Here is a 72,089-nt window from a genome sequence, read left to right on the forward strand (position 1 = left end):
TTCATACCCTTTGATCGAAGTCTCCTCTTTCCCTGTTTACCTCTACTCCTAACTTCTGGTAACCATCATTTTTCTCTTTATTTCTGCTGATCAAACTTCCTATGCATCAGTAAGATCATAAAGTATGTGTCTTTTGGTGCCTGGTTTAATTCACTTCACATAATTCCCACAAGATTCACTCATTTATATCATCTCATTTAGCAGATTAATGATACTCTACTGCATATACAACACATTGTATCAATTTATCTGATATCTATTCATATAATGGTGGACACCTATGTTGCTTTCGTATTTTAGCTGTTGTGAATATGCTACATGAGAACACACATATCTCTTCAGCCTAATGACTTAAATTCCTCTGGATATACACCAGAAATAGGACCATTGGATCATATGGTAAATGTATTACTGGTTTTCTGAGGAACGTCCATACTATTTTTTATAATGGCAGCACTAATTTAAATTTCTACCAACAGTACACCAAAATTCTCTTTTCTCTATGGTCTTACCAACATTTACTATCTTTTGTGTATTTTTTAAAGTAATCAAACTGAGAACCAAACTGAGGGCCTGCCCCCACTTCTTTTGGAAAAGTGTGAGGTTACATTTCACTCTGGTTTTACCTTAGACTAGCCTTGAGATTAGTTATGATTGACAGTTTTCAACTGACAAGTTGATAGTTTGGGTTTATATTTATTATTTTTCTTTCTTTATTTTGTGGTAGTGGAGACTGAACTCAGATTCTTCATTTTGAGCTGCATCTCAAGCCTCTTTTATTATGAGGCACAGTCTCACTAAAATGCCTACGCTGGGCAGGAACTTGCAATATTCCTTGCATCGCCCCCCACAGTTCTGGGATTACAGTCATGTGCCACATCATTTCTGTATGTATTCTTCTAAGAAATGTCTTTTCAGATTCCCTCTTCATGCAGATTGGATTGATTTGTTTTTGAAGAGCTAGGTTGCTTATATATTTTCAATATATATTTCTTATCATATTTATTTTTGCAAATATTCTCTGTCAAACTCTTGGCATATCTTAACTCTATTTTTTCCTTTTAGTTTGATGCAATCCCGTGTATTTATTTTGTCCTTTATTATGTGTGCTTTTTGGAGTCATATCTAAAAAATCTTTGTCCAGACCCAGACTATGGAGCGTCTCCTATGTGTTTTCCTATTGTAGTTTCAGGTGCTATATTTAGGATTTTAAACCATTTTGAGATGATTTTTTTTAATATAGTGTAAGTGTCCAATTTCATTCTTCTATTTGCAACTATATACTTCTCCTACTATCTTTTGTTGAAGATGCTATCCTTTCTTCTTTTCTTTTTGACATCTTTTTTTGAAAGTCAAAATTTGACCATAAATGCATAAGTCTATGTCTGAGCCCTCCATCCTTCCTGAGTGGTCCATGTGTCTGTTTTCATGTTGTTTGATTACTACAATTTTGTAATAGATTTTGAAGTCATAGTATGATGGCTTTAGCTTTATTCTCTGCATAAATATGTGTTGGCTATTTAAAGTCTTTCTTGTGGTTCCATACAAATTTGAGGATTTCATTGATTCTGTAGATCACTTGGAAATAGTATGGAAATTTCAATCCATGAACACAGGATGATTTTCTATTTAATTGTCATTTACAATTTCTTTCATTCATGTTACATGATTTTTAGTATGTACAGCTCTCAGTTTCTTTGCTAAATTACCTTTACTTTTTTAGTGATCCTATTGTGAATGAGATTGATTTCTGAATGTCTTTTCCAGATAGCTGATTGTTACTATAAAGAAATGTTAGTAATGTTGTGCTCTGATTTTGAACCTTTCACCTTTAGTTTTGAATTGCTTATCAGTGCTAACAGATTTTGGGTACCTTTAGTGTTTTCTACATAGAAGATCATGTCAATAACAGGGAAAATTTTGGGGATTTTTTTCCTACTGGACAACTGTTATTTGATTTTCTTGAATAATTGATTTGACTGAAACTTCTAGTTTGATTGAATAGAAATATTGAGAGTCGGTATCCTCATTTAGTCGCTGATGTTAAAGGAAAAGTTGAAAATGCTTCACCACCGACTACGATGTTAGTTAAGGGATTTTCAGCCTTTACTTTATTAAGATACATCATTTCTGTGCCCAAATTATTAAAATTGTTTATCATGAAAGGTTACTTGATTCTGTCAAAAATTTTCAACATACACTGAGATGGTCATATGGATTTTGTCTTTCATTTAGTTAATTTGTTTTGTCACATTGATTGATTTGTGTATGCTGAACCATCCTTGTACTCCAGGGATAAGTACTTTTTTTTTAATCATAGTGGATGACATTTTTAGGGAGTTCTTTTATTTAGTTGGTAATTTTTTGTAGAGAGGTTTTGGATCTAGGTCGTCAGAGATATTGACCTCTAATTTACTTTGCATGTATTGTTCTTACTTGGTTTTAATATTAGGGTAATTATAGTGTCATAACTTGAATTTAGAAATGTGCCTTTATCATGTTAAAGTCTTTGGAAGTGTTTGAGAAGAACTGGTATTTGGTATTCCCTAAACATTTTGTAGAATTCTTTCCATTAAGTCATCTGGTTCTGGAATCTTGCATTTTTTTAAAGCTCTATTTGCTAAATGAATTTGTAATTATTCATCTAATCTCTTTTTTTAATTGTTAATTTGTTCAGATTTTTTCCATTTCTTTTCATTCAGTCTTCTAAGTTTTTATGTTTCTAGGAATTCATGCATTTTTCTAGGTCATCCTGTGTGTCGACATTTAATTGTTCGTAGTAGTCTCTTATGACCTTTGTATTTCTGTTATATCAGTTGTAATATCTTCTCTTTTGTTCCTGACTATATTTGAATCTTTTTTCTTAGTCTAGCTGAGAAAGTTTGTTGATTTTGTTTGTTTTTTCAAGGAATTAACTTCTATTTTCATTTATGTTTACACCATCTTTGTACCATTCATTTCACTCATTTCTATTCTGATTTTAATTCTTTTTTTTTCTTCTGACTTTGAATTTAATTTTCTTTTTAGTTCCTTGCGGTGTAATATTAAGTTGTATGAGATCTTTCTTTCACTTTGATATAGGCATTTATTGATATGAATTTCTCTCTCATAATCACTTTTGAAGTACCTGTAAGTTTTAACGTATTTTGTTTCTATTTGTATTTGTCTCAAAATATTTTTAATTTCTCCTTTAATTCCTTCTTTAACTCCTTAGTTGTTTGAGGCATCTTTCCTTTCCATATCCTACTTGCCTACCTATTAAAATCTGGTCGTTTGTAGTAGACATTTCTCATTCAGCAGACAAACTTTCTTCCTACCTTTGGAAATATGCCACTCTGTGACTTTTGAGTAGGTACAAGGATCCTACTCTGACAAACCTGGTTTTTGGAGTCCTGACATGTTATCTAGATATTATTCCTGAAATTTTGAACTTGGAAAGAAGTTATGAGAAGTTGGATGACTGTTTGAAACACCTTCTATTGGTAATTTCATGATATCCACAGTGCTACACTAGGTACACAATGGCAGTGTCAACAGTGTGCTAGAAGTGTCTTGTATTGGCTTTGCCTAATTTTTAAAATTTACAGAATTTTCATTATTTATTAAGCATGTTTGCTGTTAAATATTAAGTTATATAAACATAACTATTATATTAAAATTATATTAAATTATATTAAAACAATCATTTTCAGTTTCTGAAGTTATTTATGTCTACTTCATATGTGTAAGAGAAATACTTTACGTATACGTACTGTAATGTATATTTTACCACATTTTCCTAACAGCTTGCAGTAGTATCAGACTGAGACTTGAAGTGTCTCACAATGAAAATATTTTCAGCATGAAAAGTTGAGAAATATTGCAAGTCATTAGAAAGCAGGACATCACACTAGCTGCCTAAAGGTGCTGATGCCAAACTCAGCATCCGCAGTCCAGACGGTAGCAGCGGGCTCTGACCAGCCTGTCCAGTGTGCCACTGCCACTCTTCTTTCTGCTCATTTTTTGAGTCTGAACGTCTAGCCTTCCACGAGTCTGTAACCTAATTCTAAGCCTTCTGATAAAATGTTATATTTTTGCTCAAAGGAACCTGTATCTATTATTTCAAATATGAAGCCTAAAAGGGTTTATAAAATACTGAAAGTCTATCACTGAGAACCAATGAAAGCATTTTTCCCTTTTACTACAGGTAGCTCTTACATTTCAATATCTGCACTAAACACAAAATTGCAATGTACTTGTTTATGCCTTTATGTCTTCAAGGCTAGGGACACTGTTTTTACATATCTTTATTTCTCAAGGTTCTATGGCCAGGACTGGAGTAGAGAAGGTAATAAATAAATACTGGGCTGTTGTTTGTTGATTGCATCTCTAGAGAATCGGAGTGTGTGTGTGGTGCCAGTTTCAGATATATCCTGTGGGATCAACACTTCTGAAGTAATCCGCTTCATAACTATGATTCAGAGAAGCTAGATAGGGATGTGAAATCTGAATTATTTGTTTATTGTCACTGAAGCTTCCTAATTCAGAAACTACAAGCACCTGGGGAAGAAATGATACAGTGACATTATTGCTCAGGACCTGGAAGAGAATGTCTACCAAATATCCTCCCAAAGAAACTACACTGAAAAAGAATAAAACAAGACAGATTTAAAGATTGAATGACATAAATACAAAATAAAAGTATCAAAATTTACTGAATGGCTGACCAAAATAATACTATTAATGAGGGGGGAAATGAACAAGCAAAAAAAAAAATACAGAAAATATAAAGCATATGTGTGAGAAAATACATAAAATTTAGCAAAGATTCTGAAAAGTTCTACTATTTACCTATTTTTGAGGCGTTTTATGGGCTACACTTAACTTCTATCTAGTGCTGTTAATAATAAGAGATAGTTTATCAGTGTATTTGTCACTCAAATTAGAAACATTGTTACTGGTTCACCTCAATCTATTGTAGTTTTATACAGTTTTAATTGACATAATAAGTTTCACAGTGGGTATAATGATTTATATAAATGTAAATTCAAAATTATATTCTGATAAGATTAGATGACAATTAGTTTTTAAGTCAACTTGTGAACTGCATTGTCAAAGGAAAAAATGTAATGAAAAGTTTCAGGGAAATTTGCTTGTCACGCTAATGAAACATAAAGCAATCAACACCAGGTTTGTTTGTTACATGATTTTGTACAAGTTTTATTAACAGAACAGAAATTTTAAGAATATTCTAACGCTTTTCTTTGAATTAACAAATGAAAATACTGTAGCCAAAAAAATGAAATGATAAAGGCAAAAATCATACTTATCAATGTTTTTTAAAAAACAAAAGAATTAAAACAGCCAAGATCCCAAAAATGGTAGGGGCATGCATAGCATAAAACCAGTTCTTCACAAAAGCATTGGCAAAAAGAAAGAAAGGGAGAGAGAGAAAGAAAGAGAAAGAAAGAAAGAAAGAAAGAAAGAAAGAAAGAAAGAAAGAAAGAAAGAAAGAAAGAAAAAGAAGGAAGGAAGGAAATCATCTTATCATATCTATGAAAGTCAGGATGTTTAAGAAGAATCTGCAAAATCTTGGTAAAAAATGACTTTTTCAGTAATACTGAATTATAATTTGCCTGCTATAGATTTAATTAATTTCAGCTGTAGAACCAGTGATCTTTTGTAATTCATTACATTAGGAAAGCACCACTTTCATTGTTAGGAAACACTTTATTGCCCCAATAAGATCATTCATACCTCCTAAGGGTTTGTAAATTGTAAACAATGTATAGATTTTTATGTAAATATTTCAAAGTGTTTTAAGAATAACATTTTCTATATTTATTTCTTAATGTAAATCTTGTGTAGTCATAATACCTTTGATATGTTCGTTACGCTAATGACTTTTAAAGAGGTATTCATTATTCAAGTGGCTAGATTTTACTGAATTATTTGATAACAGTAATGTTATTGAATTTTATTAAAAAGATATCACACAGAAATTTAACTTTGAATTTGCTGAAAATAACTTGAAGCCACATATGGTCATTATTTTAAAGTGTTTAAATAGTAGTTAAAATTATATTAAGTGTAAAGTACAACACATTTAGTAGCATCATTGAAATCTTTGTTGACATATTTCTATTTGTGTTCAATGACTAATATAGATATATGTTCCACCATAGTTATTTTTTAGTCTATTTCTCCTTACAAGTCTACCTTTTCTTTTTTTTAAATTTTATTTAAAGAAAGACCAAACAAAACAGAAAATAAGTAGAAATAATACATACGTTCAAAGAAAAATAAACAGTAAAAAATCACTATTTGATCTTTAGATACTGTCTGCTTACAAATAGTTGTTCAAGATACAAAAGTGAAACATATAAAGTGGGAATTCAAACAGCAAGAATTGTGAGAATTCAAACAGTTCTGTTCAACTATCCAACAAAAATTTAGCAATATGGTTATCACTCCTACAAACTTAAACATACATACAGTTATCTATATCTTCATTTATGTTGAGATTAAACAAACTAAAGCAGGCTAAAATCATTCTAAACAAAGAATAATACTATTGCTGGATTTTACATCGTGACACTCCGGGATCAACACTGAGTACTATAGTGTCTTTTTTTTTTTTTTTTTTTTACTTAAGAAAGACTAAAAAAAAAAATAGAAAATTTGTTAGAAACAATACATACTTTCAAAGAAAAAGTAAACCATAAGAAATCACTAGATGATGATTACAGATTGTCGTCTTACAAATAGTTATTCAAGATACTAAAGTGGAACATATAAAGTAGGGATTCAAACAGTGAGACTGCAACCAGTTCTGTTCAACTATCCAATAAAAATTTAGAAAAATGGTTATCAATCCTATACACTTAAACATACATGTAGTTATCCACATCTTCAATTATGTCGATATTGAACAAACCAGAAGAGTCTAATATCACTCTGACAAAGAATAATACTACTGTTGAGTGTCACATTATGACACTCCAGGATCAGCTCTGGGTACTTTAGTGTCTCTTTTTCTTCAAAGTATTTGTTCATTTCATCATGTGTCATAAGATCAGTTCTCATAAACTGTTTACAGGTTCTATACATGCATGAGTCTTAACATATATTTCTATCCTTTCTACATTAGAGGGAAAAACAAAACAAAGCAAGACAAAACAAAACATATTCCTATAAAGACATGAAATGAAAAGGACATATAAGACCATTACACAAGGAATTCCACCATAGTTCCTGTGTTATCTCGTTATTTTCAATAGAATTGGCTATATCATCAGACATAGTATAATTGAATATATCAGTACATAACAATATTAATAAAAACACAACTTAGTATATTGTGTAAAACTTCAAAAGCAGGCAGTAATAAAACCAGAATGTGTATTGTAGTGAGTCTTGTCATCTTCAGTGTAGTTCCCTATACTCTCAAACTTGATACTATCAATCATATCAGTTTTGAATAAAATCTGTCAAATCCAAACAGCAATCAAACAAACAAGATTTAACTAAGATCAGTCATGATAAAACAGTATAAGTCACACAAGGCTCCCGATTAAGTTAATCAGAAATTAAAGATGATTACTGTGCTATATTCTGATGTTTTGAGGATAGCTGTCTGTGCCATCAAATCTAATGCAAGTAGACAAACTGGGACACAATAAAATCTATCTAAGCAGAGTGGTGCAAGTAATGTGGGTTTTAAATCCTGATACACTATTAACAATATCTTCTGCCATGTTTTTTAAGACTCTCCTTCCTCTTTCACTTCCCCAGGCTACACTGTGCATTTTTGGGTCTCACCAAGACCCTTGGTTTTAAATTGGGTGGGGGCAACCTGCTACTTATCTAAGTGGTTCCAAACCTTCTTTCTCCTGGACATGATCTCTAATTGTATTCCTTTACTGATTAAAGCCTGTTTTTCAAACCTATCCACAAATAATGGTCTAGTTGCCTCTATTATTCTATGGTTTTCTGTCACAGAGTATTGTTTTCTCATATTTGATTTTCAGTCCATGTACACTTTTTCATGTTAATTATATTTCCTATATATAGAACCTTGGTGGACCTTACCTCTTAATCTACTCCACATGTGGTTTTCTTTTAAATTTAGTGAGTCAAGTCCATGTATATTAGAGATTATAACCAACCTTCTCTGCCTCATTTCTGTTATGCTCTTTTTTGCCATCAGTTGTCTGCTTGTCTTCTTCATTCTGTTTTCTGCTCCATTCATTGAGGCCTCTCTGCCACTATTTCTGGAATCCTAGTACCTTCCTCTCTCTAGAATGCTCTGCAGTATTCTCTGTAGAGCTGGATTGATGGTCACGAATTTCCCAAGTTCTTCTTTGTCTTGTAAGCATTTTGTTTCACCATTAATCTCGAGAGACAGATTTTCAGGGTGTATCTGGGCTGGAGGTTATTTTCTTTTAAGGCATGGAATATTTCACTCCAGGCTCTTTTTGACTTGATGGTTTGTCTTGAGAGTTCTGCCATGTTTCTGAGGGGCCTTCCTTTATAGGTGATCTGTTTCTTGTCTCTAACAGCTTTTAATATTCTGTTCTCCTACTGAATTTCTGGAATCTTAATTATTAAATGCTTGTGTGTAGCTCTGTTTTGGTTATAGGTGGCTGGCGTTCTGTATGCCTCATACATCAAAATATCATTTCCTGTTCCTATGTTTGGGAAGTTTTCCTTATTTATTTCTGTGAATAGCCTTTCCACTTCCTTTGTTTGTACCCCAGCTTCTTCATTCACATTCTTTATTCTCAAGTTATAGATCCTCTTGTCATCTTCTAGCCTTTGTATTGTTACTGCTTGTTTCCTTGTTATTTTTAAAAAGGTTTTCCTTTCATAATCCCACATTGCAAACCTGTCCTCCGGTTTAGATAATCTATCTTTTGTTTCTTTGAAGCAGTTTTGCCATCTTTCCATAGAATTTTTAATTTCCTGGTAATCTCTTTAAATGTGCTTCATATACTGTATATTTTCTTTATATTATTCATCAAATGGTTCTCTCCTATGTTTGATTTCTTCCATTCTTCCATCTGTGTTTTCTTGAGGAGTGCTTTGCATCTCTTTTCTTAATCTTCTTTTCTTTTTTCTTTTTTTTTTAAATTTTATTTAAGGAGAAAAGAAAAAAAAAGCAGGGAAAGGGTACAAGTTGTACAGATTTACAGAAAAAAAATGAACAGTAGGAAATCACTAGTTAATGGATTACATATTGTCATCTTAGAAATAATTGTTCAAGTCACAAAATTAAAGCTTGTAAAGTGGACATTCCATCAATGATACTGCAAACAGTTCTGTTCCTTGATCCAATAAAACTCTGTGATATCATTTTCTATCTTATACACTTAAATATACATGCAGTTATATAGTTTGGAGCACTTTCTTTTCCTCTCTTTTGTACCATGACTATTACACATTTTGGGTTTCATTGCTCCCACGGTTCTTATTACTTTTTTGGAAGAGAGTAAAACCAAATGTGACATAACAGAACAGAATCGGTCAAGTCAAAAGGGTGGACATAATAGATGATGTAAAAACATAATACAAGGTGATCAACAATGGTTACCATAATGCCTCCCGCTACCTCTAATAGAATTGCCTATATCGTTAGTTATAATACAATTGAACAAAACAGTAAAGAATAAAACCGACAAAACCAAAACATTGGAGACATTGTAGGTCTTCAAAAGTAGATAAAAGTAAACAAGAATGGGCGTCATAATGAATCTCATTATCTTCACAGCTGATGTCTAAACTTTCGAACCTGATACTATCCAGCAAAACAGAATAGGGGAACATCAGTTAAAAACCAGATGGTGAGAGTAATACAGGGCTTTAAATCAAGGTAATGAAAAGTCAAAGTGGGTTACTATAATATATCCTGCTATTTTTTTTCCTTTAATTAAAAGGATAAAGATAAAAAAGTAAATAATGGAGTGGAGATTGAGATAAAAGAGGGCATAACAACGAAACAGCGCAGATCAAAACATAACCATTTAAGCAGAATAGTGTTTCACCACCAGATAATCCTAACCTAAAAGTAGTTACCATATTGTCTCTTTCTTTGAAATCCTTGAGTACAACTTCGTATACTGTAGCATTAAGTATATCAAAACAATGTAAAACCATTCAAGAGAATGACAGCATTACAAAGTATTTAGAATCGACTAACAGAAAATGAACAATGGTTTCTGTATAATCTCCTTGTCTTTAAAAGGTTTTTGCTTATACTATCGTACATAATAAAATCCAATAAGATACAGCCTATTTTATATCTTGCATTACTTGGCTAAATATTTCCCTTTTGAACTCGTCTGTGAGGTCCTGAAGATATCTCTTTATGTCCACTGGTGTGTGTCAGATATGGCATGTTTGCCATCATTCTCCTTTGTATTTACCTGCCCTAGGTCAATGTTCTCAGGCTTGGGGCCTGAGGACTTTTTCTTGTAGCTTCCTCTTCCCACCTTTTTTGTTTCTTTTAGCAAGCTCAGTTTCTGTTTTTTGTTTGTTTGTTTATAATTCTTCAGAAGCACACTGGCTAGGTGACCCTTTCCACTGCAGTGTGCTAGTGAGTTGCAAACAGGGGCAGTGTATGCTGGCTCCTCCCTTCTGAATCAGTCATGCTGCTGAGGACTACCCTGTATTAGTGTGCGCCACTTCCCCTCTGGGTCAGTCAAACTGCTGAGGCCTTCACTGCATTTGTGTGGGCCACAGCCATAGGGAATTGATTTCAGATAACTTATTGGGTCTCAGGCAGTTCACGTGACCCAAGCCAAGCTCCCTCCACCAATCCCATCCAGGAAGGGAACAGCTGACTGAAGTCACTGCTGCCCCTTGTTCCTGCCAGTCCTGCCTGGTCCCAGAATGTCATCTGTTGGAGCCTCCTTCTCTGTGGAATGGTTATATTCCTATCAGTCACCACAGGTTCCCCAGTAGCTCAGTTTTCTGTTTGGCTCGTGGACCCCCTACCTCAGTATGCCTGCATTTCCAGTGAGTCGAAGCAGCAGGATTTCAGATGGCTCAGTAAGTCGCCATCGCTTGGGTTTGGGCGCTGCAGTGGGAGCACTGAACCTTTCAGTGTTCCAATAATAACACTGGGACTGTATGTTCGATCGGTTCTTCTCACCTTAGTTTCTTCTTTGGACAAAAGATTCCATCTCCCTCTGTTCAGGACTCCCCACTCTGTATTATTTTGAATTCTAAGTTGACTATCTCAGGGAGCCTCTGTAGCTTACTGTTATTTATCCACCATCTTTGTTCTTCCAAGTCTACCTTTTCTTAACTCATTTTGGTTCTATATCATCAATTATATAAATGCTCATGACTACATTGCACAAGTTCATTATGGCTTAACTTTAGACTGTAGCTTTAATAAATACAAAATTACATTTCAAATATTTTTCTTCCCTATCAAAACTATCACTTCAACTATATTTTCATCATATTTGGATATCATGCATATCCATTCTTTGAACATTACAAACATTTTGCTTTTCTTGTATTTCTTACAAGCAGCATTATTTTTATTTGGATAAAAGCCTAGGCATAGGCTTGCAAACATATGAAGATAAACTCCATACTTTATAATAATTTCTTTAATCACTTCCTTGTAAGGAAGAATTTGAGCTTCTTTCGAGTTTGTAGTTTGGATATTTGTAAGTGTATGATGAGCACCATTCTTATGATTGATACATTGTGTCAACTTGAGAAGTTTAGCAGTATAACTGAGAAACTCAGCAGGGAGTCAGCATCCTTATTTGTAAATTTCCTGTGTAAGGAGAGAGCACAGAGATTTTGTGATTGCTACACCCACCCTAGAGTGCAGGGTGGCCTGTGTACCATATAAGGGAAAAGAAGAGGCTTGTTCCCCCTTTTGCTCTGGCTGCTACCTTGAAGTGTTGTCCCAGTGCCATGCCACTCTGCTTTGGAGCCAGCTGATTATGGACTGAAACCTCTAGAGTGAGCTAAATAAACCTTTCCTTCTTTTGTTTTGGGTGTTGGCTTTGTCTCAGCAATGAGAGAAAAGTAACCAAGACAGTCCCTATATCCATAGCTTCTAAGGTTTTAGAGATTTAAAAGTAAGTGTATTGTAATTGATTGAACTTTCCAAAGTGACCATTAAAATGTTTGAATTGAGCATAGCAATAATGACAAGTTATGGTTCTATAACATTGATTTATTCTTCCATTCAGCAATTAATGATGAGGAGGCACTCTCTGGTGAAAATGAAAGAATAATGTATTTTTCTGCCAAGCGAATATTCAGTAGGCCTAACATCATTCATCAAATAATCCATATTGTCAGTTTCATTATACACTGAATTCCCATTACTGTACATTGAATAAACTTTTAATCTGTATATATTTTTTCAGTACCACAATGATTTATTATCATGATTATTATTACTATGATTTCTTTATGATTTGGTCTTTAGGTCTGTCTTTTGAGAGTGAACATAATGCTAAACTGTATCTAGGAGATCTGTGATGCTTGTGAGTGTGTGTGTGATGAGGAAATGAAACTTTAATTAATGAAACATGAAACTTACTGAGCTCTCACAAAAGTAAGGCACTTTGATATGAGTCCATCAAAAAGACTTGAAAAGGGGAGTGAGCTCAGCTAGTGGATGAGACAGGAGAAAGCGATGTGAGAGTTCAGGCCTTTTGTAAGGTCCATCAGAATTATTCCTTAGGCTTTTCTGTGGGATTTTGTTGTATTTTATTTTTGTTTTAAAGAGAGTGAAACAAAACAAAACAAAACAGAACAGAATAAAGCAAATCAAAACAGCAGTGCAAGCAACATAGTACTTCACAACAAGACAACAGGACATCAACAGTGGCTATCAGAAGCCTCTTATTTTCTTTCCAAATAGCTGAGCATACCTTCACACACAATAATATCAAACATAGCAAAATAGTATAAAATCAATCAAAAAATGAAAGCACTACAGGACTTCAAAACCAGATAACAGGAAATGAACAATTACTACTATAATATCTTATTTTCCTCAAAAAAGTTGTCTATTCCATCACCCATAATAAAATCAGATAAAACACAGAACAGAGCCAATCAAAACAAAAGAACAAAAGCATGGTAGAACTTCAAAACAAGATGATAGAAAACCAGCAGTGGCAACCATAATGTCTTGTTTTCTTCAAAATAGCTGTTTATAGCACATCACACATTAAAAAAATCAAACAAAACAAAACAGAATGAAACCAATTAAAACAAATGAATGAAAGTATTATAAAACTTCAAAACAAGATAATAGGAAACCAACCATGATTATCATGATACATCCCATTATGTTCAAAATAGCTGCCCATAACATTAGATACAGTAAAACCTAACAAAACAAGACAGAACAAAGGAAACCCTAACAAAATTTGTGAAACCAATACAAAAGCTCAAGACAAGAAAATAAAAAATTAACAGTCGTTACCACCTTTACTTCCAAAGTGTTTCTTCCTCTATCTTCTTACAATAACTATTTTGCTTTTGGATCCCATTAACTCCTCTGTTTTTTATGCTAGTGCAAACTGTTTTGTTCATGAACATGATCTCCAGTTGCATCCTTTTACATACAAGAGCCTCAAGATTATTCTATTTTATAGCTGGGTAGCTTTTCCCTGCATGAAAATATCACCACTTTATCTATTCTGCAGGTGATGGAAAAGTTGCTCTTGCTTTTTTGTTGTCTATTGTCACATGGAGCAATTCTTTTCTCTCCTTTGATTTTCAGTCTATGAATTTCCTTTCCAGTTAAATGTATCTCTCATATATAGGATATTGAAGGATCTTGTTTCCTGACCCACTCCCTGTGTTTCATTTTACTGCTGAACTGAGGCCATCTATGTTAGTGGTATAACTGGTATACATTGGTTTGTCTCTGCCATGCTATCCTCCTGTTGTTGGTCCTCTATTTTTCCACTTCATTCAATTGCCTGTCTTACTTGATGATCCTCCTCTGCTGCTGTTTCTGGAACCATGGTCATCTTTATCTCTGTCTAGAATATCCTTTATCAATCTTTGTAGGGCTGGTTTGTTAGTTATGAATTCTTTCAGCTGTTCTTTATCATGGAAGTATCTTATTTTTCCATCAATTTTCAAATATAATTTTGCAAGGTATATCAATCTGGGTTGGAAGTTGTTTTCTTTCAGGGTTTGAAACACTTTACTCCAAACTCTTCTTGACTCAGTGGTTTATGCTGATAAGTCTGTCGTGATTCTGGTTGGTTTTCCTTTACAGTTATAAATTGGTTTCCTTTATAAGTTTATAAGTTTCCTTTATAATTTTTTTTCTCTAACAGCTTTTAATATTCTATTCTTGGGCTGAATATCTGGGATCTTGAGTATTGTATATCTGGGTGCAGATTTTCTTTGGTTATGGCTAATTGGAGTTCTATACACCTCACTTATTTGCATGCCAGATCCATTTCCCATATTTGGGAAGTTCTCTATTACTTCTGTAAATGCCGTTTTAATTTCATTTGTGTTGACGCTTACTTCTTTACTAACACTTATAATTCTTAAATTATGCTTCCTTGTGTCATGTCACAAATGTTGAGTTGTTACTTCCTGGCTCCTTTGTATTTTAAGAGATCTTTCCTTTCACAGTCACTAGCTGCAGTCCTGTCTTCAAGGTCTGAAAGTCTATCTTCAGTCTCTTTCAAGCGGTTTTGCCGGCCTTTTGGCTGACTTTTTAATTTCCTGGATCTCTCTTTGAATCTGTTTCATGCATTCTAATTCCTTCCTATACTCATTCAAACCAGCATTAATTTCCGTCATTTTCCTATGCTCCTCTTTTTTGTCTGTGTCTTCTTTACACATGCTAAGCAATTTTTTCAGTATGTTTGTGATTTCTTCTTTTCCCTGAGACATTGTTTCTGATTTAATTGGTTTTACAATTTCATGAAGTTGTTTCTTTACTTCAATTGCTATCCTCTCAGAGATTTCAGGTGTGTGACTTCCATTTCCTTCCATGACTGTATCTCCCAGACTTGTTCTTTGTGGACTGACGGTCTGAGACTGTCTTTTGCTCCTTTGTTTTGACATTCTTCTGGGTCCCTCCCAACAAGCTGGTTGTGGGGCCCATGGCACTTCCCACACTGATTGCCCTTATATGGTGTAGGAGAATGGGATAGGACCCTGAGTTCTTCTGACCCCAGATTTACAGTGAGGAATCAGGGCACTGGGTGGGCTTCTCCAGACCTGTGCAGCTACACTGGGCTTCCCTGATGGCCAGGCGTATGTGGGTGGGGCTGCTTCTCTCAGCCTGTGTGTCTACACTGGACTTCTGTGATGGTGGCAGGCACACAGTGACATGTTTCTCTGATTCTCCCAGTGGATGATGACTGCCTGAAGGAACCAAGGCCCCCCCATGGTGGAATACAGGTACATGGGGCTTGCCTTCCTGTGTGTCCCTGCTCCTGGTGGCTGCCCACAGGAAGGAGCCTTTCAGTGGCAGCACCTGGCAGGTGGAGGCAGATCTGTTGTTTTTCTCTGCCCATGCTGGCTGCCTACAGAAAAAGGCCTTCTGCTGGTGGCAGGCAGGCAGAAATAGATCTGTCCAGCTCTCTCTTCCTGCACTGGCTGCCCACAGGATGGAACTCCTTCAGTAATGGAATCCAGCAGGTGGAGGTGGATCTGCTAGTTCTTTTCTGTGGGGTTTTAAAGAAAACACAAAATGGAGAGACCTTAATTGCAAAACTCCTGGCCAGCGTCTGTAGAGTATGTTAAGTCTTGGAACAGTGAAATCAAGAACAAGTGTACTAAGTGACAAATAACCTCTCAAAAAGGGGAGGTTTTAACTAGGCCAAAAATGACAGGGTATGACTGCATTTCAAATGACTTATATCAGACATAAAACTGGATGCCAGCAGCAGAAGCCACATTAGACAAATTAATTACATATGCTTCTTAAAAGCATCATCATCATATATTTTCAGGTATAACTGAATTTGCACTTCAATCACACCTCAGCTACAAACATGCAGCAGTGATGGATAATATGAAAATGGAAAATAAAAACATTTATCTGTTTAACTGATACTGAAACAGCAAATCAAAATGATAAGATAGACTAAAGGTAGTGAGATGTTACTTTCTGAATTATGACATTAGCATGCTGGTCAAATTTTTGACTATGTAGAACTGAGAGGAAAAACTGGTCCATACAAAATGAGGAGTCTGAGGCAGACTTAGTATTACAGGAAGTAAAGACATGGAGTATGTCACCCTCAAACACTGTTTTGAATATGGGCAAGGCCAAAAATCCCAAGACAATTTATTTCTGGGACATGAAACCAGCATTAATTTCCAAGTTAAAGCATTACAAGAAAACTAGAGACAAATATCCTTTGTTACTGCAGATACAATAAACTTAAAAAATTAGAAAAATGGTTTTTGCTGCATATTGAAAGTATTTAACACTATGGTAAAGATACAGTGTCCTAGAAAGATAACAAATCAATCAATGTAATACAACACTTTAACAGAATGAAGGGAATTATACAAATGTTCATCTCACTTGATGCAGAAAAATCATTTAACAATATCCAATAGCCTATCATGATAAAAGCCATTTAATAAACTAAGAAAAAAGAAATGTTCTCAATACTGTGAAAAGTATTTATGAAAACTCGCATCTGACATTACACTAAATGGAAAAATGAGGGCTTAGGATTTAGCTCTGTGGCATAAGCACCTGCTTGGCAAGCAGGAGGTCATGAATTTGATCCTCAGTACCAAAAAGAAAAATAAAATAAATGGAAAAAGATTAATAGCTTCTTTTCTAAGGTCAGAAAAAAGGAAAGATATCTGCTTTCACTAGTTCTATTCAACATTGCACTGGAAGTTTTAGTCAGAGAGAAATTTCAAGAAAAATACACACACACAAAAAAAGGTTTCTGTAGGTAGATTTAAGAGGAGAAAATTTACAAACTTAAAAGAAAAAGATAAAACTATTTTCACAGATGGCACTATACTTTGTATAAAAATCCCCAAAGAATAGTTATGAAAACTATTACAATAAGCAAATTGGCAGATTTTTCAAATTGTAAGACCAACATACAAAATTCAATTGGACTTCTACACATCAACAATGAACTATCTAAAAAGGAAACTGTACCATTTGTAATAATGTCAAAAAGACTACAAAACTTATGAACAAATTTAATCAAGGAGGTACTAGTTTTTCACACTTTCACACTTCTGCTGGTGGTGCCAGGTATAATCTGAAAATTATAAAACATTGTTTAAAGAAGTTGAAGAAGGTTGAAGTGAAAGGAAAGATTTTCTTGCGCACAGATTAGAATATTCAATATTCTCGGGTTCAGGAGAACATGGCAGATAGATAGCAGCAGCTTCGGAGGTCCTCTGAGAAACCGCACTTAAAATTCAGGAATGGTGCCTGGCGAGAAGTCTTAAGCAAGGGGAGATATAGTTTGCCGACCCAGGAATGAACTAAACTAAGAGAAACCAACTAGAAGCCCAATCCCGGTGATATAACAGGAACAGATAAGGTCTCAGCACGGAAGCTGGACCCCGCGCCACTGGAAGCTGCGATTTGAATTTCCTGCAACTGCTGCTGCATCCCAATCGGCACAGCAAGGAGAGAGACGTGAAAGTTCTAAAAGTGGGAAGCGGTGAATGGAGTTGAGAGCGGGACTGGCCGGGAGCCCTGCATCAACCTGTGGTGAATGAGCAGATCAGGGACCCTTCCATAGAGTAGGAGGTTTCAGCAAAGGACATATTAGGACCAGGCAGACTGGCTGGGACAGGATGCTGTAGTGACTTCAGTCACATATTCCCTTCTCAAGCGGGATTGGTGGGGAGTGCCTGGCCTGCGTGAGGCCGCTAAGACCCAGTAGGCTAGCCCAACCGAGGTCCGAGAGCCTGGAGGTGCACCCTAGCAGTGAAGCCTTTGGTAGGTTGACTTGGAGGGGCAGGCCCAGCATAGGCTGCCCAGGTCTGTGTCTCCCTAGTACACTGCAGTGGGCGGGAACACCTTTGGCACAATTCAAACAAACTGTAACCAACAAAGATAGAAACCGGGCCTCCTCTATACGCTTGTATAAAAGGAACAAAAAATATGGGAAGAGGGAGCAACAAGAAAGGGTCCGCGGTCCCCAGTCCTGAGAAACATGCAATATCAGATACGGCACCAATAGACATAAAGTGCTATCTCCAGAGCCTCATAGACAAGTTCAGGAATGAAGTTATTAACAACCTGAAGCAAGATATAAGTAGAATAGTTAGAGAAATGCTAAGCACCACCCAAGAAAAAACAGATGGTGGAATAGAAGAACAGAAAAAAAGGGGAGAATTGTTTGATGGAGAAAACATAGAATATGTGAAGCAGGTTCAAAGACATTACCAGGAAATTAAAAACTCTATTGAAAACTGGCAGAACAGCTTGAAAGAAACTAAGGATAGATTATCTGAACTGGAGGGCAGATTTGTAATATGGGAGCATGAAATGAAAAACTTCTTAAAAATAACAACAACAACAAAAAAACAAACAGCAACAATACAAAGGCTGGAAGATGATAAGAGGATCTATAACTTAAGAATTAAGAACATAAAAGAAGTAGGGACACAAACAAATGGACTACAAAAGCTATTCACAGAAATAATCCAAGAGAATTTCCCTAATTTAGCAAATGGTAAAGATACTCAGATGTATGAGGCATACAGGACCCCAGCCACCTACAACCCAAACAGAGCTACACCCAGGCATACAATAATCAAAGTTCCAGATATCCAATACAAGAACAGAATATTAAAAGCCCACAGAGACAAGAAACAGATCACTTACAAGGGAACAACCATCAGAATTACAGCAGACTTCTCGGCATAAACCATCAAATCATGAAGAGTGTGGGGGGAAATAATTCAAGCTTTGAAAGATAATAACCTCCAGCCAAGATTGATATATCCTGCACAACTGTCCCTAGAAATTGATGGAAAAACAAGGTGCTTCCAGATAAAGAGGAAATCGGGGAATTTGCAACCACCAATACAACTCTACAGAGAATACTGCAGGATATTCTAAAAAAGGAAAACACCAAGATTCCCGAAATAGTGGCAGAGAGGCCACAATGAATGGAGCAGAAAGTGAAATGAAGAAGAAAAACTGACAACAAATGACAGAAAAAGAGCTCAACAGAAATGAGACAAAGAAGATTGGATGGCAGGAACAACTATTTTGGAGAAAACAAGACATCATAATAGCTAGTGCTGATTTAGTATCATCTTGTTTTGAAGTTCCATCAAACATGTATTCTTCTGTCTCCATTTGTCTTAAAAGGTTGTATCTTATTGGATTTTATTATATATGATAATATAAGTAAAAACTTTTATAGACAAGGAGATTATACAGAAACCATTGATCATTTTCTGTTAATTGGTTCTAAATACCATGTAATAATGTCATTCTCTTGAATGGTTTTATAGTGTCTTGATATGTTTGGTGCTATAGTATATGAAATTATACTCAAAGAGTTCAAGGAAAGAGACACTATGGTAACTATTTTTATGTCAGAATATCTTGTGATGAAACACTATTTTCCTTAAATGGTTATGTTTTGACCTGCGCAGTTCTGTTGTTATGCCCTCTTTTATCTCAATCCCTTTTTTCTTTTAATTATTTACTTTTTTCTTTTTATCTTTTTAACTAAGGGAAAAATAAATAAAAATCACAGGATACATTATAGTAACCTACTTTGATTTCCTATTAACTTGATTTGAAATCCTGTATTGTCCTTACCATCTTGTTTTGACTGATTTTCCCCTATTCTTCTTTGCTTGATGGCACCAAGTTCAAAAGGATAGGCAAAACTGTGAAGATAATAAGATTCATTATGACGCCCATTCTGGTTGACTATTATCTTCTTTTAAAGTCCTGTAATGTCTCCAATGCTTTGGATTTATTCTTTACTGTTTTGTTCAATTTTATTATAACTGGCAATTCTTCTTAAAATAGCAAGAGGCAGTATGGTAACCATTGTTGATCACCTTGTATTTTGTTTTTACATTATCTATTATGTCTATCCTTTTGATTTGACTGACTCTGTTCTGATATTTCACATTTGGTTTTACTCTCTTCAAAAAAAGTAATAAGAACTGTGGGAGTAATAAAACCCAAAATGTGTAATTGTCATTGTACAAAAGAAAAGAAAAGAAAGTGCTCTAAAGTTTATAACTGCATATATGTTCAAGTGTGTAGGATGGATAACTATATTATTGAGTTTTTTTTTGATCATTGAACAAAACTGTTTGCACTCTCACTGTTTGAAGGTCCACTTTATATGCTTCAGTTTTGTAACTTGAACAACTATTTCTAAGATGAGAACATGTAATCTATTAACTAGTAATTTCTTACTGTTTATTTTTTAAATTTTGTATTACTTGTACCCTTTTTCTGTTTTTTTCTTTTTCTCCTTAAATAATAAAAAGTCTACCTCAAAAAAAGAATATTCAATATTCCTATGATGACCATTGCTCCTCAAAGTTATCTGCAGATGCATTATAATGCTTATCATAAACTTCCCATGTGTTTTGTTTTTAAAAATGGAAAAACCAGTTTTGAATCTCACATAAAATGAAAGAAACTCTGAATACCCAAAAGAAATTTGAAATGGGCAAAATTAGAAGTCTCACATTTTGTTTTCAAAATTTACAACTATGCTATGGTAATCAAAATTTTGCTGCTTACACAGGAATATATATATATATATATATATATATATATATATATATCAATGGAAAATGTTAAAAACTCACAAACAAACTCATAATACTGTGGTCAGTTGATTTTTGACAAAATCCAAAATATTTCAATGGGTAAAAAATTAATTTCATCAGAAACACACACGTAAAGAAAAAAAACCTAAGACCTTTATTTGATATTATCTACAAAATTTAATTAACAACTGATCAAAATCCTAAGCCTAAGATCTATAACTATAAAGCTCTAAGGAAACATAAAAATAAATTTTCATGATCTTTATTTATGTCTCTCCATAAAAATATATAAAACATATATTTAAATATATATTAAAACATGTTTTTATCTATGACACCAAAATCATAAGAAAGAAAAGGATTTTAATAAAACCTTAATAAAATTAAAAGCTGTCATAGATCAAAAGACTAGATATTTCTCCAAAAGAAGTTATATAAATGACCAAAAAGCCTATATGAGAAAAATATTCATCATTAGTCATGAGGGAAATGCAAATGAAAGTTATAAGAAGATATCAATTGACAACATTTTAACAACTATAATAATTATTATATTTAAAACAAAATTACAGTTTTTTTAAGTATTGGGGAATGAACCCCAGATCTTATCCATACCAGGCAGGTGCTATACTACTGAGCTATATTTCTACCCCAAAATATCAAGTGATGATGAAGTTGCAGAGAAATTGAAACACTCACATGTTGCCAGTAACAAGGTGCATGTTGTGAATACTTTATAAACTATCTATAGTTCCTGAAGGTCTACATGTATACACAAATAGATGAAAAGCAGGTGTTCAAATAAAGAATTGTATGTGAAGGTTCATGGTTACACTATTTGCAATAGCTAAAATTGTGAACAACTCAAATGTCCATCACCTGTTGAATGGATAAGCAACATGTGTGTGTGTGCACACGTGTATTTGTATTATTGAGTCATAAACATGAAAGAAATATTTAGAGATATCTACTATGATACGAATGAGCCTTAAAAACATTAGGAGAAGTATAAAAATTTATAGAGATAGAAAAAAATTCATAATTGCCTGGAGCTAGGGAGTGAGAGGCAATGGGAAATGACTACTTAATTGACACAGAAAGGTTTCTTTCTGACATGAAGCAAATGTTATGGAAGTAGATAGCAGTGATGAATTACACTGTATACTAAAACCCACTGAATTGACAATTTATAATGGTTGAAATTATGAATCTTATGTTTAGTGAATTTTTCTTTGACAAAGACATATAAGGACACATTAGAAAAACAAAGTTTGACAAATTATAAACTGTATAGAGACAGGAAAATATTCAAATATTTTATTAATTATGAAACATGGAGAGGGAATACCAAGATGGCAGAACAATATGCAGCAGAGAAAGAATCTCTTGAGGAGTCACTGTCCAGATGCTGGAGCATAGCAATGTGAAGACAAGAAGAAGAGAAGTGATTTGCCTGGGCCCTAGAAGAATCTGAAATGTGAGTCAAAACCACAGAGAGAGTGAAGAGGGAAACTTGAATGAAGAAGAAGGAGGTAGCTGGTGGCACATTCTCCTTGAGACAAGACTCATTGCTGAGAGGAGCAGTTCAAACCTGTGGACACATGATGATGCCTGGTGGTCCCAGAGGCCTCTAGTAAAGAGGCACAGCAGTGGAGGAGAAAAAGGGATGTGAAAGACTGCACTTGTTGGTGGTGAGTGCAGAGAGTTCAGCCCTCCCACAGGAGAGAACAATTGGCCTGGAGTCATCTTGGAGATGGGTCAAATGAGATGAGAACTTAGAACTGTGGTGGGCTCCATCTAGAGCTCCCAACTTGGTACAGACTTGTGAAGGTGATCGGAAGGCAGCAAGCTGACTGAGTCTGGTCTTGGCCAGAAAATTCAGGCTTACTGAGATTATCAGTGACCCCATCAAAAAGCTACTGCTGGCTTGCTGGGATAGATTGGCACAGATTGGAATTCTGTCTACTGCTACAGGTTGTCTACTAGTGAAAGCAGTTCCATATCTGAAAGTGAATTTCACTTCCCTTCATGATGAGTTTATTTTTGATTTTTGTTTCTTTTTTTATCCTTCATTGCTTGATCTTTTTTCTTTATGAGTCAGAAGCTTCTAGACTCTTTGTGGTTGTGATTGTGTACTGGTACCATTTTTATCTTTTCCTTCTCTCTTTCACTCTGGTCTTCTGCGCCAGTTTCCCAGTTAGTGCGATTCCTCCTTTATCCTTCAACCTTCTGAGCTCTTCGTCCTCCTCCACTTCTCTATTTCTCCTTAACTTATTTTAAATTTTATCCCCAGAAAACAAAATTGACATATTAAGAACTTGTATGCTACATATAATTTTCTGATTTGTTTTAGATTTTGTTACAGAACTACAAATATAATTCATACAAATGAAAATGGCAAATTAATGGTTAGCGCAGTTTGTTATTCTCTAGGTTGTGCTAAATGTTATTGACTGCCAAAAGTCACATAAAAATTCCATTGAAATTATGCATAGCAGATTAAGCCAATTGAGGACAGGATCTCAGATACAGAAGACAGGCCTGCAGTTAATGATCAAGAGAAGGAAAAATTCTCAAAAATAGCAAGGGACCATGAAAAATCAATCCAGTAGCTGGTAAGTGAGACAAAGAAGAATAACTTAAGATTGATTGTAGTCAATGAAAAAGCAGAAGATACCACAAGTGATATTAAGTGATATAAAAAACACTGCTCCCAGACATCAAGGCAGATAACTTTCCTGGCAGAGAAAAAGAATTTCACATAAAGATGAGTGAGGCTTATAGAAACCCAATTAGTCATGATCAAAAAAATCCAAAGTTTGGCATATCATAGTCGAGATTCCAGAAATTCAAAACAAGAATGGAATCTGAAAACCTCTTAGGAAAAAGAAAAAAATTACCTATAAAACAGCTGAATTCTCAGAAAAAGCTGTCAAATCAAAGAGAATTTGGAATGAAGTATTTCAAGTTGTAAAGTAAAATAACCTTCAACCTAAATTTATGTATCCCACAAAACTATATTTCAAAACTGGTAGAGAAATAAGATATTTTCATGACAAAGAACATCTGAGAAAATTTATAGCCACCAAACCAGTACTCCCAAATGTTTTAAAGGATATTATAGAAAGATATAACAAACGCTATAATTCCATGAATCCCCAACAGGAGGAACTTGCCAGGCAGGGAAAACAGAGGGAGAGGGATGGTGAAAAAAGTGGTAGAGCCAACTACAGGGAAATAAAGTGACAAGGATAAGTCAATATATATCATTTTTAACTGTCAATGTTAATGATCTCAATTCACTAATCAAAAGACATAGACTGGCAGAATGAATCAAGATACAAGATCCAACAAAATACTGCATACAAAAAAACACATTTAATTCAAAATGAAATTCATAGACTAGAAGTTATAGGATGAAAAACAATACTCCATATGTCAGAAACACAGAAAAAAGCAGGGGGTAACTGTTCTATTTGCATACAAAGTCACTGTCAAGAGATAAAGAAGGTCACTACATCCTTGCAAGGAGAATAATCAAACAAGAAGATATAATAATCATATATATATATATATATATATATATATATATATATATATCAAATACCAGTGCACTCAACTACATAAAACAGATACTAATGGGCATGAAAAATCAAATAAGCCCTCATACAATTTCATTGGAGGATCTCGATATGCTGCTTTTACAAAAAGACAGATCTACTAGGAAAAAAAATTAAGTAGGAGAATTGAACCAAACTTTTAAACAAATTGACTTAGTCAGTGATTATAGAGTTGTTCCACACCAAAATCAGAATACACATTCTTCATGGTACATGGATATTCTCCAAAATCAATCTCATACTAATTCATAGAACATGCTCACGTAAATACAAAGGAATTGAAATATCCCATGCATATTATCAGACCACAGTGCAAAGAACTTGGAAATCCATGGCAAAAGAAACTACAAGAACTTCATAAATACATGGAAAATAGATAGCACCCTACTGAAAACCAATGAGTCACAATTGAAATTGTGAATGATAATGGCAATGCAACATGCCAGAACTTATTGAACACAAGGAAAGCTATCATAAGGTGACAATTTATAGCAGTAAGTACCCATATCAGGAAAACAGAGAAAAGCATGTATAACTGACTTCATAATGAACTTAGAACTCCTAGAAAGAGAAGTGCAGCTAAAAAGCTCATACAAGAGAAGAAATTATACAGATCAATGCAGAAATTTAATGCACTGGAAAATAAAAAAATTACAAAGAATCAATGAATCAAAGAGTTGGTTCTTTGAAAGATTAAATAAAATCAACAAATCTTTAGCCAACCTATTCAAAAAAGGAAAGAAAACTCCAATCCATGCAATTAGGATGAAAAAGGTATAATCACAGTAGACCTTACAGAAATCCAAAAGATCATCAATGCCTACTTTGAAAACTTGTATTCTAATAAGATACAAAATGCAGAAAAATTTGCATATTCCCAGAGACATATGAATTACCATAGCTGAATCAAGAAGATATAAAAATCCTAAGTAAATCAATGTCAATCAATGAAATTGAAATTGTAATTAAAAATCTACTAACATGGCTCTACTACTAATCTCTGTTAGTTCATCCAAGAGAATAGTTTGTGCTTTCATTGTTTGATCATTTTTTCCATGCCTACATCTTGTAACCTGAACAACTACTTCTAAAATAACAATATACAGTATATTAATGTTTATTTCCTACCATGTTTTGAAATTCTATAACATTCTATCATTTTCTGTTTGTCTTTTTAAAATTAAAAGTATGTGCACATACATAAAAATAACCTATCAACAAAGAAAAGCCCAAGCCCTGATGTATTCACTGCTGTATTCTATAAGAAATTTAGAGAAGACTTAATGCCACTACTTTTCAAACTCTGTAATGGAATTGAAAGGGAAAATATTTTTTACAAATTTATTCCTGGAAGCAAACATTACCCTGCTATCAAAACTGGAGAAGGGCCTAACTAATAAAGAGAATTATAGGCCAATATCCCTAGTGAACATAGATACAAAATTTCTCAATAAGATACTGACTAACAGAATGCAGCAAATCACCAAGAAGGTTATACACCATGACAAAGTAGAATTCGTCTCAGGAATGCAGGGATGGTTTGACATATGCAAATCAATGAATGTAATGCACCATATTAACAGAGCCAAAGATAAAAATCATACAGTCATCTAAATAGATGCAGAAAAACCTTTTGACAAAGTCCAACACACATTCATAATCGAAACTTTACAGAAGATCAGAATAAATGGTCTTTATCTGAATCTGTTAAAAGGCATATGACAGACCAATAGTCAACATCATTCTAAGTGAACAAAAACTGAACAATTTCTCTCTAAATGCAAGAACAAGACAAGGATGTCCACTGTCTCCACTCTTATATAACATAGTCCTAAAAATTTAACCAATGCAATTAGGTAAGAGAAAGAATTAAAGGAATAAAGATAGGAAAGGAAAAAGTTAAATTGTTATTATTTGCAGAAGACATAAAACTCTATATATGAGACCACAAAAGCTCACTAAAAATTGGTAGATTTAATAAGCAAATTGAATAGCATAGCTGGATACAAAGCCAACACTCAAAAATCAATAGCCTTCTTGTACAGGAATGACAAACTTACTGAGAGACAAATCAGGGAAGTAATGTCTTTCACAAAAACATCCAAAAAAATGAGATACCTAGGAATCAATCTAATGAAGGATGTAGAAGATCTGTACATTGAAAACTACAACACTTACTTTTAAGTAGGAAGAATCAATATAATGAAAATGGCCATACTTCCAAAACTGTTATAGATTTAATGCAATTCTGATCAAAATTTCAATAGCATAACTCACACCATTAGAGAAAACAATATAAAAATTCATCAAGAACCAGAAGAGAACTATAATAGCAAAGGCAATACTGTACAACAAAGGCAAGACTGGAGGCACCATATTCTCTGACTTGAAACTCTATCATGAAGCTACTGTAATAAAAACAGTGTGGTACTGGCAAAAAAAAGACCCAAGATCTGTGGAACAGATTAGAAGATGCAGAAATAGCCACAGACACCTTATCTTTGAAAAAGATGCCAAACACACTCACTGGAATAAAGACAACCTCCTTAATAAATGGGGCTAGAAAAACTGGTAGTGCACATGTCAAAGATTAAAACTGGATTTATACGAGGCAGGGCTAAGAGAGCAGATAGGTAACAGCTGGCTACAGAGGCTCCCTGAGATAATCAACTTAGAATTCAACTTAATACGATGTGGGGAGCCCTAAACAGAGGGAGATGAATTCTCTCATCCCAAGGAGAAAGTGAGAAATGAACCATTCAAACATGCAGTCCCAGTACTATTATTGGAACAGCTAAAGATTCAGTGCTCCCAGTACAGCAGGCAACTTGCCGAACCATCTGAGGTCCCACCACTTCAACTCACTGGAGGCGCAGTCACACTGAGGTCAGGGAGCTGAGCTGGCAGGGAGCCTGCATTGACCTGCGGTGAGTGATTGGAGTAGAGCCATTCCACAGAAAGGGGGGTGGGCTCTGGCAGATGACATTCTGGGACCAGGCAGGCCTGGCAAGTACAAGGGGCAGCAGTGACTTCAGTCAGTTGTTCCCTTCCTGAACGGGATTGGTGGAGTGAGCTAGGCCTTGGTCACGTGACCTGGCTGAGACCCAATAGGTTATCCGAAATCAATTCCCTATGGTGGCAGTGCACTAACGCAGTGAAGCCTCAGAAGTTTGACTGACCCAGAGGGGAGGTGGCACACAGTAATACAGTGCAGTCCTCAGCAGTTTGATTTGGAAGGGAGGAACCAGCATACGCTGCCATTGTTTGCAACTCACTAGCACACTGCAGTGGGAAGGATCACCTAGCCAGTGACAGAAGAATCATAACCAACAAAGAAAGAAACTGGGGCCTCCTGAAAGAAACAAAAAGATGGGAAGAGGAAGCAACAAGAATAAGTCCCCCGGTCTCAACCCTGAGAACACTGACCTAGGACCAGTAAAGACAAAGGAGAATGAGAACAGGAAACATACAATATCAGACATGCACCAGTGGACATAAAGAGATATCTTTCAGACCTCATGAGTTACCTCATGAAACAGATATCTTTCAGACCTTCCGATGAGTTTAAAAGGAAATATTTAGCCAAGTAAAGCAAGATATAAGAAGATTAACAAAAGAGATGCTAAGCATCCCTCCAGAAGACACAGACAGAATAAGTGAGGAACTCAAACAAAGGAGAGAATCATTTGATGAAGAATATAAAGAAAATATAGAGTACATGAAGCAGATTCAAAGAGATTACCAGGAAATTAAAAACTCAATGGAAAGATGGCAAAACTGCTTCAAAGAAACTAAGGATAAATTATCCAAACCAGAGGACAGGTCTGCAATGTAGGATTATAACAGGGAAACTTTTTTAAAAATACCAAGGAAACAAGCAGTAACAATACAAAGTCTAGAAGATGACAAGAGGATCTATAACTTGAGAATAAAGCATGTGAATGAAGAAGCAGGGGTACAAACAAAAGAACTGCAGAGGATATTCACAGAAATAATTAAGGAAAATTTCCCAAACATAGGAAAAGAGGCAGATACTCTGATATATGAGGCATACAGAACTCCAGCCACCTACAATCAAAACAAAGCCACACCCAGGCATATAATAATTAAGATCCCAGAAATTCAATATAAGAACAGAATTTTAAAACCTATTAGAGACAAGAAACAGATCACATATAAAGGAAGACCCATCAGGATCATGGCAGACTTCTCAACACAAACCATCAAGTCAAGAAGAGCCCGGAGCAAAATATTCCAAGCCCTGAAAGAAAATAACCTGCAACCCAGATTGATATACCCTGATAAACTGTCTCTAGAAATTGATGGAGAAACAAGATGCTTCCAAGACAAAGAGGAACTTGGGAAATTCGCAACCACTAATACAACTCTACAGAGAATACTGCAGGCCATTCTAGAGAGAGAAAAAAGTACTAGGATTCCAGGAACAGTGGCAGAGAATCCTCAATGAATAGAGTAGAAAGCAGAATGAAGAAGATAAGCAGACAACTGATGGCAAAAAAATAGCATAACAGAAATCAGGCAGAGAAGGTTGGTTATAATCTCTAATATATGGTCTTGATACACTAAATTAAAAAAAAAACAAACCACACGTAAAGTAGATCAGCAGGTAGGGTCCACTGAGGTGCTATTTATAGGAAATATAATTAACATGAAAAAGAGTACATGGACTGAAAATCAAGTATGAGAAAACAATGCTCTTTGTGACAGAGAACCAGAGAGTAATAAGGGGAACTAGACCAGTATTTGTGGATAGGTTGGAAAGACAGGCTTTAAAAGGTAAAGGAATACAATTAGAGATCAAGTCCAGGAGAGAGAAGGTTCAGAACCACTTAGATAAATAGCAAGTTGCCCCTCCAATTTAAAACCAAGGGTCTTAGTGAGACCCAAAAATGCACAGTGTACCCTGGAGAAGTGAAAGGGGGTGAGAGTATTAAAAAAGATGGCAGAAGATACTGTTAATAGTGTATCAGGATTTAAAACCCACATTACTCGCACCAATATCCTTAGATAGATTTTATTCTTTTTTTGGTAAGATATTATTCTGTTCCAGTTTGTCTACTTGCATTAGTTTAGAGGGCACAGACAGCTATCCCAAAAACATCAGGATATAGCACAGTAATCATTTTTATTTCCTTTTATCTTAATCTGGAGCCCTGTATGACTTATACTAATTTATCACGACTGTCTTAGTTAAATCTGGTTTGTTTGATTGCTGTTTGGTATCGATAGATTTTATCCAAACTGATATGATTGATAATATCAAGTCTGAGAGCATAGGTAACTACACTGAAGATGACAAGACTCTATGATACTCATTCTGGTTTGATAACTGCCTGGTTTTGATGTTTTATACTATATACAAAGTTGTGTTTTTATTAATACTGTTATGTACTGATATATTCAATTATAATATGTCTGATGATATAACCAATTCTATTGAAGATAACAAGGGACAACACAGGAACTATGGTAGAACTCCTTGTACAACAGTCTTATATGTTTTTTTGTTTCATGTGTTTATAGGACTATGTTTTGTTTTGTTTGTCCCTCTAATATAGAAAGGATAGAAATACATGTTAAGATTCATGCATTTGTAGAACCTGTAACAGTTTATCAGAACTGATCTTATGACACATGATGAAATGAACAGATACTTTGAAGTAAAAGAGACGCTAAAGTACCCAGTGCTGAACCTGGAGTGTCATAATGTGACACTCAGCAATAGTATTATTCTTTGTTCAGAGTGATATTAGCCTCCTTGGGTTTGTTCAGTCTCAACATAATTGAAGATGTGGATAACTGCATGTATGTTTAAGTGTATAGGATTGACAACCACATTACTAAGCTTTTGTTTGATAATTGATCAGAACCATTTGTAGTCTCGCTGTTTGAATTCCCACTTCATATGTTCCACTTTTGTATGTTGAACAACTATTTGTAAGCGGACAGTATGTAAAATCAACTAGTGATTTCTTACTGTTTATTTTTTGTCTGAACATATATATTATTTCTACCCATTTTTTTGTTTTGTTTAGTCTTCCTTTAAATAAATTTTTTAAAAATTTGATTTATAACTTTCACCATATACTAAATGCCATTGAGAATATATCAAAGATCTAAGTATTAAAATAGAAACATAAATCTGCTTCACGATAGATTAGGCAAAACTCTTGAAGACACTAGTGTAGACAAAGACTTTATGAATGAAACCCCAAACACACAGAAACTATCACAAAGAATCAGCAACTGGGATATCATTAAATTTTTTGTGCAGCAAGAAAAACCACCAACAGAGTCAAGAGACAACTCACAATGTACAAAAATATGTTTGCTTGCTGTTCCTCACACAAAGGGTAATTATCAAGAACATATAAAGAACTCCAAAACAATCAGATCTCCAAAATGTAAAGACTCAATCTAAAAACGGGCATCTGAGATGAATACGCATTTCTCAGACGAAGAAATACAAACATATAATTAAATACATGAAAAAATGTTCAGCATCACTGGCCATTTGAGAGATGCAAATTAAAACAACACTGAGATTCCACCTCACCCCAGAAACACTGGCTTATTATCAAGAAATCCACCAATAATAAATGCTGGTGGGGGTATGGGGAAAAAGGAACCTTTCTCCACTGTTGCAAGAGTAGACTTGTGCAACCACTGTGGATATCAGTATGGAGATTCTTCAGAAAGTTCGGGTTAAAGGTTCCATTCAATCCAGATATTCTTCTTCTGGGTATCTTTCCAGAAGAATAAAAAACATCATACCACAGTAATGTATGTGCACCCATGTTTATGGCAGCACAATTTGTAATAGCGAGTTCATGAAAATATCATAAATGCCTGTCAACTCAGAATGGATAAAAAAGATGTGATATTTTATTCACTGGAGTACTATTCAATTACAAGGAGAATAAACCTGAGACTTTCATAGATAAGTGGATCCAATTAGAGACCTTATTGGTATGTGAAACAAATCAGACTCATACGTATTATCTCCCTAGTGTGAGAAGCTGAAAGAAATAGTATATATAGAGTTAAAATAGTTTTATTACTAATTTGTCTCAGTTAATGTTGTTTGGAAAATTAAATGCAGATATTTTGTATTCTGTGTAACTATTTTAAAGATATAAATATACAATGTGTTAACCACTGTTAGCCTCTAATTTTTTGCCTTTTGAAATTTTGTTTCATTTTTTTCTCTTTAAAAAATGTAATTTGGCTGTAATGTAATTTGGACTGAATTGACAAATTAATTCAGATAAATGCTCTTTAAAGGAGACATAACTAAAGGACAAGGATATATTACCAGAAAAATAAGGAAATGAAAAAAAAGGAAAAAATCAACTCCAAAGAAAATTAGTTTGCCTATAGTTATCAGACAAATGTAAGAATCAACATTGTAGAGGAAGTCATTTATAGTGCCAAAGACTGGATTTATCATGCCTTTATTTTAAAATAACATACTGTGTGCTGTTTTGACCATACTCTAGAAATCACCTTGACTTCCACCCTCAGGGTCCTCAGGGGGAAATGTTAAGGTCACGCATCAAAAAGGAGTTTAAATGATTAATAATGCAGTAGCCTTTGATTTCCATAGAGACAGACCTGTGATAGCATGTAAGACAGGTTGAGTGATGGCTGAGGAGTTTTATCTTGCTAAATACTTGATAATTAAACTCATTGTGTCTCTGAAACAAAATGACAGTAAAGAGAGTCTGATTTAAAGACATGGCTTTGTGATAAGAGGATGCCAGAACCTGGAAGACACACAGGAAAGTAATTTCAAGAGAGCAAGAAAGTAAAAACCTGGTTTATAACGATTTTTGAAATGCATTAGCTTCCAGTCTATGATCAATTAAACAAGATTTAATTTAATTAGTATTTTTTAGTGATTTTCTATGTACGTTTGTGAAGGCTGTGCTTTATAATTAATTTATTGATTGTTGATCTTTAATATTTCCTTTAGTTTTAAGCCTGCTTTTTATATATGGGAATATGAGAATTTTCACTAGTTTTTTCTGTACATCAACAGATTTACTTTATATATTTTGAGAATATTAGCTGCACGCAATTTAAATCTTCCAGGTTCTGGCATCTGCTTATCACAAAGCCATGTCTTTAAATCAGATTCTATTTACTGTCAATTTGTTTCAGAGATGCAATGAGTTTAATTATCAAGTATTTAGCAAGATAAAACTCCTCAGCCATCACTCAGCCTGTCTTATATGCTATCACAGGTCTGTCTCTATAGAAATCAAAGGTATTATTAATCATTCAAACTCCTATTTGATGCATGACCTTAGCATTTCCCCCTGAGGAGCCCGAGGGTGGAAGTCAAGGTGATTTCTAGAGTATGATCAAAATTACCACAAAGTATGTTATTTTAAAATCAAGGTGAGCATAATTATATAATAACATTAAGAATAGCAGTAGCTACTAACTATTAAATACCCTAAAACTTAGTAGGTCCCTGATGCTTTGCAAATGATATTTTGCTAGTACCTATTAAAGTCCCTGACAATATTACAAGCATTTTATATGTGCTATCTTGTTTAACCCTGAAAACTCTAATAAAGCAAGTATTGGATTTTTCCCATTTTTATAGGAGAAATGCAAGCTCAGACATTTTAAGAAACTTGCTGAAGGTTACAAAGCTAATAAGGGGCATTATAGGAATTTACTTCAACTAAGCTTTATAAGTCCCGTGTCCAAACTATTAATGCTGTTATAAATTATCTTTCCATATCTTATTTTATTTATTCATTATGTTCCAGATAAGACAAGCAAAGCCCACAATCGCAGAGCTAGTCAGTAAGCAGAAGAATCCTCGAAATCAGTTTGCCTGATTCCATGCTTCTGCTTCTAACCCTTTTGTAGGTCTATTTAGATCACAGCCTCGCTGAAAATATCTCACTTTCATTGGAAAGGAAATTTCAATTCTGAAAAAATCTTTAGGTAGGGACTCACAATTCACCATTAAAATAAACCTTTTCCCCCTCAGTCATGACTTTAGCTAACAGATACCTCAAAGGGATTTTTGAACATACAATTATAAACAGTGGAACAGAACCCCTTCAATGTTTTATTTTAACTTGAGGCGTATAAAGTTGCATTTATTTTTAGTCTTTTGATATAGGGCCAAGAACGTTTTCTCTGAGTGTGAATATACAGTTTGGAACTTTTTGTTATCTTTCTTGCCAAAGCCACACACATTAGATGCATTTGCTAGGATCTTGAAACTAAAGTAAAAGTAGAATTTAAAGCCATTCAAGAAACAAGCTAGCTACAGATTCCTCCTGAGTCTTGCCACATATTTAAAAACATTTATAGTTGTTTGGCATCTATATATTCACGCATTGTGACATGTTCTAAGAAAGACATTGTGGGGCTGGGGATTTAGCTCAGCGGCATAAGCGCCTGCCTTGCAAGCAGGCAGTCGTGAGTTCGATCCCCGGTACCGATAAAAAGACCAAAAAAAAAAAAAAAAAAAAAAAGGCATTGTAAGTAGATTTGATCATTGCATGAACATAATAGCATGAGCTTAGACAAAATAAGATGGTTAAGATATCAATAAGGGATATAGTCTTATGAGACCATTCATAAATGTAGTCCCTTACTGACTGAAATATTATGGGGTACATAACTGTATATTACATATACAACATATTTAACACAAGCATATACAATGCCATGTAATATGAATATTATCGATAAATGTGCCTGCATGTATTCAGGAATTTATATAAACTTATAAGTAGATTTATATCCTTAAGTATGTATTTAAACACACAGACACATGCATATATTACTAACATCAATTAATGACATTCTTTTTCTAAGCATTTTACCTTTCAGTGGAAAAAATTGTGTTTCTTTTTGTGCATCTGTTTATGGGGTTTCTGTTTGTGAAATCTAAAACTATGTTAATTGGTTAAGTGCAAAAGGCAACAGCAGAAAAGAACGCATACTACTGAGTGCTACAAGCACCCACCCCTGCTGGGAGCAGTACAGGTGTCCAGTGGACAAGGAGCCCACTACCTGCAGGCGCACTGTGTTCCCTGGGCATTAGACAAAATGTTTCTCAAAAAGTCTGGATAAGACCTATGTGGAAATGAAGGACACGTGTGGTTATAGTTTTAATAAAGAATTGTTTTATTTCTTCTGATATGAGCCTTGTTATACTTCTCTGGGTTACAGCTCTCACAATTTTTGTAATGTGCTATACTTTTGGACAGCCTTAAAAACATTTTAAAATTTCAAATTTGAATGAAACAACAGTGAGTGACAGTAACCTCGGGTTAGTTCCACCCATTTCTTTAGTACTTATGAAGCCTTTTTCAATTAAAACTGTTTAACTGTGTTTTTGCAACCTGAGTACACACAGAATGAGCTGAAGGGCTTTTAAAACTGACAGCTGGACACCTGCTCTGATGAATTTGATATGATTGATGTGGGGTGCAATTTAGGTATTGAGAGGTTTTATTTTTTTTATAAGCTTTTTTTTTCTTTTTCTTTTCTTTTCTTTTTTTTGTACCGGAGATCGAACCCATGACCTTGTACTTGCCAGGCAGGCGTTTGTGCCACTGAGCTAAACCTCTGGCCTCAAAAGATCTTTCATATAGTCTCTTTGCTTTGTCTGTGTGTGTGTGTGTGTGTGTGTGTGTGTGTGTGTGTGTGTGTGTGCATGCCTGGGATCAAACTTACAACCTTGTGCTTACCAAGCAGGTACTTATGCCACTGAGCTAAATCCCTGATCCCTAGGTATTGAGAGTTTTTAAAGGCCCTCAGGAGATTTTAATGTGCTGTCAAGGATCGAACAAGAACCTAGAAACTCTTGCAGGCTCTGAGGATGCCACTAAGTCCAAACCAAGGAACGTGGAATCAGGAAGTATCCATTCTGACCTGGTACAGGACTGGTTTAGTTCACTTATTCAGATGCTAGACAAAGCTTGGCATTATCTCAACCATTTATAAAGACTTATTACAAGAAAAGCATACATTTGAAATGAAGTATCTAAAGTCAGTTCCCGAGCATCCATCCATCCAAGCCTTTACCCCAAAACGGGCTGAGGTAGTACACATAAAACCATCAGTATAGCATATGCTGAACTAATGCACCTGCCTGTCATCTACTCACACAGAAGATCCATCTGCTGCCAACTGGAGATCAGCCCAATCCAATTTCTGGTGGTGTCCAGCAGTACAGCAGTGGAAACTGTTGGAGGACACTTTGGGAACTTTGGGTTGTTGTCCTCGAGAAACTATTGACTGTAGAGAAATCTCTTTATCTTTCTGGAGTTGGATTAGGTGATAGTTAATTCTTGGACACTGAACCTTTATATTGCCTTGTATTTCAGTCGCTCATTGCTGTGTTTGTGGGGTGAGGATTACATTATCTACTCCTTGTGGAGGTGATCTTTTTTGTCTGATACACCTGTGAGGACAACGAACTTGGGACTCTGAGAAGGTTACACCAGTGCATGATTCTGCCTTCTCCAGTGAATCTGGAACATTCTGTTTTTTTTTTTTTTTCCTATCAAGTGTTTTTTTTTCCTCTTAATGTGGCAAGCTCCTGATGGGATCATCTTTCTATAGCTAGAGACACATAACAATGAAAAGGTTCTCTTGGCATTAGGCTCAGCTTTCTTAATCCTTCCTCTGGAACAGGCCATGATGTCTTTCATTAAATTTTCATGGTAAGGTCCAAGACTCAAGTTTCAGTGTTGGGCAAAAATAGTTCAAGTAGGCCTCCTTTGCTTCATGGTCTTGTCCTGGGACCCCATCCCACAGTAGGAGTCATGAAACTTGTGTAATTCAGTCAGTGTCTCCATGGTTATGGGTTGGGGCTGGGTTATAACTTTATCTTATGATCCTTTAGCCTAAGTCCATATTCTTTCTTGTCACAATTTGCAAGAAGAATGTTTGTTTCAGAGACAGTTTCTAGTATTTTTCAATTCCTTTGCTCAAATAACCTCAAGATTCAACCCATAGTTGTCCCACCATAAATAAAATATGTTTACTAGGCAGATAATGTAAAAATAAGCCTTGATTTCTTGATGAGGTACAATGTCTGTTTTTCTCACTCTTTTCCCTGTTACTGTCTGGTACGTAGAAATTGCTCAGTAAATATCTGCCAACTGAATTAATAACATACAACTGTTTGAAAGATTCTAATCCCTCTGGCACCATGTTGGTGGTGATACATTGAGGCTGTGATAGCAGCCAAGCGATGCCAAATGAGTTCTTTATCACCTTTTCCATGGCCACAGCCACCTGTTCTGATTTACTACTGGGTGGTAAAGAAGCTGGTACAAATTTGAGGAATTAGATTGTATAATCCAAAGAATGAACAGTATACGTGTTTACATTTAATTCCAAGTTTGTTTAAGTATTTACTATCGCTTTACTCAGTAATAATTTGAACATGCTGAGAAAACAATCTTTTAAGTCATTTCTGCATACAATATTATCCATAGTGAACATATGAAGTTTGAAATAACTGTATTCTATATATGAATGGTTATTTTTATAAACCAAAGACACCTGAGCTATATCTAAATTGCATATTAAAATAACTGAGTGGGAGAATCATAAATTAACATCTGCATGTGTCTCTGTGTGTGTTTCTGTGTGTGAGTTAGTATGACATCTAAATTACAATTGGGTCAAAATCAAAATGTAAGGTAGCATATATTTGCTTGTCTCTCATTTTGACATGCAGTTTCCTCATTTCTCAATTGTTTTTTCTATTCCCTGAGCAGTGGCTCATATACCTCTATTCTCTGTCTCTTCCCATTATTAGCTTTAATCAAGAAATTATCTAATAGAGATTGTCATATTTGGGTACAAATAGATCTTTTAAAGTTCAATATGGTATTTTCAATACAAATTTATTTCAACAAGTAACTATATGCCTTTAATTCAAAAACAAAACCTTATAGAATATTCTAAATTCGTAGAATGGGAGAGACCTGTCAGAGGCAGGATTATGGGGAAAGTTTAGTGACTTTGAGAGACAACTTACCCATGTTGCTGAAATCAAACTTATAGCTGGTTAAGTTCACAGTGTCTGATCCTCAGCCTGGATCTTTGGTACTCTGTTCCTTAGCTGGCAGCTCTTAGCAGTGAGTGTCAGAGAAGATTGATGGACAAGTTTCAAAAATAAGAGACTTTGGGATTTTAACATGAGCTCTTACTTTTAGCTCCTTAGACAAGTTACACAAGCTTTCTTGGTGTTCATGTCCTTCTATGTAAACTGTAAATAAGTTAGTGTGATGATTAAACAAGATAACTTAGACAATGTACTACTCTGTAAATCAGAAACTAGTGCCTGTCAGTAAATACTTGTATGTGTGCCTTCCTGGGCACCTGCACAATGCATCTGTCAGTCGAGTCTCTTCGACTTAGATGCTTGAGGGTAGCTGAGGAGTGAATTCAGGGAGGCACCCTGTGCAATAAGAGATAAAATGTGAGCAGTGAGTAGATGGTCCTACCACAGGATGAATAACTGAGAACTACTGGAGAGATTACAATGAAATGCTCACCAATGAGATCTGATTAGTGTGGATGGTGGGCAGAAAGAAAGGCCAAATGGGTTTGTGTTGCAGCTGGCTTCGACTTGAACTTCTGAATCATCATTTTATTATTTCAGTTCTTGGCTTATAATGCAGCACAAACACTGCCATCAAAAATAGGAAGTTATATTGTAAATTAAATGTCTCCACTGAGTTGGTAACATTTCTAAGCTATTTGCAGTTGGCATACACTAAAATAAGACATTCATCCCCAAAGAGAAAGATTCTGTTTTCTCTCTGTGACTTTAATTGGACAGCAAGGGCACATACATCTTGAATTTTATTTACTGATGCTAAGGAAAGAATTTCTGGAAACACAGAGACCTGTTGAACAAGCACACCTGCCCTAGAATTGCACTATATTGATTGGATGCTGAAATGAAATGGAAGAGTCTGACTGAAACATTTCTGCTTAATCACCAGTAAAGGGGATTGAAAAGGGAGATTAGAAAACCCTGCATTGTTGTACTCCTAAAATCAGAGATCTCTATTTGCAGTTCAGAAAAGTCTGGTTGCATAGTAAAATCTCGATTAGTTGGAATTCCTTGTACATATCTCTTGCAAAGTAATCTCAAAAGATTTAGCACAAATACTTTTTCGAAGAAAACCTAAGGAGTAATACAGATGATACAGAGCTGTCTGTCTCCACATCACTGGAACTTAGCACAGAGAACTGTAACAATTCAAAGTTAGAGCAATCGCCTGGAACCAGGAAGAGCTCCTGTAACCAGAGAGTATTAAGTTGTCTCTTTTTGCACTTCATTATAAAAGGAATGTAGACCAATACATTGAAGGATGTTTTACCAAACCAGTGCTGAAATTAAAACAAAGCAAAATGTATTTTCTGCTTCAGTTTATGTCTATCATGACATTCAGTTGATTACCAGACCTGTCCCTAGATATTCTGTGGGAATGCTTCAATCCTCTTTTTAAGAGACTAATTAAGAAAATAAGCATATACAGCCACATCTAAAAGATCTCTGTAGGCGATCTTCAGGAAACGATTACCTAGTTTTCCTTTCTTTCCATGGCTATTTCCAGTGAATGTTATCACAAACTGAAAAACTGCCATGTGAGGTCTTTTTGTAGTAAAGCACGGCACTCACAGAAGAGAAATACTGTGAAGAAAGGAACAGCTCTTCCTCTTGGGGGAACTCCTGATAGGTTACAGGCCTCTTGATGGAGAAGAATGAGCTCAGAGTTACCGTTCATCTCATAAAACTAGGGTAGAAAGATGTGACTGAGTTGCTTCAGATTTGTAGGTCCTTCTGTACAGGAAAACTGATGATTGGGGCCAAAAGAAGGAAAAATCTGGGAGAGATGGGAATTCAGAGGATAAAGACCTTGAAGTTGGCACAGGAACCAGCCCAGTTCATTAGTTACGGGACCAAGGATCACTAATCAAATATCCAGAAGTTATGTTTGCCTGTAATGTCCCTGGCTTACTACTGCTCTGGTGACAATGTTTGATTTCATCACTATCCGTTTCTACTCTTGTCGATATCTCCCTTACTTAGGCTCACAATTATCAAATTTTCCTATAGATATATTCTGTGTAAACACACACACACACACACACACACACACACACACACACACACACCTACCTTTATGCTCTGTCAGAGAAATGAAATTCTTGCTTTTGGATAAAACCATTTGCAGAATGGGGTTGCAATGCACAAATAAATCACATGCACACATTTGTTTTCCAGTTTGTACAAAACCTTTTGAATCCATCCCTCTAATACTGAAGCATACAAATTCTGAGAAATAGGTTTATAAAAGATTAGATCTGCTTAGTTTCATTTTGCTCCACTTGATTACTGTCTACCTGACTCAGCCCTGTCTTTGGAGATACGTGATAGCATCTAAACATCATCAGTATGGAGGACTGTGTCCTTATATTTTTGTAACTGACTACAGTTATTATTCAGTGAATGGTTCCTTTTCAATCAGTCTTACATAATTTATCTGTAGAAGTAGGAGCTAGTATACCTTACTGTTTTAGGTGTACTTGTGAATAAATAACTAAGACCCAGACAAGTTAATTGGCTTAACCAAACTTACCTGGGGAACGAGTATCTTTATTTCTGTTGTTACTATCAATTTGAAACATATCTCTTTTAATTAGAGAGGGGTTTAACAATGATTTTTTAGGATTATTTCTGTTCACAGATAAGGAAGCTGAAATCATAAAGGGTTAAGTGGCCAGTCCAAGGACACACTGGGTCTCCATGCATTTAGTTCATAGTTCTTCATATAAGTACCATGAACACTAAACTCACATATTTCAGAATCCATAGGTAGCTGTCTTACCTGGTGTGGGGGGGTGATAAATATTAGAAAACCTCTATTTCTGATATTAAATTATTGGGCATATGTCTCTAGAAAACTTATTTTACCAGTTTTTAACTACAGAGTATAAGAATGTCTTTAAAGAAATTGTAGATAATTATCAAGAATCTTTATAGCATATAACAAAAAATTCTGACATGAAAATATTGTCCACTTTTTCCCTGGGGAAAGGGAAGAGTAGTGTGGTTGGTGGAGACAAATCAATCAGAGATTGGCAAGAGAACTGTGTTTTCAGTCTTAGTCATATAAAAACATGCTGTTTGGGAGAGACAGTACCTGGCAATCATGGCTCAAGGATGAGATCAATAAACAGTGTGCTGAACGTAGACGAGAAGGAGAAATACAGAATGAGTCGAGTCTTTGATTATACTGTCTAATCATTGAATTAGCTACTCCATTGATTTTTGGTATGATGTTCTGGAATCAGCTCTTACGGTGATTTCAAACTGTGTGTCTTCCCAATTCTGCATTTGTAACTGTTGGTTAGCACGTAGTTACCTGCGACAAGAATATATAGATCAAACTGGACACACTACACACCAGAACTGTAGAGTGTTGTCAAATATTTATTAGTATAAAACTGGATATAAAAATTTTTAAGAATATGTCATACTAAGTTAGATGATTTGGTACTTGGAATTGAGAACATATTAATTGATACAATACTCTGGCCTTGAAAAACTTATCTGTTTAATACTTAAGTATAGTTCAAGTACCTGAATAAAATTAATTACACTAGATTGCAGCTGATGTGGTACACATTTAATTTGGGAGACCTGTCTCACATGGCCATCAGAGAAAATGTATTCAGTTTTCTTTTAGTTGGGACTTCTGACTCTCTCCTGACCTGAGAGCTAGAAGCTGCAAGACTGAAATTATTTATTTATTTATTTATTTATTTATTTATTTATTTATTGGCCTTTTTCCTTTTTTATTGGTACCGGGGATTGAACTCACGACTGCCTACTTGCAAGGTAGGCGCTTATGCTGCTGAGCTAAATCTCCAGCCCCAAGACTGAAACTTTTGTTACTGCTCCACTGTGGCTTGTATAGTAAGTTAATGAAAGGAGGCAACCATGTGGGAAAGAGGTTTCTTCAGGACTGATGGCATCCAGAGGGTAAAGTTTCCAGAAGAGACGCAGCAAGGAGGAATTTTAGGAGTCCTGAATTCCTTGAGCAACATCAGAATTCTAAGATTCTGCATGATTGGGCTGATGCTGAGAACACTGATCTTCCCGTTGCCTGTGAACTTAAACGTAGCACAGTTTTCACTGTACCACTTACCTATTTTTAAAAGAATAATAATGGTAAGCAGTCACAAGTACAAGTTTCTGGGAAAGGGTACATATTAGGCATAAGATCTAGATACAGTTTCAGTAAAGCAAAACTCCAGTCTTGCTCTATCTGGCTTATGTGAATCATTTCCCTTCATTGTATGTTTCCTGTGTTAAAAAAAAAAAGTGCAGTAAACTAAATGTATCAAAATAATTTTTCTTTTGTGAAGCCATATCAAAGTGGTATTATTTTATGATTTTACAAAGTTGTCACTAATCAATGCATTCAAAAAATATTTATTTATTTATTTATTTGGTACTGGGGATTGAACTCACGACTGCGCACTTGCAAAGCAGGCACTTATGCTGCTGAGCTAAATTCCTGGTCCGATCAAAAAATATTTAGTGAGTATATTATCTGCATAGTACACAAATCTTGATTTTGTTATGGCAAAGCCAAGCGACCATGGAAAGGCACTTAATATACCTGAGCACTCATTATCTCATGTAGGAATGGGAAGAATGATATGTGTGAGCCACACATTTGTGGAAGAGACTAATGAGATTTTAGATGTTACAATATTTATATAGTCCCATAAGGAAGAGATAGTTATAAGCATCACTATTCAAAGGGAATATTTGTCATGTTTTTGGATATACAGTGTCTATCTGTATCCCTCCCATTTTTACTCAGGTTTTCTTATGTTCCCTTGATAAGAATATTCCAATGTGTGTAGTTCTAGAGGGAGGGTTGTTTTGGTAGCCAGTCAGCCAATCATTGACACCTTCTGCTGCTTTTCTTTAGGAATCTGAAGGATCTTGGCCAATCAAATGTTTCCTTCAGCTTTGAATATTCAAATATCTCACAATTCTTGTACCCTGCCTTGTGCCTAGGCCTTTGGTTTCTAATTTTGACATCTAGGACTTACTTTTTTGTGTGTGCACTTTGCTTTCCCAATTATATTTGATTTTCAATTGTTAGAGAAAATCTTGTGGAAGCCTGCCAAATGTATGTCCTAACCAACTATTGATGTTATATTTTGTCTTGAACCTTTGGTATTTACCTTAGAAAACAAAATTAGCACCCTCAAAAACAAATGTAAATATTTTGGAGACAAAAGGTATGACTAATGCATATTTAAGACAATCTAATGATGGTAATTTTACCCTCAATAACAAAGGAAAATTGCTGTCGTTGGTTCCCACTAGCAAACATGAGAATATCAAGATAGTTCTGCATGTCATGGGTGCATGGTTTTCCTATTTGTAAAATAAACAAGTTAGTAGAGATGCAAGACATACTATCATTGCCACGCTCCGTTGTAGATATTACCAATGTGGTGCTTCACGTGAGGCTGTAAAAGAATTTTAGGAGGCATAAACTCAGAGTTTGAATTTTCTACTTGTGGCTATTGGCAGAAGGAAAGTATTTTCTTATACAAACTATCCTGTCCTTTAGCTGTCAAGGTGAACCAACTGTCTTCCCTAAACATGTCTAATTGATCAATTGTTTAATATCATTTATTAAGAAACAAACTATGTGAGAATGGCATTCTGTGTTGAATTTTTCAAGAAAAGGATATAATGCTACTTTTCCATAGGCAATATGGTCAAACTACATTTGATTTGACATTATTTCTAAGGGTTTTTTTAAGGGTCTCTCAAAGTTGACAAGGATTCCATGCTGCACGAGAGAGTGGGATAGAGTAGTTGACATTCTTATGTTAGTATCAATCTTTCTTTCTCAGATCTTCTAGTTCAGAATAATAATAATAATATGAACAAAAGAAGAAAAAGAACTATAAAGCACTACTTGTGTAGTACCCATTCTGAACTTGTCCAAATTTTCTAATCTAAAAATCATCTCTATGTATTTGGTCCCCTTTTAATTTATAATTTATGAGTGAATGAACTAAAGCTCTAGAAAAAAAGTCTTTGATATTCTCCAAGTCTAGAAGTGACACAAACCGAATTACATCTGTCCAGAACTTTACTGTATCAAAGTAAGGGAAAGGATGTTTTACTTTGACATTGCACTACAGTTGAAAACTCTGTATATTGCACATTTTAGAGTATGAATAATGGTTTTGTTTACTTATAAGGAATATGCATTGTAAACTTGGCTGAGTTGTAAGGAGAAATTTTATAGTGATTCTACATTGGTCCTTTGAGATTTCAGAGTAAAATGAACAGAGGCAACTTAAAACCCACCACGGCTCCCATAAGGCATCTTTATCCAGAGTGATCAATGCATGGATAAGCAGCACATGTAGCTGCCACTGGGAATTCACAAGGCATGTCATCAGGAAGAAGGGTTGGAAGCTGAAAAATCATAATTTCTTTAAACCTAATTTTCCCCAAATTTTGACTATGTGAGCTTTGATTGATTGCATTTATTAAATAATGCTAATTTCCAGCAGTACTCCTGCTGCACAGACATAAGGTAGGAAATGTGAATATGCAAAACTACATGGGAATAGCATCGGTTTAATTTCTCCAGAACTGCCATTATTTTATGCTTCATTGATAAGCAGTGTAATTCACGCATAAATCAACATGTTCAAAATACCCAGCAGGGCAACATAAGTCAGTATAACATTCATAAAATACACTGTGTCATAAACCATAAAATTATAACTATACAAGTATACAATTCAGGAGTTTCCTGTATATTAACAGCTAATAAACCCTCAGTGCTATGCAGCTTTCAAAAACTTTCATTACCTCAAAAGGAAAACTACCAATCCACTGTCAGCCTTTTTTCCACTTTTACCCAGGCTGCTAGTAAACAGTAGTCTGTTTCCATTCTCGGTGGATTTTCTTTTACTTAATGTTTCATATAAGTGGGATCATAAAATCTTTTGTGACTGACACCTTTCACTTAACATAAATTTCTCAAGTTTCATCCATATTTGAGCTCAGATAAGTACTTGGCTCTTCTTTAATTGCCAAAATTCCATTATTTTGATATATTGTATTTTGTTTATGCAATATTCATCTTTTAAAGAAATTTGGACTGTTCCCACTTGTCAGCTGTTATAAATAATATTGCTATGAGCATTCACTTACAAATTTTTTGTGTGATTGCCTGTTTTCGGTTCTCTTGAGTATATACCTAGGGAATTGCTGGGTCATATAGTTCTACTCTAATTAATATTTTGAAGAACTGCATAATTTGTCCACATCCACACCAATGCCACCACTGCTCTTACTTCTGACTTTTATAAGTATTATTATTATTATTATTACCTTAAGGGGTATGAAGTGATATCTGCATGTCTTTAATGGTGTTCAGCATCCTTCATGTGCTTTATTGGTAATTTATGTAACTTGTTTGGAGAAATGTCTAGGCAAATTATTTGGTTACATTGAGTTGTCTTTGTATTGTTGACTTACTAGGATACACATTTGCACGCACACACACACTATATATATCTATACACACACACACACACACACACATACACACACACCTATCTTCTATGAGATTTAGAGTTTTTAGCTTTAAGGGCTATGATCAGTTTTGAAACATTTTTGTATGTGGAGTGAATTACTATTCAGTTTAATTTTTGCATCTGACTGTCTCAAATCATTTGTTGAAAAATAAAAACACATTCCAAATTGAGTTGTGTATTAATTTCTCAAGCAAATCATATCAAAATACCACAAATAGTGGCTTAGAGTCCAATTTTCTGTAAGCTTCTTATCCTGAATGAATGCTGGACTTCATCAAAAGCTTTTTATGCATCTATAGAAATGATCATGTGATTCTTGCTTTTGGCTTTATTGATATGGTCGGTTACATTTGTTGATTTACGTATGTTGAATCATCCCTGCATGCCTGGGATGAATCCCACTTGATCATGATGTATAATCTTGATGATTTACTGCATCCTATTTGCCAATATTTTATTGAGGATTTTTGCGTCTGTGTTCATTAGGGAGACTGAACTGTATTTCTCTTTTTTTAGTTGGGTGTTTCTCATGTTTTGGTACTAGAGCAATATTTGCTTCCAGGAATGACTTAGGAAGGATTGCTTCCTTTTCAATTTCATTCAAGTGTTTGAGCAGTGTTGGCATTAAGTCTTCTTTGTGCTTCTTGTAGAATTCTGCAGTGAATCCATCTGGGCCTGGGCTCTTCTTTGAAGGTAAGGACTTAATTACATTGTCAATTTCATTAATAGAAATTGGAATATTTAGCAGTTTTACATCTTCTTGATCTAGCTTTGGTATTTCATATGTTTTTAGGAATCTGTCTATTTCTTCTGTGTTACCAAACCTATGAGAGTACAGGTTTTCAAAACAAGTGTTGATGATCTTCTGTATTTCCACAGAATCTAGTGATTTTTCCTTTTTCATTCCTTATTGTATGAATTCGAGCTTTTTCTTCCCTTTGTTAATAAGGTTGGCCAGGAGAGGCTTATCAATTTTAATTATTCTTTCAAAGAACCAACTCTTTGGTTCATTGATTCTTTGGATTGTTTTCTTAGTCTCTATTTCATTAACTTCTGCTCTGATTTTTATAATTGCGCCCCTTCTTTTGGCTCTGGGCTTGACTTGCTCTTTTTTTTCTACGTTTGAGGTGTAGCATCAGGTTATTTACTTGTATTCATTCTGTTTTCCTGATGTGGGAACTCAGTGCAATAAATTTTCCTCTGAGGACAGCTTTCTTTGTAACCTACAGATTCCAATAAGTTGTATTTGTATTTTTGTTTGCTTGTAGGTATTGTTTAATTTCTTCTTTAATTTCCCATGTGACCTGCTGATTACTCAAGAGTGTGTTATTTAGCTTCCATTTGTTTGTGGGATTTTTGCTGTATCTTTTATCATTAATTTCTAATTTCTTGGTGCTATGATCTGATAACATGTATGGGATAATTTCAACTGTTTTGCACTTATTTAAATGTGTTCTGTGGGCTAGTGTATAGTCTACTTTAGAGAATATCCCATGGCTGCTGAAAAGACTGTGTATTCTGATGTTGTTGGACAGAACACTCTGTATAGGTCTATCAAGTCCATTTGTTTACAGGTGTGATTCAGTTCTGTTATTTCTTTGCTGATTTTCTGTATGATTGGTATGTCCATTGGTGTCAATGGTGTGTTAAGGTCTCCTGCTATCATTGTGTTACTTGGTTTTTCATTTCTATTAATACTTGCTTTATATTACTGGGTGCTTTGGAATTTGGTGCATATACATTTAAGATTATTATATCTTCCTTTTGAAATTTTCCCCTAACCAGTATATAATGACCTTCTTTATCTCTTCTGATCATTTTTGGTTTGAAGTTCACATTGTCTGCCAGCAGAATAGCTATCCCCACTTTTTTTGTGTTCCTTTTGAATGAAGTATTGTTTTTCATACTTTGACTTTCAGTCTTTGAGTATCCTTTTGGGTTAGACGGGTTTGTTGTAGATAGCATATGGTTGGATTTTGTTTCTTGATCCATTCTGCCAGTCTGTTTCTTTTAATTGGTACATTGAGACCATTTACATTAATAGTTATAACTGTTATATGTTGGTTTGTTGTTGAGATGTTATCTTCTTGCTGTTGCATCTTAATCTTCCTGTTCTGTTTGTCTGCTTTGCTTAGTGGTTTTTTTCCTAAGTGTATCTAAACTGTCTTTCAATATTCTTTGCAGGGTTAGCTTGGTGACCATGAACTTCTTCAGCTGTTTTTTGTCATGGAAGTATCTTATTTCTCCATCCATTTTGACAGACAGTTTTGTAGGGCACATCAGTCTATGATGGATATCATTTTTGTTTAGCATTTGAATTACTTCACTTCATGATCTTCTTGACTTCATTGTTTGTGCTGAGAAGTCTGTTGTGATTCTGATAGGTTTTCCTTTATAAGTGATCTGTCTCTTCTCTCTGACAGCTTTTAATATTCTATTCTTATGTTGGATTTCTGGAATGGTGATTATTATATGTCTGGGTATAGTTTTATTTTGGTTGTGGCTATTTGGAGTTCTATATGCTTCACTGATGCTGATATCTGTTTCCAATCTCATGTTTGGGAAATTTTCAGCTATTACTTCTCTAAATATCTTCTTGACATCCTTTATGTTGTCCCCTTCTTTTTCATTTATCCCTATCAATCTTACGGGTTTTTTTTTTTTGTATCATCTTGCAGATGCTGAATTGTTATTTCCTGATTCCTCGTTATTTTTAAAAGATCTTTACTTTCCTGTTCACTGGCTGCAATCTTGTCTTTGAGGTCTGAAATTCTATCTTCACTTTTGTTGAGACAGTTTTTACAACTTTCAATGGAATTTTTGATTTCCTATATATCTCTTTGCATCTCATTTATATAATCTGTTTTTTTCTTATAGTGTTCATCCAAGGATTCTTTTTGTTTAGTTCCTCCAATGTTTTTACTGTGTTTTCTTTAGATATGTTCAGCATCCCTTTCATTTCTTTTATCATTTCTTCTTTTGTCTGAGAGATAATTTCTTGTTTGAATTCCTTTAAAGCCTCCCAGACTTGCTTCTTTCTTTTAGTTGCTGTTATTTAAGGTATTTCAGGTGTATGGCATATATTTTCTTCTAAGTACATAGCTCCTAAGGTTTCTTGGGATGAGCTGGATGAGACTGTATTTTGGTCTTTAATTTTGTCATTTTCCTATATTTCCATGTTTCAAGTGTTATTCCAAGGCTTCTCCAGGGCCTGTTGGAAATCCTCTTCTATGCCCTCAGCTCCTGGGACTCTGCCTGCCCAGTTCCCAGGATTGAAAGAGGGTCACTGGGGGTGGGGCAGGCAGGCCCAAACCCTGCAGGGCTGATGCAGTGTAGCAGGAAGCTGTGAAGTTCCTTGGCTAGTGAGAGCAATGATCCCAAACTCCCAGGCTCTGGTGCAGGGACAATCACCTCAGCTCACCCAGTTTCCAGAATTGAGGGCGCAGGCATGCTCAGATATCCAGAGTTGGCCAAGCACGGCAGGAAGCCAGGAAGTTGGTGCCGGCAGTTTGTACATTTTTTACAGCTTTACTTCAAGAATAGCAGTTAGTCTTCTGTTAGATTGTATCACTTTTCAGTACCAGTTAACTTCCATTTTGTTGCACTGATTAATATCTTTTTATTTCTAATTCACTTTGTACATGATTAGTGTAAAATTTTTCTCTATGCCAATAATTTCATTTCCAGTAATTTCTGTTCTCAACCTTTATGGTTCTAATTATGCTTTAGCTTTATTTATGTCATAAATTTATGAACTACTTTTAAATTTTATTTTCTTGTTTAATAATCTCACTTTTAACTTTAATTTCCTTGACATTAACCTCATCTTTCAGCTCTTGATTTATATCTTGTTCTGACTAAGGCATTCTACTGTTGGTCTAGTTATAAAAAACTGATTTCCCATATTGAGTTTTCTGAGCTGTGAACTTTGACTTCTGCTTATGCTCTTTTGCTCTAATTTTGGCTCTAGAATGTTTCACTAGATTCGTGTTATTTCTCTTCATCTCAGTTGTACATGGGCAACTCAATTATCCTATTTTCTGTGATCTTACTTAGTTGATTTTTTATTTCTGTGGTCAGTTTATATTTATCTCTCAGTTAGCACTAGAGACCTTAATATTTCTTGTCCTAGTGAATGCAGGTCGAGATATACCAATTTTATATAATCTCAGAAGTGCTACCCCCTGTGGTACTACCACTTTATTCTGTGGTTTTCATTCTCCTGTAATCAATGAGATGATAGACCATGGATAATTAGTACCTACTCTCAGGTGCTTTGGCATTTAAATGCTATACTTTCTATGTGATAAAATACTACTGATTATAAATTGCATATGGCTTCAATGAAGCCATATTAGAAATTGAGGAATCTGGAAAAGTACACAAGACTTCTACCGACCACTTTTGCCTCTTTAATAGTGTTATATCATCCAGGATATTCTTTTCTGATTTTTTTTTTTTTGGCTTTGCTTTGTTCCATATTGACTTCATGGTTAAGTTATTCCTCCCATACAAGGGCTATTATGGCTTCCACCATTATAGATAATCCCGTTTAGCTATCCTAGTTCTGAGCAGCTTTTTTATGCCAGTAGTTCTAGTAAATTCCTAGAGATACATAAAACTGGTCTGACTGAGTTTCCATCTGTCTCTTCAAATAATTACTGTGATGGATCATGGAATGCAGTGCTCAGAGTGACCAAACCTGTGTGACAGGTTCCTTTGTGGAGCTGATAGTATCAGCAGCAGCAATGCTGATTCACAGGAATGCAGCTGTTATAAAGGAAAACTTGGATACTCCCATCAAAGGACAAGAAAGATTCTGTTTCCACTATGTTTCAAAGTCCCTGAGCTATTTAGCATATCATTTGAATTAGTAGTTCTCTGATAGGAATATGTAGTTACATAGTTGATAAATATATTAATATTCTGCAAGCCACAGACTTCTATGTCTTCACTATAGCAATGATTAATTATTTGATATGTATAATTTTATAATGTGACATATCTTATTAAATATTTGATAGGCATGATTATGACTATAATGATAAAAACATAACAACCTTTAAAACTTATTGAATTCTTATCTATTTTTTTCTACTTTCAGAAAATTATTGATGTTTGGGATAGGATCAAATTTGATTTTCTCTGACTTCAAATTGTGTGTTGAATAGGATCAAATTTGATTTTCTTTGACTTCTGTTTGGGTTTTATCCAAACTTGTCATTAGAAAGTCTGATCTTATTTTGCCTCTACTTCATTCCTTCTAAAATGTCCTTCAATGTTCAATTTTGATGAAAGTAAAAATTTTTTGAGTGTAAAAGTATTTTTGCTTCTTGTTTAATCTTTTCTTTACTTCTGCCTATATCTATCCACAATTTTATGGTTTAGGTTTTATTCTTTTACTTCTTTTGTATCAGTGAGGTTTGAATTAAAAATAAGGAATCCTTATAAGAGAAGCTGCTTCTATGTTTGAAAATTACATGCATTTCATAGATGTGAAGATGCCCGGTCAGCATTCTGTGAAATGACTTAATATACACTTGATGGTGATGTCCTTTTGTGATATGAATTATAGATAAGAGGCCTAATTTACCTAAAAGGCAATATATGAAGTGCCCAGAATTTGACATTTCTCATATTATTCAGGAAAATTTATTAATATTTAAAGATGGCAGTTTATTACTAGATTATCTTTAAATTTGAATTTGACAGTTTAATTGTCTATTGTCTCTAACAGTGTAGCAGTTCTGTGTGGGATGGAGCTTTTTGTAAAGTTGACGTTTTTTGTCAAAAAGTATTCAGAGTATCTTGGAATACAGAGATATACTAGATGCTATTGAATCTTGTTCTAGTATATTGAAAAGAAACAAGAACAAAGACATCTATAAGTAATTTTTATTCCAAGTTAGTTTATTCCTATAACACAACAAAATGCCTACATATTTATGGTATAATGATACCAGGATGCAGACAGACTGTCAAGGAAAAAATCTTTAAGGAATCTTACCTGTCATGACTTATATATCACTATGTTTCTTAAGTTACTTTCATAAATGCTCTAGGATACACAATAGCTTTCCATTTGCATTTATCAATTATCTTTCCTGCAAATTTCAATAACAAAGACAATATCTTTTATATAAGCTCACAGAGATCTTACTTGTGACCCTAACCTTTTCTTCTTGTAAAATCATGTTTCTGTCTGATATATCCCTTCTGCATGAAGTATTTTATTCTTTAAGACTCATCTTTCAGTACAGACCTGCTAGTGATACACTGACACATTTCTTTTTGCTTTGCTAGAAAGTCTATTTCATCTGCATTTTCAAAGCTATTTTACTATATATAGAGTCTAGGTTGACTTTTTATTTTTACTTCTTTTGCTTCCGTGCTTTTTAATCTTGTACTTTAAAATTTAGATTAACATTTATTAATTGGACATATTAACAAGGTTCATTATGATATTTCCATACTATATACAGTGTTCTCTTTTCAAATTTCACCATCTTTTTTTCACTCCTTCCTACTGACCACCCTACTCAGTCTCTAGCAATCACAATTTTGCAGCCAGTTAGGCTCATTTCAACTTCTACATATGAGAGAAAATATATGGTACTTGTCTTTTACATATCTGACATTTTACCTAAGATATTTTTCTCTAGTTCCACCAATTTTGCTGCAAATGACAATATTTCATTCTTGGTTACAGCTAAATGACATTCCATTATAAACATATACTACATTGTCTTAATGCATTTACATATCGATGAACACAAGTTGATTGCATATCTTATTTTTTGTGGATAGTGCTGCAATAAACATGAGTATGCACATTTCTCTTTGGTATGCTACTTTCATATCCTTTTAATACATGCCCAGAAATGGACCGTGTGATATATCTATTTTAAGTTTTTCTGAGGAATCTCAGTACTGGTCTCCATAATGGCTGTACTAATTTAGATTATCATCAGTCGTGTATAAGTGTTCCTTTTTATCTACATGCTTACCAGAATTTGCTGTTGTTATTACTTAATTATAGTCATCTAATGAGATATATCATTGTAGTTTTGATTTTCATTTTGTTGATGGCTAGTTTCTCAAGTATTCATTCACTTTTTAGATTTTTTCTTTTATTAAGTGTCTATCCAGATCATTTGGCCATTTTTAAACTGTATCTTTTTAATACTTTTATTTCTTTATACATTCTGTGTATTGGTCCTCTGTCTGATAGTTAGCCAATATTTGATCTCATTCTGTAGGATATTGATTGTTCTTTTTGATGTACAGAGTCTTTTTAGTGTTATATAATACCATTTGCGAATTTCTGCTTTTGTTTCCTGTATTTTTGCATTTCTACTAAAATACTCATTGCCCATACCAACATCTTAAAATGCTTTTCCTACATTTTCTTTCATTGTGGAGTCTCAGATCATTCATTTAGGTCTTTTATCCATTTTGAGTTGGTTTTTGTATAAAATGAGAAATGGGCTTCAATCTTCTGCATACAATATGTCAGTATCTAATTTTCAGAGCACTATTTATTTGAGGTAGTCTTTTCTCTACTATTTTTTGGAACTTTGTTAAAAAACCATTGGTTGTAAGTGCTTGAATTTATTTTTCAGATCTCTATTCTGTTCCATTGGATGTATTTTTATGCCTATATCATGTAGTTTTGGTTAGTATTGCTTTGGAGTGTTTTTTGAAAACAGGTATTGTGATGCCTTCGGATTTGTGTTTTTTGCTATTTGGGGTTGTTTTTTGCACCTGTATAAATTTTTGGAATAGTTTTTCTTCTGTCATGAAGAATGTCATTGCTATTTTGATGGAGAGTCTGTTGAATTTGTAGAACACATTGGGTTGTGTGCACATTTTAACAACACTAATACTTTCAAACATTGAACATACAGTTATTTCCTTTTTTCAAATTCTTCATTAGCTTATCACTGACAATTTTGTAATTTTTATTATAGATTGAATTCATTATTTTTTATTCCTGTATGTTTTGGCAGCTACTTTGAATGAGTCCTTTTGTCAGCAATTTCATTATTGGTGTATATGAAAGCCACTGGTTTTTGTGTGTTAATTTTCTATCTTGCTATTTTACTGAATTCATTAATCAGTTCAAGGATCTTTTAGTGGAGTAACTTAGGATTCTCTCTCTCTTTTTCTCATATATGGGTGTATGTGAATATATATTGTATATAAATGTCCATGTCATCTGCAAAAAAGCAATAATTAAATTCTTTTTCAATTCATATGCATTTTATTTTCTTTTTCCTAACTGGTCTGACTAAAATTTTCTATTTTAAGAGAGGTAAGAGTGTACACACTTGTCTTGATTCTCATCTTATTAGAAATGCTTTCAGTTTTTCTGGATTCACTATAATGCTGGTTATGGGTTTGTCAAATACAGGCTTTATGATGTTGATCTATGATCCTTCTGCTTATAATGTTCAGAGCTTTTATAATGTTGACTTTTATCAAATCCTTTTTCTGTACCTATTGAGATTGTCACATAATATTAATTCCCTTTTTTATCCATATATTATATTATGTTTATTGATTTGGATATGTTGTAATCATTCTTGATGATGGCGAATGCTTTTTGTTTTTTTGTATGGGGATCGAACAAATGACCTCACGTTTGCTAAGAAGGAACTTACACCACTGAGCTAAACTCCCAGCCCAAATGATCTTTTTAATGTGCTGTTGAATTTGATTTGCTAGCACTTTTTTTGGGTTTTTTTATAGTTATGCTCACAAAGCTATTAGTTTGTAGTTTTCTGTTTAGGTTGGGCCATTATGAGTTTTGTTAAGAAAGTAATGCTGGTCTCTTAAACTGAATCAGGGTTCCCTTTCAATTCTTTGGGATAGGTTGGGAAGAATTGACACTAATTCTTCAAAAGTTGGGTAAAATTTAGCTATTAAGGCACTCCATCTTGGGTTTTCTTTGGGGAAAAAGACTTTTAATTAGTGAATCAATCTTATTCTCTGTTATCAGTTTATTCAGCTTTTTTCCATTGTCTCTATGGTTAAGTTTGGTGGGACATTTGCATCAAAAATATATCCACTTCATCCAGGTTTTCCAATTTGTGAGTAAATGGTTTTTCACAATAATCATAAGTGAACCTTTATATTTTTGTGATATTTGTAATTTCCCCCTTTTCACTTCTCATTTTACGTATTTGTGGTCTTTTTATCTTCGTTTGGTTACTTCTGTCTTGGTTACTTTTCTCTTATTGCTGAGACAAAATATTTGATGTCCAAAATTTAGGAAGGAAAGGTTTATTCACCTTACAGTTTTCGGAGGTTTCAATCCATACACAGCTGGCTCCAACGTGGGGTGGCTGTGCTGAAGGTCAACAATCATGGCAGCTATGACAGATATTGTAAGGGACCAGAGCAAAAGAGCAAAAGGGAAAAGCACACCATCTTCCCTCCCTTATACTGTAAATTGGCTACTTTCCCTGGGTGAGTGCAGTGCTCACATTGCCAATCCCTGCACTAGGTAGCAAACTAATCACAATGCTGGACTCCATCACCTTCAAAAGAATTGTTTGTCATGACCACATGAGGCTTGGGGGGACCTCCAAACACAGTCTGCAACCGTTTCCTTTCACATTTGTGTAGGTAACTTAACTTAACTTTTAAAGAATTGTTTCATTGATCTATACTTTTTATGTCAATTTATTTCTGCTCTAATCTGTGTTATTTTTTTCTTTTTGTTAATTTTGAGTTTGGTTTGCTTTTGTTTTTCTATTTACTTGAGATGGATCATTTAAATTTTTTATCTGTTCATGTATTTATTTTATAACTTTTTATTTTCATGCTGCTATTTTTGAATCCCATAATCTTTGTTTTGTTGTATTTCCATTTGGATTTTCTTTGAAGAATTTTTAAATTTCCAAGTTGATTTTCAACAGAACAGAATTGAAGATAGAGAATCCTCCCCAGACATATTCAACTACTTGGCCTTTAACAAAGGGTTAAAAGTAAATATTGGAAGGAAGCCTGTTCAACAAGTGGCATTGGGAAATCTGGATGACTGTTTTCAGAAGATTGAAAATGGACCTTTGTCTCTCACCTATACTAAATTAAAATCAGAGTGGATCAAGGATCTAAGTGTTAAATTAACAGAAATATTAAATCAATTGGAAGATAAAATAGATCTCACTTGAAAACATAGATATGGAAAGGATTTTCTAAACAGAACATCAGTTGCACAAGAAATAACAAGAATCAACAAATGAGATTTTTATCAAACAGAAAAGCTTCTATATAGCTAAAGAATCAATCAGAAGAATGAAGAGAAAATCTAAAGAAAAAGGAAAAAGGTTTTGGTCAGCTACTTCTTAGACAATGAACTAACATCTAGAACTAAAAAAAAAAAACAAACAAACAAACAAAAAAAAAAAACAAAACACCTGAAATTAGATTCAATCAAGAAATGGGCAAGAAAAATGAACAGACACTTTATAGAGGAAGAAATACAAATGGTCAACAAATACATGAAAAAGTGTGCAATATCTTTGGTCTTCAGAGAAATACAAATTAAAATGATGTTAAGATTCCATTTTACTCCAGAAAGAATGATAATCCTGAAGCAATCAAGCTATGATAAATGCCAATGTGGATATAGTGAAAAAGGAAACTTCTTACATTGTTGTTGCAACCATTGTGGAAATACTTATGGAATTTTCTTGAGGAATTTAAATTAGAAATTGCATATGAGCCAACTCTCCTCCTGCTAGATATCTTCTACAAAGAGTTTAAGTCATCATACTACAGTGATACATGCATACCAACGTTTATAGCAGCACTATTCATAATACCTAAATCCCGGAAGAAGCCAGGATATCCATCAACAGATGATTGGATAAAGAAAATATAGCATCTACATATAATGAAATACTATTCAGCTATAAAGAAGGATAAACATGAGGCATTTGTGGGAAAATGAATGCATCTGATAAATATAATGGTAAGTGAAATAAAACCAGACACACAAGAGTAAGTACTGTATGATAGCTTTCATTTGAGTGAGGCAAAGCACAAAGAAAAAGATGCAAGACAGATAGAAAGGGATAAGGGGACAGATCTCTTGCAATGGAGAAATGGTCCTAGGGAAGAAAGACAAGAGATGAGAAGAAGGGGGAAAAGAAGAATAAATAGATGCCATAAATGAAGGCCTAAAAACTCCAATTAATATAAAAGTATAGATCATAAAATGATAAATGACAAGTAATGTCAACAGGAATGAAAAATAGGTTAGAGGAACTGGAGGAGGAGGCAGGGGAAGGGAAGGGAAGGGAAGGGAAGGGAAGGGAAGGGAAGGGAAGGGAAGGGAAAAGAAGATTTAAAATACAGAAACTGCTATAATAGGTACACGTAACCATTTTCCAAGATGATTGTAAAGTACATGAACTTCAAGCATGTGCAAATAGAAACAATTTTAAAGTGTTTTATCAGGCTTCTTGTACTTGAGTAATTTTTATAATGTCATATAACCTCTTAATGTATTCTATTATGAACAGAAAATATACATGATATAATTTTAACTTTATGTAGTTTGTTGGCAAAAGCTTTTTCTAATTCTATAGGTTTTCTGCTGACTTTGTTGGTTATTTTCTTTAAAAGTAAAAACTTTTAATTTGATATGATCCCATTCATTGATTCTTAGAAGTATTTCCTGTACAACCTGGGTTGTATTTCACAGAGTCCTTGTCTATGCCTATGACTTCAAGAGTTTTATTTAGTTTATAACCCAATAGGTTCAGTGATTCTGTTTTTAACATTTACTTCTTTGATCCATTTTGATTTAAATTTAGTTCATGGCAAAAGATATGGGTCTAGATTGAATCTTCTGTTGGATATAGTTTTTCCAACACTCCTTATCTTGAGGCTATCTTTCTTTCCTTGGACAGAGGAATAATATTTAGAATATATGAAGAACGAGAATTGCACTCCCAAAGTAGAAATACCAATCAAAAAATGGGCAAGTCAATGAATAGACAGTTTACAAAGGAGTACAAATGGCCAAAAATCCATGAAGAAATAAATGCACATTACTGGCCTTTAGAGAAATGCAAATTAAAACAATATTGAAATTATACCTTACCCAAGAAAAAGTTACCATTATCAAGAAATCATATAATAGCAAATACTGACAAGGCTAGAGAAAAAGATATCCTTGTACGTTTTTGGAAGGAATTTAAACTAGTACAACCATAATAGAAATTATTACAACAATTTCTTGAAAAACTAGAAGTAGAAATTCCATTGATCCAGGTTTTTCCCTTCTAAGTATCTTCCCCAAAGAGTTAAAAATACTATATTACAGTGATATGTGTATTCCCATGTTTACAGCAATGCAGTTTATAATAGCTACATCTTGTAAACAGCCTATATGTCCATCAACAGATGAATGGATAAAGACAATGTGATATTTACACAAATGAAAAATATGTGCTGTAAACATTTAGTAATACAAAATAAGTAAAGTACAGAATTTTCCACTCTGGGAAAAATGTGTTAAGACTTGTGTTTTAGTCTAATACAAAGTTCCAGGCACTAATGAAATGTATGTGCATTCAACAGATGTTGGATAGAATATTCTGTAAACATTTTTTAGTACATTTGATCATAGTATAGTTAAATTCTGATGTTTCTGCCAGAGATGTAGTTCAGCAGCATAAGCACCTGCCTGGCAAGCGCAAGGTCCTGAGTTCAATTTCTGGCAACAAATAAATCTGATATTTCTTTATTACTATTTTTGGGGGTCTGTATGATCCTCTCATTGAGAAGATTGGATTGTCAAAATTCACTCCTGGTGTGTTGGAGATTACCTATTCTTTTTATCTAACAGTATTGTTTTATAAAACTAGGTGTTACAATAATAGGTGCACATTGACTTATAATTGTATCCTCATGTTGAGTCGATCTTTTGATGATAAAAGAGAGATCCTTTATCTCTTCCACAGTTTTTGTCTGAAAGTCTTTTTTAAAAACAAGTTATTAAGTGCAGTTATTCTTGCTCACTTTAGGTTTCTGTGTACTTGGAATATCATTTTTCATCCTTTCATTTTTAGTCTCTCTGTAGCTTTATGGTGAAGTGAGTTTTTGTATGCAGCATATTTTGGGGGTCTTGCTGATTTATCCATTCAGTCAGCCAGTGTCTTTTAGATAATTTAGCTCACTTGTATTAGATATTATTATTGATAAGTAAGAATTTCTTACTTCTGTGATTTGGATAATTTTTTAAAGTTAGTTTGAATATTATGATTTTCCTGCATCTCTTACTTTTGAGAATTGCTGTATTAATATTTGATTCCTTTGTCTCTATCCTCCCAGGGGAATTTACATATTTTCATGAGGATAGTTATCTTTTTTCTATTATGGTTCTTTTGTTTGGCAGTTATTTTCTTGCTAGAGTGTGTGTGTGTATGTGTGTGTGTGTGTGTGTGTGTGTGTTTTCCAGGAATCGAACTCACAACCTTGCACTTGCCAGGCAGGTGCTGTGCAGATGAGCTAAATCCCTGACCCAGCAGTTACTTTCTTTCATACCTTGGAATACAAAATTCTGCTACTTCCTGTTCTTTAATGTTGCTGTTAAGAAACCTAGTTTTCATCTCACAGGGATACTCTTACATGGGAATTGGTGTTCTCCTATTGCAGATTTTTAGAGCTCTTTCTTTGACTTGCACTTTTGATAGCTGGAGCATGCCAGCCGTGCTGATCGTGTGTCTTTGGGGATCCTATGAACTTCTTGTCCAAGACTAAGTAAGTTTTCTGCTATTGTTTTATGTAATAGTTTTTATGCACTTGATTATTTTCTTCTCCTTTGGTTATCTCCACAAAAGTGAGTGTGTTCAGGCTGATGGTGTGCCAAATTCTTGAATGTTTTCTGCATCCTTCCTTCCTCCCCTCCTTGCTCTTGTATTTCCTTCTTTTGAAATCCTAAATGATTAGATATTCATTTTTCCTTGCTCTACTATACTCTTAAAGCTTTAAACTGTAGTTATTAATTTTCACTATTTATATTTTGTTTACTATCTCTGCTGACTTTCTCATTTACCGTCTTTATAATTTCATTTGACCATTTATCTGAGTTCTTGTGGATTTCACTGAGCATTCATTTTTAAAATTATTTTATCAACTATTTTGTCCTTACTGATTTTTTAGGGTCTGTCATTATAGCTATTACATTCTTTTGGAACCAACATACTACCTAGTATTTTTATATTTCTTATATTACTTTGTTGAGAGTTATGCAGCTGCTGGACACGATCACTACTATACATCACTATCACTATTCATGGGATGGTTTTCTTAGTAAGTGGCCTTTTCAAGATATTTTTGGGAAGTTTGGTTTGTCTTATAGTCTTGGCTTTGTGTCCAGCTTGGCACCACAGTGTGTTCTGTTTATGGTATCTTTGACTATAAGTAATGACTTTGATCACAGTGCACCCTGCAGCAGGCAGTACCACGTGCTAAATGCCATGGAAGAGTAGGGATACTCTAGTGAAGTGATGACAAACCTTTTAGAGCTTTCAGTGATAACGAACAGCCCACTATGATACTTGTGCCATAAGCTCACCACTACTGCTAAGCTAGGAGTGGTGCAGACAACAGTGGGTGTGGTGCTTGCTGTGTACCTCTTCTGTCAGTGGACATTTCTCCCATATTCTTGATGCTAGGTCAGTTACTAAGAAAGGCCTCTGGCACGTGGCTGGCCCCAGAAGCAGCAAGGGCTCCAAAGTACTTGTCCTCCAACTGGTCAATAAGGTGGACCCAGGAGGGTGGGGAGAGGCAGCGGCAGGCACAGCAGTATCTCTTCTGTGTTGTTCACCTCAATCCACGACAGCAGTGTGTGATCACATACAGTGTGGAGGTGGGGTAGCAGTGGGAACCACGATGTTCCTGTCTCCTACTTTGGTGATGCTGGTGACTGGGGCAGTGACTAAGCCGGTATATCCCTCAGCCCTTGCAGTGATAGCACAAGCCTAGGGGAGCCGTAGCTAGAGCATGGATCTGTTCCTGACTTTCAATTACAATGTGCCTGGGAGCATAACTGCAAGTGAAGCTTCAGTAAAATTCTTGAAGGTCACCTGTAGGTGCCGGGAGCAGGGCAATGGCTAGAACTTTATTCAGTGGTTGCTGGAGAAAATCCTTAGTATGCTACTATGTAGGGGACAGCTACAGGAACAGTGGTATTTTTTCTCATACTGCCAGCAAAAGGGGTGTGAAAGCGGAGGGCCTGAAGGAATTACAAGACAGTGAAGAGAGTCCACACGTGCCTGACCACAGCCTCTGTCTCAGAGAGCAAGCACCCTGATCTGACCCTGGGAAGGAGAAGAACCTTCCTTTGTCATCCATATTACTACATCCTCTACAGCACAGGGCTTGCAGAAGGCTTGTGCTATAGACAATCTGCTGGGTTACACTGGGTTCGTGAGGAGCCTGCTCCCTGAGCCAGAGCAATGGGATGTCTGTGAGATCCCAGAAATGGGACTGTACAGGACTTTCTGAGCCCTAAAGAGCTCAAATTCAAGCTATAGTTCATGTATCAAGATGACTTCTGGCTAAATGAGTTTCCAGGTCCACTACGAAATGATGTGAGATCTTTTCCAGAGCAAAGATATTATGCTGATTTTAAATTACTTATACAAGTGGGTTACAGGCTGTGAAGACAAATTTCCCAGTAGCTAGGAGTTCCAGCACCATATTGTCAGAGTTTGTGGGGATTTTCTGTCTTTCCCTTACCCCTGAATAGAGAGCCGCTCCCCTCCCCAGGTTTGAAGCTAGAACAGCACACACAGAGATGTTTTCTGGCTCTTTCTGTGGTAAGATCTCAAGTTTCTGCCTCTTCAAATTTTCTGGTCTCTGTTGCTGCTCTCCAGTGTTCTCCCCAGTTACTCACCTCAAAATGCAGCTGTACACAAGCTGTGCAAATGCTTCTTCCCTGAGGAGGAGTTGAGCTGTGGGTACTCGTGTTTAGTCATCATGAATTGCTTTCCGTTTCAATTCTTTAAAAATACTTCTCCATAATTTACCAATCTGCATTGTTGAAAGCAAGAAAGAGCCTTTTATGTTTCACTTTCTGTGTGTGTACTTTTCCTTGGGCCACTTTTAAGACGTTTCCCTTGATCATTGATTTTAATCAGTTTGATAATGATGTATCATGTTGTGGTTTTCTTTACTCTTTTTGTCCTTGGATTATTTCCAGTTTGTAACATCTGTTGGATTGTTATTTTCACCAAATTTGGAAAATTTCATTCATCCTTTCTTTCATCCTTTGGGGAATGTAATTGTGTATTTGTTCGGCTCTGTAAAATTATCATGATTCAGTGATAATATATTCAATTTTTACTGAGTTATTTTTCTACCTTTTTGGGTAATTTTATTGTCATATCCTCAGGTTTTCTCATTTTTCCTCTTTAATGGATGTCTTTAATATTATATTTAATGTACCATTAATATTATCAAGCATACTTCATTTTTATATGTTCAATTCTGGTTTTAATATCTCCCAAGATACTACTTAACCTGTTCAACCTTTCCTCTAGCTTCTTGAACATTGTGAAGTAATTTATATTTGTTTAATTTTTTCCTTGTCAATTCTATCAGCTGTGTATTCACATATTTTACTCATCAGTACAGTTTGTAATTTTTCTATGTTTTTTCACACCCAGACATTTTTAAGTTAATGCCAAGCATATAAAGTAAGTTTTATTTTGTTGTACTGCATATTTTTACACTATAAATATTTGTAACATTGTGTTAGAATGTGATTAACTTAATTGTGAATATTCAACTCTTTTGTGTGTTGCTTTGAGTGCTTGTTAGACAAGATCAGAGCAGTGCTTCATCTGGGTTAACTTTTTCTCACTAAGGTACCCCTGGTATTATACTCAAATCCTCAGTGATGAGGTTTTCCATTCTAACTGGTTATAAGAACTATTGTTTTTCTTCTTGCAGGCTCTAGTGACTTTTTAATGATTCTGGTCTTGGTAGTTTCTTTATTTACACCAGCTTTCTGATAAATACTTTAGGTAATGCTTCCTCAGATACTTAGCCTCTCTCTCTCTGTCATTCTCTCTCTCCTCTCTCTGTCTTGCTCTTTAATATTCCTCTCTGTCTAGAGTTCTCAGAGTCTCAGCTCCATCTGTAACTCATGGAGACTACCAGCCTCTGTTGTCTTTTCCTTTTTTTTCCTCTTATGCACAATCTGTAAACCCTCCAACATGGTAAACTGGGAGTACTACAAGTTCACCTTATACAAATATTGTCCAATTCTTTATGTACAATATCTTAGTAAGTTTTGACAAATATTTTATCCAGTTTTCTGTTTATTTTAGGTGAGATGGTGAGTCTGCCCTATTACTCCATTGTGTGTAGGAGTGAAGTCAGAAAATATTTTTATTGGAAAAGAAATCAATGCATTTTCCTTCAACGTACTTTTGCTCTTTTTGTTCCTCAGTGTTTGCTCCTCACTTAACAAGCTGCTATCCCTGGAGAGTCACCGTATCCTGAAATGTCATTAGCAATTGTGAATAAGAGTTTTCTCAGCAGTACAGTAGATGGACCAGTCCCTGAAGCTCAGTGAATTGTATAATGGAACTCTCAGAAGATGAAATAGGAAGGATCCGCGGGCCAATTCTCTTGGCATCATACTTTCACAAAATTTCTAGGATTTAGATGCATCCCAGAAAAACATCAAAGTATTTGAATTGACCTAGATTATATTTCCTATGATAAGACAAAATATTTCACGTACAGTTTTCTACATTTAAGACACCAAGAATCCTCGGGACAAACAAATGTAAGAAGAAGAGAGGAGCGGTTTATTTTGCTGAAGAGAATGATGACATCAGAAATATTTCACCATGTAGCATGCAAGTGATTATGACTTATAAGAAATGTGTGCAAGAAAGGGAATTTCTGTGAAAATGGAAGAGATTCCTAAGGAAAGTAAGTTCTGAGTAATAAGACTGAAAACAAAATTGGTGAGAGGAAGCAAGGTGTGTGAGGAGCGGAGAACACATACATACAAATCATAGACAACAAAATAACTTAAGATTCACAGACAGAGTATCAAGAAGTTGGTTGTTGGCAGTATTCTGGGTGTAATAGAGCACATTGTGTTAGGGTGGAAAATTCACATTATGCACACTGACACTCCTGCCTCTTGTCTCCTCAGCAGCCAAGACTGAGCCATAGTGGCACTGTTTTCACATCCTCACAGTTCTTCTCAGTTTAGTTTTCCAACTCTGCAAGATGAGATACACTATCCTGTTATGCCCAGAGTTAACAACTCTTATTCGTCACTTGTAACACGATGTTAGTGGAATGCTTATTTCTCTTTTGTAATAAGAAAAGTCACACCTTACACCTTCCCTTTGATCTACGCCAAATTATATCAATTTATCTCTCTTTAGCACATTGAAACATATCTCAAATGATAGTGCTTCATATTTAAAAAATCTTCACTATTAATAAAGCATAGAAGTCTTAAAGTAGATTTGTATGTTGTATAAACAAAAATTATAGTCATAATTCGACGCTGATATAATAAAGGTTAAATGGTTTTCTCAATACCATGTAGCTATTAATTTGTAAGATCTAGGAAAACAAAAAGTGTCTTTGTAAGTGTAATCTATTTCAGTTTAATTGGTTTTTCATCACTTTGTAGATAAGAGTTCTAGTTTTTCATTCTCAACTTCTAACCTGAGCTCTGCAGCATGGGTAGGCAGAATTGCTCTGCTTACTATTAAGGAATATCCAGTCATTCAGAAGTCTATTTGTGAAAATTACTTGACTACTCATTGTAATTTGCTGTTTTGTGCAATTTATTCCCCTGAACACCCCTATGAGGGAAACATTATACATTTTGTGAGGAAATAGAATAGAGAGTTTAACTAACTTACCTACGCTGAGATAGCTACTTGGTGGGGTTGGAATTCCACTCATCATATTGTGTAAACTAATTAGGCTGTTTCTCTGGCTTAACCCGTTTTGAACTGGAATGCTTTTTAGTTATTCCTTTAGTTAGTCACTTCTCAGACATTTCTCTGGCTTCCCAAAGTCCCACAGCCACTGCCATGAAAGTGCAATTGGTATAAGGATGAAATCCAGGCTATCTCTGGTTCCATGTCTGCACACTGCAACTCCAACCCTTTCATTATCATTGTTCTTTCAATCAGAAAAATCATTCATGAACCCTGGAAAAGTGAAAATCGTGTCTGTTGACTAACCACTTATCTCAGGCCTTAGTTATTTGAGCTTCCATTTGACGCTAGGCCTCCTAATACAGAACGGAGTAGATGCGCCTGAATCTGGAGTGCTGTGTCTTTCCACAGTCTGCTCTTTGTTGGCATGAAAACCTGCCCACTTCACTGTACAAACGTCATCCCCTGGGTTAGTGTCTGCACAGACTGCAGTGTGTGGGTGCTTTTCATCACCATCTGTATTTTACCTGTAGGAGATCTTAAGAGCATCACCAGCTGTTACACATGAATGTGTGAAGTTCTGAGTCCTCAAGGGAAAGCATAACGTAAGGACAAAATCCTGTGCTGTAGAGGGCATGCAAGTGTATGAAACACGGGGATGGAGAAGGGCGAAAGAAGTCTTCTTGTGTAGAAGTTCGTAATACAGCATTCTGAAGCCTTTTAATGCCGTCATCAAGCTGGAGATGGTTAATCACATGTACAAACAGTGAATTACAAGTAACGAACAGGTTTGTTACAGCCAGAGTTGGCTTCTGTGTATGCCTAAGTGCTGGAAAGACAAGAGATGCAAGCAAGCTCAGAATATAAAGCCATGAAACTTGCATTTGTGGTTGGTTGGTGGGAACATATCACCACATTTAGTATTCAAATTTTCTACCAATATTTCAGAAGAGAAGAGTAAATACAATTTTGGGGACTTGGGGTGCAGCCTGAGAGAAGGACATATATTTAAGATATACTGATTTGTCATAAAAATTAATGATGTATCTGCATCTGCCTAAATATAAAGATACTATTTTCTCACTAACCTTGTAGAAAGATAGATGACCTAGTTTGCTTAGAGTGACATTATACTAAGAAACACAGTTGAGGGACAAAAATTCGGCTTAATTTTTTCTTCTGACAAACTGTAAAGGATGTTAAATACAATTATCATTTTCTTTTGAAAGTCCATCAGTATAGCTTTTAGGCTTCCCAGGGGTAAAGGGAAGTTTAGAGGAGACATGTTGCTCAGGTTCTCTTCATTGTGGGCTCACCATGGTATGCAGGCTTGAGCTATTGTGAGATTTGTACATGTAAGTAACCGTCTCCAGCTTGATGACTGGCCTTAAAAGACTTCAAGATGCTATATTATGAGTGGGATTCTGGCAAGACAATACCAAAGTAATTTCCATTTTTAACTAAACCATTACATAGTCTTTGGAATTATCTCAATGTACAGGGGCTCTTTCAGGCCTAGTAGAGGTGCTTTGAAATTGAATCATGTCTCACAGGTCTGAGGGTTTCTAATAAATCTATATAAAGAATTGTTTTCAAATCAACAGGGTTATTGATAGAAGATTAATTAAATACATGCATGAGAAATTTTGAAAAAAGATTTCATCATCATCATTATTTAATTTGTATGGGACAATTAAAGAAGTGGTCTATAGTTATCTAAATAATTCCAGAATGACTTAGTAAAAATAAAGGCAGCACTGGTAGATGATCAAACCTTTTGATCCTTACCTATCACTAAAGGCTTTTTAAGGTTAATATATTTATCAAACCATATTTCAATTTAAAGGGATCTATTATGTAAACATCAGTGAGTCAATATATATTCAAGGATTAATCTGTACAATATGATGAGTTGTAGATGCAAAAATATGAAACTGAAGTCAATGGAGTTGGAAACATACTGGTTTTGTTCATACTTGGAGGTTACATGTTCACAGCTAGTGATTTATGATCTCATTTAATGTTCCAAGGCCTTCTTGAAATATTTTAAATGTTTTTACCAAGTTTTTTTCCAAGTAATATCTCTCCCTTCTCCCTAAATTCCCATAGCATTTTGTGTATATGTTTATTATAGTTTGCCTACTCGTTAGTGTAATAACAGCCAGGCTGTGACTCCTGCATGGCAAAGATTACCTTAGTAATACTAAAAACAGCAGCAACAGTACACTAATCAGACACTTTTTTTTCGTTTTTCAATTAGTGGGTGTTGAACCTTCTACCTTCACATTGAGCTACATCTGAACTACATCATAACATTTTTTATAAGGTGAGATGTAAGTTGCTCATGGGCTCAAACTCCTAATTGATCCACAGCACCCCACAATGCCGCGATTAAAGATGCATATCAGTGTGTCTGGTTTACGAAGAACTCTTGATGTTGCAAATGCTGAGTTCACTGTTGAGTCTCATGTATCTTTGGAATATTGCAGATAAAAGTATTATTTCATAGGTGAGGCAATGAAGTATCAGTGATATTAAAGATTCTACATATAGGCATATATTTAGAAGGTGAAAACGAGGAAGTTGAAACCCTGACCCCCTGACTTTCAGGGTCCTTGTAGTAATCAAGCCTTCTTATCACTTACCAATACACAACACCAAACTTGGTTTCCTTCTGTTCTCATCCATGGCATGGCACAGTGCTTTGATGGATGTCCCAAAATTCTAGTTGAATGAAAATAAATGGTGGGACCTTGAATTTAGATGTGGGTGTTCAAGATTTATATCTTACTGTAAAAGCGGTCTCATTTACTAATAAAAAAGATGGATTGAGAAAAACTTGCCGATCTCTTATTTTCTTATTCTTTTTTGTGCTACTATAATAGAATACATAGATGATCTACAATAGCTAGAAATTTACTGGCCCATCATGGTTCCCAAGATTGGAAGTCAGAGATCCAGAGACTGTATTCAGTGAGGATCTTCTTGCTATGTCATTCCATGGTGGAAGGGAAAGAAAGGATGCGTCAGTGAGCAGGAGGATGAAACTCATCCTGTTATGACAACCCACCCTGTGATAAGGGCACTGGTACATTCCAGAGCAACGTGCTCAGAGGCCTGTGCATCTCCTCTGAGACTCCAGGTCCCAATGCATGAGCTTGAGGGAGGAAACATACTCAAACCACAGCAGGCGTCTTTCTGCTGGTAAAAGTCTGTACTCAGGTCTGATTATCCTCTCTGATATAGCTTCATGCCCTGGAGTCTTTTATTCAATCAGTGCCCTTCCCAGCAATGATCCAGGTATTGGCTCCTGCCCTGAGACTCACGCATGTGATCTTGGTAAAATGACTGAAAGAAAAGACAAATTAACCCTTCAAAAGTGTAGATAATTTTATCACACTAATTAATCCCATTCATTTTCATTGCTTTTTCTTCCAAACTCTACTTTTTCAACAACTAATTGTTTTAGAGCTTATATACTTTTTATCTTTGTAATATTCATCATTAGTAAGGGCAACCAGCAGGGAACTCATTGACTGTATTATGTAAATACCAACCCCTGAACGTGTTACAATGGTGTGCAGTTGCTCAAGTGTTCTCTAGAACTCTGGAATTTCCTAGTACATATGGCTTTCATTGTCCAAACTACAACACTGTCTGGCAGATTAGAACATTTGGTTATCCTGGCTATGGGAGTATAAAAAAAAAAAAAAAAAAAAAAAAAAAAAAAAAAAACATGGCTTGGTTTGAAAAAGGCCAGAGACCATTTCTCAGCAGAAGTCATTCTAATGGCAAATTTTCAGACTTGGCAGGTGGAATGGTTGGTTCTTTAATAGCTCAGCCTGGAGGTGCCCACTTCTCATTCTCTAAGATCCAGAATTACTATCTGGTGAGGATGTAGTAATATTATCTCTAAATTTCTAGTAATATTGATAAATGTATTATTTCTATCAGGGTAAAAAACACTGATAAATATAAAATTTCTATCAGGTAGGCAGAGACTTATGATATCAGATCCTTTCTCTACACACACACAAACACACACACACACACACACACACACACACACACACACACACACCCCTAAATGAGACAGAATGAAAAGAACACAGACACAGGTAAGTAACTAGCCTTTTTGAGTGAAACAGTCTTTAAAAATTACTCCCTATTAAGTCAGTGACGAACCATCTGATATATTTCATTCCCTTCTGTATTCAAAACCTGAGGCATATTGCAGAACATCTAGAATGAAATGCTTTTTAGAATTTTAAATCTGTGATATTTCACCCTGTAGATATCAAAGAATGACGACTCCTTATGAGAGAAAAAGAACAGCTAAGTATGTAGCAGTCTCTTGGTTTCCCGGGTGACACTGAATCACTGATCACAGTTCTGGGGCACAGCTGAGTCGCTGCCGAAGCTCTCATGGTCGACCCAGGCAGGGGCACAGGCTGGAGCCCATGCTGAGGACAGATGCTCTGTTTCCCTGAGGCAAAGCTGGACCTCTGGAGACTCGCTATGGAAGAGTAGTTTAGAAAACATAATAATTGCTGTGATTATGATTGTGAGTACCTTTTAATTGTGGCAAGATCATACCAACTATCTTGGGAAGGAAAAATGAGGTCTTATGAATAAAGGACTACTTAAGTATTTAAATAAATGATTATAACATACAACTTTAGAATACTTGGCTTTATACTATCTTTGAAGATAAGTACTTCCTGTACAGTATGGAAAATTCATGCTTGATGACCAATGCTACGGCAACAGAGCAAGAGTTTTCCAACAAACTATAGTTGAGAAGATTAGAATACATGTACCATCAAACAGAACAGTAGAAAACCTTCTGCTAAAAGGAAAAAGAGAAATTTGGAGACCAATAATACTAGGATGGGTGTCTGTGTCCTCGAAATTCTGTGTCTCTGTCCTTGAAAGTAGGATCCAGGATTTTCTATATTCTGAACTTCAGGAAATCCCAATCCCAATACTGATGAAAACTTAACGAGATTGAAAAAAAAAATTGAAGAACTTTTGAGTTGCCACTCTGTTTTCACCAAGAGCTAGAGTAAAAAGAATTTTCTCAATAGATAATACTGAAGTAGACTCTGGAGACCTGCCAGGAACCCAAGACTTCCTAAAATTCATGCAGAGAGAGTAAAAGAAGTTCCAGGTAAGAATGAAGATGCTGAAGCCAGAGTTTGACCAACTCCTGTTACACCGTGTTCTTTTTTATAGCCCTGACATATGGCCTTTCTTTACCGTTTTAAAAGGCTATAAAAAACAAGAAGATGACAGAAGAGAAGAATTAGAAGAAATATGTATGACAAGGATTGTATGTTATCTTTGAAGCTTAATGTATTTAATCTTTAGTCCTTTATAGAAAAAGTCTGCCAATCTCTCTTCTAGACCATAGCTAAAGAAATCTTGAGGAATAAAAACACAGCTAGAGGCACCACAATCCTGATTGCAAAATATATTACAAAGCTACAGTAATTAAAACAGCATGGTTGTACTAAAAACATTCATCAACAGAACAGAATATAAAGCCCAGAAATAAATTTGCACATGTATACTAATCTGATCTTTGATAATGGTGGTGACAACATACAATCAAGTAACGACAGTCTCTTTAAGTGGTTCTGGATAATGAATATCATATACATAAAGAATAAATTATAGTTTTTTTAATGAAGGAGCTCAAACCTAGGATTTTACTCATATCAGGCAAGCATGATATTGCTGAGCTTACATTCCCAGGCCAGAAGCCAGAAGAATTAAATTAGAACTTTAGCTCAAACCACAAACAGACACAGACACACACAGACACACAGACACACACACACACACACACACACACACACACACAACACAATAACAATTTAAATATTCAATCAATAAAAGTATAAAAGTAGCACAAGAAAATATAACAAAAATCTTTACAATATTGGTTTAGGAAATGATTTTTTTATATGATCCAAAAGTAAATGGTTTTTTTTGTTTTTGCTTTTGTTTTGTTTTGTTTTGTTTTGTTTTGTTTTTGTCTTTTTCCTTTTTATCGGTACCGGGGATCGAACTCACGACTGCCTGCTTTCAAGGCAGGTGCTTAAGCCGCTGAGCTAGACCCCCAGCCCCCCAAAAGTAAATGTTAAAAAGCAACAGACAGATGGGAACTATTTCAAATATAAAAGGTTCTGAAAGGTACTTAAAATAATCAAGACATGAAAACTCAGAAGAAAATATTTGCAAAACAAATATATGATGAGTGGTAAATACCCAAGGAACTTAAACTATGCCATAGCAAGAAAATAAGTGACCCAGTTAAAAAAAATCTGAAAATACATTTCTCAGATAATACACACAAATTCCAACAGTATGTGAAAACATGCTCAAGATCACTACTTATTAGAGAAACACAAATTAAAAGTACTTCACACATGTTATATGGTATTATCAGCTAGATGTAAGGTAACCACTGTTGGAGAGGACATGGGGAGAGGAGAACACGTGTACACTGCTGGTAGGAATGTGTTAGTATGAAAACGTTTCACCACATTACTCAATAATCCCACAGCTAAGTATGTATCAAAGGAAATAAAAAAATCAGTATTCCAAATACATATCTGCACTCCTATGCTCATTACATTACTCACAGCAGATAACACAAAGAATCAAGACAAATTCTCTTTAATTTATGAATCTATAAAGAAAATGTGATATGTATTGTTGTAGTTCATATCTGGAGTAACCTCCCCCCTGCCAAACAAATGAAAAAAAAAATTATCATATGCTTAGAGCCAGTGCTTTGGATTGTAATTGGATTAGTTTTCAGTTTTCCCAGAAAGGAACCACCTGGAAGGTTGGAACAGAGAATATCTTGATTGCTAAAAGCAGTAGCACTAAAAAGAAATTCATTTCATAAGGACAATAGGAAAGGGTATCTCAGGAATCAGCTATACCTGGACCTTCCTAAGGTCAAAGGCAAAAAATTGAAAAAATTTATTTTGAGAGAAAACCCCCAGAGAATCCTGTTCAAGAAAGGCAGCCTCGGGAGCTGGTTCCCTGTGATTCAGTTCAGTGTTCAGCTATCCAAGCACTAAATGGTCTCTATAGCCATGATCCAATGGGGCCTGGATATTGCTCAAGTGGTTGGCAGACAATGCCATGATTCGTGTGATGCTGGTTACAGGCATACAGAATGCAAGAGTTGGGGATCATGTAGGTTTCCATGCATATTTCAGAAGAATGCTTATGACACCAGGCAGTGTGACACTAAGAGGGCAGTGCATGAAGCTGTGAGTGAAGCTGCACGTGCAGTGCAGATCCCAGGAAATTGATGATTTCAGGAACTTGGAACACCTGCTGAAGAAAGCCGGAGGTAACTGTGTACAGCCACCCCAGGAGAGAGGGTATGAAGGATGCAACCAGCAATACTTTATGGTTAGGACTCCCCAAGCCTCTAGATTCACATCTTACCTTAGGTACTAGACATGGAATTATGGTATTTAATGTTTGACCTGAAAAGTTACAGCATTGCTTTAGTTCTAATGCTTTTTTTTAATCCTTATTCCCCCCTTTGGAATGTTTAGTCTCTACCACTGGCTGTCAGGAATTCTCATTTTCTTCCAATTTTCACAAGGATCTACAAAACTTGCATCAAATCTAAAGGGAGACTTTGGACTTGGACTTTTCAGAATGTTGAAACTATAAACTTTGGAAAATCTTAGAGATATGATAGATATATTTTGCACAATGAGATGTGCATAGGGCTTTTGGACATCAAAGGCAAAATGTCATTTGAATCTGGAATTTCCCTTCAAAGTCTCATGTACTCAGAGGTGGAGGTTTTGGAAAATGAATTGTCCTCATCAGTGGATGAGTTTAGCACTCAATGTACTGTTGAGAGGTAGAGGCTTGTCAGAAGATCTGGGTGTCTAGAGGAGCTATCTTGAATGGTTTATCTCCCTCCCCACCTCCTTCCTTTTCTCTCTGCTTCCTAACTACCATAACATGAGCAGTTTTCCTGTGAGGCAGGTTCTTCCTTCACAGTGCATCCACTTTTGAACCTGCCAACTGGGAACTAAAA

The sequence above is a fragment of the Cavia porcellus genome, unplaced genomic scaffold (assembly GCF_034190915.1).
Source record: "Cavia porcellus strain 051 isolate PalLab524CR breed Dunkin Hartley unplaced genomic scaffold, mCavPor4.1 scaffold_21, whole genome shotgun sequence".
NCBI lineage: Eukaryota > Metazoa > Chordata > Mammalia > Rodentia > Caviidae > Cavia > Cavia porcellus.